Source organism: Ostrea edulis, chromosome 2 (genome assembly GCF_947568905.1).
Source record: "Ostrea edulis chromosome 2, xbOstEdul1.1, whole genome shotgun sequence".
NCBI classification, from domain to species: Eukaryota; Metazoa; Mollusca; class Bivalvia; order Ostreida; family Ostreidae; genus Ostrea; species Ostrea edulis.
Genome location: NC_079165.1, coordinates 91,959,632 through 92,031,720, shown reverse-complemented (window position 1 = coordinate 92,031,720; position 72,089 = coordinate 91,959,632). Strand labels below are relative to the sequence as shown.

At 35.9% G+C, this 72,089-nt stretch overlaps 2 protein-coding genes and 1 long non-coding RNA gene across 7 annotated transcripts in view; all 3 read left to right on the top strand.

Annotated features, from left to right (window-relative positions):
- Positions 1-15,365: 15,365 nt before the first annotated feature.
- On the top strand, positions 15,366-51,734 carry LOC125681394 (protocadherin Fat 3-like). 3 transcript variants are annotated; one of them, XM_056155479.1, is made up of 17 exons: positions 15,367-15,581; positions 19,793-19,864; positions 20,097-20,267; positions 21,268-21,349; positions 22,254-22,432; positions 26,313-26,486; positions 27,612-27,727; positions 28,341-28,521; positions 34,518-34,679; positions 34,970-35,113; positions 35,217-35,339; positions 35,867-36,049; positions 36,737-36,927; positions 38,686-39,040; positions 39,291-39,687; positions 41,130-41,170; positions 50,068-51,734. In XM_056155479.1, exons 1-17 carry the CDS (start codon positions 15,512-15,514, stop codon positions 50,136-50,138), a joined length of 2,712 nt encoding a protein of 903 aa, XP_056011454.1. In that variant the 5' UTR covers positions 15,367-15,511; the 3' UTR covers positions 50,139-51,734. The 3 variants fall into 3 exon arrangements, with proteins under 3 accessions (XP_056011455.1, XP_056011454.1, XP_056011453.1); XM_056155478.1 differs by having other exon boundaries at positions 41,127-41,170; XM_056155480.1 differs by lacking the exon at positions 41,130-41,170 and having other exon boundaries at positions 15,366-15,581.
- On the top strand, positions 42,257-45,699 carry LOC130051975 (uncharacterized). Of its 2 annotated transcripts, XR_008800269.1 has the most exons (3): positions 42,257-44,269; positions 45,234-45,318; positions 45,453-45,699. It is a non-coding gene; the product is annotated as an uncharacterized LOC130051975 (long non-coding RNA). The 2 variants fall into 2 exon arrangements; XR_008800268.1 differs by lacking the exon at positions 42,257-44,269 and having other exon boundaries at positions 44,552-45,318.
- A 12,247-nt stretch (positions 51,735-63,981) lies between the features above and the next one.
- LOC125680322 (hypoxia up-regulated protein 1-like) overlaps positions 63,982-72,089 on the top strand; it is a 21,249-nt gene continuing 13,141 nt past the window's right edge. For both annotated transcript variants that reach the window (XM_056155477.1, XM_048919801.2), the window contains exons 1-12: positions 63,982-64,147; positions 64,927-64,995; positions 65,264-65,331; positions 65,431-65,462; positions 65,696-65,774; positions 65,944-66,098; positions 66,484-66,560; positions 66,721-66,849; positions 68,066-68,170; positions 68,523-68,595; positions 69,155-69,341; positions 69,581-69,715. In XM_056155477.1, the coding sequence (XP_056011452.1) occupies positions 64,932-64,995; positions 65,264-65,331; positions 65,431-65,462; positions 65,696-65,774; positions 65,944-66,098; positions 66,484-66,560; positions 66,721-66,849; positions 68,066-68,170; positions 68,523-68,595; positions 69,155-69,341; positions 69,581-69,715 (1,104 nt within the window). In that variant the 5' untranslated portion in view covers positions 63,982-64,147; positions 64,927-64,931. The remainder of the gene's footprint in view (positions 64,148-64,926; positions 64,996-65,263; positions 65,332-65,430; positions 65,463-65,695; positions 65,775-65,943; positions 66,099-66,483; positions 66,561-66,720; positions 66,850-68,065; positions 68,171-68,522; positions 68,596-69,154; positions 69,342-69,580; positions 69,716-72,089) is intronic.

Sequence of the window (72,089 nt, the reverse complement as noted above, 5' to 3'; positions counted from 1 at the left end):
AACTGTCCGTGTATTTCCTGAATTGGCTTAGGAATACATATACAGACAAGCTATTAAGCGAATCTTCTACAATTGTATTAATAGGGAAACTGGTTAGTTCGTTGTGAATCTGAACTTAGGAGTCCATCGAACTGACCATTGATAAGATAAAAAGTTATCAATTCAACCATCAGTCTATTCTGATCGAGGTCGAAAGGAGGTACGAGAACTAGCAGTATCTCAATAAAGTGAGCAGAAGTCCAGTGATGATGTTTCTCGTCACCAGGTACGTATAGCCTCTCAGAAAGTAAAGAATAAAAATCAATTATTAGCTATAAAATTACCTCAGAAAATGGGAGACAATAACAACACAATGAAATCACTGATGGCACACGTGTAGTACAAACTCCAAGGAGTCCTGTAAGGAGTAGGCCAACTTTTCTCCTCCAAATAATGGTCGATGCTTTCATTGCGAGGGCATGGGACACTATGCTAGAGATTGTCCGAAAAAAGAAATCGGATAATAGGTCAGTAGTAGCAAAGTAAGTATCCTCAGATTTAATCGGGGAGGGATCAGGCCTAAGCCAGGTCCATAGTCAAGACAGCGGCCTACATGACACAGAGAAGAACCCCTTGATAATTTGACAATTAAAATCAATGTCGACTATTGAGATTCCCTTGCATATTTAAGGTATGAAGGTTGAAGGAATTGTTGATACAGCATCAGAGGTAACTCTAATTTCTGATAACCTTTATAAATCTTTAGAAACCAAACCAGCACTTAGAAAAGAAATTACATTGAATGCAGCTGGTAGGAATATGTTCATAAAAGGATATTTATTGGAAAAACTCATTCAAAAAGTGGAATTAATTTCTATGAAAATGGATAGGGCTCACGGCGGGCGTGACCGGTTAACAGGGGATGCTTACTCCTCTTAGACACCTGATCCCACCTCTGGTGTGTCCAGGAATCCGTGTTTGCCCAACTCTCTGTTTCGTATTGTTTATAGGAGTTATGAGATTGATCACTGTTCGTGATCTTCGCCTTTCATGTAGGTCCCTTAGAGATCAAAATCGGACTTTACATACATTGTAGATGCAAACAACGTTTAATTGGTACAACATTACAAGATATGTTACGCAATTTGTCGCACCTTGTCCTATTTTTAATAGAAACAAAAAGCCGAACCGTAAAGCAAAATGGCAATTGATACCATATCATGCGGATACACCAATGGAACGAGTACATCTTGATTTCTTAGGACCTCTACCAGTAACAAAGAATGACATGCAATGCTTATGTACTGGTAATGGTGGACCAGTTCACCAAATGGGTGGAATGTAAACCACTCCCAAATCAGAGTGCAGAGAACACCGCCCGAGCCGCAATAAACCAGTTTTTCTCTCGGTTTGGTTTTCCGTTCCATATATATTATTACTACAGTAACTTGATCCGATGAGTCGGAACACGTCGAGTTGACAGGCGCGGATCATCAGATCACACGAGACGCGAAGTTACTGTAGACGGATCAAGTTACTGTAGTAATGATAAATTTATTATATACCTCCTTGTGCATTTTAAATCCACATTTATAAGATAATAAATGTAATCCAAATTATCAAAAACAGACATACCATGAAATTATGTTTTGTGTACGCGGTTTCGTTTGTGACGGGGTCAATATTTTCCACAAATCACGTTGCGTTGATGCATTGTGACGGCATCAGTTTCAGAGGATACTGATACGGAATCAGAAAACCACAGTGTGGTGATCCGGAAAACCGGATCACACAATGTGAAATCCACAGTATCAACAAACGATACATTGATGGGTATATAATAAAAATACTTACCGATCGGGGCAATAATTTCGAGAGTAATCTGTTTAAGCAGCTCTGCGAGAAACTTAGAATTCATAAAGCACGAACTACATAATTTAAACCATCTGCAAACGGACAAGTTGAGCGTTTCAATAGAACACTTAAGGATGCAGTAAGGTGTTTTGCAAGTCGAACACCTACAGAGTGGGACGAGTACCTACCACAGTTGGCAAGTGCTATCCGATCATCAGTGAATATAGAGCTACTGGTTACAAACCCTATATGTTGATCCTGTTGAATTCATTTTTCCTGGGTCTCAACAAGAGGATACAGACTATGAGAGGTATGTGTCAGACTTAGTAACTCAGATTCGAGAAGTTCACGAGGTAGCTAGAGAAAAGCTTAAGACCAATCAAGCCATAGCCATACGTGACTGTGACATTAAGGTTTCACACGCCAGGGCCGTAAATTACATGGAGGCGGAGGAGGCAGCTGCCTCCTCCAACTTTTGAGCCAAAAAAAATTAAAATTTAAAGTTCATTAGAATTTATGTTGTTTCCAATAACTAAGAACATGATACCTCCCTTAAAAAGCATTCCAAATCTTTCTTTTAGAATGAGTTAGTCAAGTAACATCTTAGAAGGCCCTAGAATCAAGGATTTTGCACGAAACGTGTTCAGTGTGCACAAAATGTGCTCAGCGTCTGGGGCCCCAGACCCCCGCCTAATTTCCTGCCTCCTCCAAATTGAAGGTTAATTTACGGCCCTGCACGCACATACTCGGTAGGTGACTTTGTGTACATACATACTATATACCGCCACTCCAAAGGGTAAGTGTGCTAAATTAAGAACCAAATGGAAGGGCCCGGGGTTGGTTATTGTTACGATCACTGATTATCTGTATAAAACAAACTTAGGATAAAGTTAGAAACGATCAACCATGATAGAATGAAGACCTGTAATGATAAAGAGACCTATTAGCATGGATGAGCAGTGAACAGAAAAACTTACAGGAAGGTAAGATTGCCGGATGCTCGTCAAAACAGATACATGTAGTGTATTTGTTTGTGTCGTAGCCCCAACAATGGTGAATTTATGATTCAATATGAGGAATGCAAGGAATGGTATCATGGCTCGTGTGTCAAGGTAACCAAAGAACAGGCTAAAGGAAATGATGTTCATCACTGCCCTGATTGTGTTTAAAATGCTCTTTTGTTGTAGATTATGTCTGAAGGAGATAAGAACCCTCATTCCTGGAAGAGTGCTGAGAGGAGGGGTAACAACTTTAAAGATTCCAGGCAGTAGAATGAGGGTGTATTTACAAGTATTCTGTGTGTTAGTCAAAATAATTCTTGGTGGAGTACAAAAGTCTCTATATCGCCCCCTGCAGTTACCTTACCAGGACTTCAAACATTCTGCCATCCTCCAGTACGAATTAGCTCAAAAACTACGCAACATCCTGTGGATTGGTAACTTCCGTAGAAGCTGTCAGTGTGATCTGCCGGATGATTGGATTGACTAAAATCTTCCCTCGTTGGATGGTAAAAAGCTCCATGCTAAACAAAAACCACCGAATTATCGCGTGACATTCAGCTTAAGGAGGACCCTTCCATACAAAACTTTAGAGAGAATATGGATCTGGAAATGGAGCCATATAACGTAACAGAACCAAGACCCTCTACATTATGTAAAGTCCAAGCCATCTAGGAGACCAGAGGAGAGGGTATCGAGACAGAACAAAGGTAGATGAAGGAAAATCACGACCTTTCACAAGATCCTGGGGAAGGAATTCAAGGCATCCAAGGGGTGGGGATAGAAGATGTCTCGCAGGAGTGAGCAGTCTGGACCGGAACAGGATTGACCGGAGCAAGACTACATATTCCCAGCCAGACAGGAGAGTGAAGAGTAACAAGAGGGCACTGTCTGGCGTGGTGAGTCATCAACTGGGAAGTCTCGACAGTCGGCGACATTGATGGAATATTACCCATTGGTAACGTGTAACTCTTTAGATCGGAGAGTTAGGAGACAAGTTGTCCAGAGACACATCCTGACATATTTCGCATTGTTTCTGCTGTGGCTAATAGCAGTTGCCGTAGAAGAAGGAACCACCTGGGAGGACGCTGTGCAGGTAGTAAACGCATCCGGGAAGATTATTTTGTCGACCAAGCTGAATCCCCTCCATCATGATCTGTTTAATCAGGTTTGTGGCCTGATGAATATTCCAGCACCAACACAGTTTTCATTACATCCAGTAAACTCACCTGCGGTATTGATTTTCTGGAAATGTATCCTGGCGCTTTTGGACATTGCAGCCTATCCCTACGAGAGAGTTTTGCAAAGTTCACGAGTGAGGAACCATCCAGAGGCTGGGAGAGTAAACTAGACAGGCCTGTGGTTACCTCAGTAAACTAGACAGGCCTGTGATTACCTCAGTAAACTAGACAGGCCTGTGGTTACCTCAAATACTGACTCAGACCGTCCAGAGGCCGGGAGAGTAAACTAGACAGGCCTGTGATTGCCTCAAATACTGTTGTTCATCCAAAGACTCAGACCGTCGTTGAGGAGTTGTTAATGGAAGAGATTGTAATGATGGACGAGACTAGCGCGGACGAGAGGGAAGCGACCGGACATAGTTGTTTGCTAACTGTGTTTGACAGTCACCTCTACTTGGACCGGACATGTCGGGTGATCTGGGGGATAGTGTACCGTGTTTAATGGAGTTCGTCCTAGAGTCCTCGTGTCATGTGATTGAGCTTAAGTTTTGTATATTTTGTATTGAATAAAATGTCAACCTGGCGTCTTCAACTGTATTCTATCTATATTTGGAGATACTGATATTGAAAATATTTTATATAAAGCACCGAAATAGCAATGAACTCTTAAATAAACATAACTGCCCTAAGTGAAGAAATATTCAATATAAAGCACAGGGAATTTCACTTCGGATGAGGCCTTATATCATTCGCTTTATTCTTACACCGTCTTATATATTTAATATTAAAAACTTCCTAACATATTTCCCACTAAACGTGTGTCCAAACGTACCTTCAAATATCCACACACACACACACACACACCTACGACCCGAAAACTCGCATCTTATAATGATTTCGTTCGTCGACGTAGTAATGTTTGGTAGCCAGTCAATTCGTATCCCCGATTCATTTCTATTGTGAGTTTACACAATAACGTCTAAAAGTTAACTAATATCTCCACAAATAGTTTAGGTTAAATGTTTTAGAAAATAAATCACCCCAGTTTGGTTAAATAATAATTATTCAAACAGGTAAATTCACGACTATGTGGCTTTCATTAGTCTGGAGCGGTCTCAAGAGCTTATTTTACCTTTAGATAAGCTATATTTTAAATTATTAGTGTTCATGATAAATCGAGAACGAATATATAACTTGTAACGAATATTATGAAAAGATACCATCAGTAACTAAACAGGGTTTGAATTGACTGGCTACCTAACATGGCTACGCCATCATTTTCTCAGAGAGCTACAGTTGGCCCTGTGATTTAGTCGCCTCTTACGACAAGGGAGGGGTACTGAGGACCTATTCTAACCCGGATATTCACAGATAAAACCCCCGTTTGAGGAGAAAATAAACCTTTGGTATTCCGCAGCTCAGATTTTTGTTACTGAATTTTGATTCAAATAACTTATCAAATAACAAACCTTATATTATCCCACCTCTCTTTATTTTCCAACTGGAATCAAAGAGATCGTAAGCACTACACGCTTTGCTACGAGTTGAACTATTTAAACATTTAAGAAATGTTACTCGTACAAATTAGGTACATGTAATAACGTTTGTTTTTGTTATGTGCAAGAAGAATCCAAAGGATAAGATGTAACACCCCCCCCCCCCCCCACACACACACACACACACCTTCCCTTGTACATCGGGTAGTGATGTGTTTGTATTTTGATATTTCAACATGGATATTGCTAATATACAGTGTGATGTTTGCAAAATGAAAACCTCATCTGTTCACTCATGTTGACTGACGAGTACAGAAATTTGTAACGGCAATAATGATATCTTAATATTCAAATTTTTATTGCTGTAACAAAATGAATAATCAAATAATGATAAAGCTCATCGAATTATCATGGAATGCTTAAATAAATTGCCATGTGTATTTTAAAGGTTATGTCAGAACAAGACAATAAAGTGTAAACAAAAATAATATTTTTAGAAATATCCGTGTGTTGCCTGCTTTGTATATTTCCCATAGATTAAGAAGTTTTCACCTAGAGAACTTGGATAAAATATTTGCTTGAGGTGGTACACTGCACCTGTTGGTTTTTAAATCTGTGTAAAGAACACCTTGAACTCAGGAATCCAGTACACCTTTGGAGGTGCTACTCAGTTGCAAAGGGTTTCGAATCATTTTTTTTCGTACCTAAGTTTGTTTTATTGTTATATATTTTAAAAACGAAATTAGAGCGAAGTATGGAAGGTAAAGCTTTAGAAGTTAATTTCTATGTTATTCAGAAAGTGAGAAACATGGAAATCACTTAGAAAAATATTACAGTAAATTAGGTGTTTTTACCCTATTTGTATTTTTCAGTGATTCCCTTTTTTAAACCCATGTGTAAATGTTTGAAATGTTAATTGTATCTACAATGACTATAGAAAAACATCGATACCAGACATTGAATGGAATTATTTTACTACATTGTATAGCATTGTAAGCAGTTCTTACAAAAATGGCCTTTTGACAAAACTTTTATCATGTGTAGAGCAAATCTTTCAAAATTGTACGCTTCATCTACTAGGTATAAGATCTACACTTGAATATGTATCAACTGTTCGGAATGGGTGCTCTATGAAGGACCCTGAAAAACTTGCAGAGATACAGCTATATATAGCTAGAGTTGTTACTGGTCTTTCTATGGCGTGTCTAAGGAATCAGTACATTTCGAAACTGACTGATAAACTTTAAATTGTAAAATTTAAATTAAATTAAATTGCAAAAATAACTACGATGTTCAAAATTAACATGGGAAGCGTACTTGGATGTTTACGTGATAAAGCTCCCCCAAATCATGAAAATATATATAAGTACAATACCCGAAACAAAGATCGGTTTATTGTTCCAATATATAATCTACAATTATTATGTGTCCCCTCATCCAGCCCCCCCCCCCCTTTTGTTTTTGTACTTTCTGTCCGTCCGTCTGTCCGTCACAAAATGTTGTAAACACTTCTCGAATAAATTTTGAAACTTTGTACAAAGCTTCATTGCCATTTGTAGATGTGCATATTGTTGGGACGGGAGGATCCAATTATTTTCCTAAATATGGATCAAACAGGGGTGGAAGACGTAAAATAGCTTGTGAACACTTCTCCTATATAGCTTATCGGATAGATTTGATACTTTGTACAATGCTTCATTATCATTTGTAGATGTGCATATTGTCGGGACACGAGGATCCAATCATTTTCCTAAGTTATAGTGGATCTGATAGGGGTGGAGGATGTAAAAATAGTTTGTGATGCATATTGCAGGGACAGGATGATCCTATTCTTATCCTTAAAGTTATAGTGGATTTTAGGGGATGGGAGGTGGGGTATAAAATAGTTTGTGAACACTTCTCCTATATGGCTTATTGGAGTTCATAATGTCTATGTTCCCGCTCATGCTTTCTACTCCATACCATGCAGTACATCAAGGGGAGAAGGTTTCATTTGGAGCACTTTCAATTTGGGGAGACATTATTTTGTTTTTTTATAAAACCAATCTCTAGCTAGTTTAGTCTTTTGTATGAGGTACTGTAGAAATAAGAGCATCCATTCCGTAAATACACGACTTCTAATGTCTCCAATCCGCCATCGTACTTTTCATTTGGTAAACAGTAGACCAATATCATACTCCCGTAATTGGAGGTAACCTCTTTCATATTTCACATTTGTATTCCTTTTGACAAGACCTTTCTTTTGGAATCAAAGTTTTGACCCGATGACCTTAGAGTTTGACATGCTTTTGACAGTACATCATGGTTTGTGATACAGGGCTTTCATATTTCACATACATGTACATATGTATTCCTCGTGCCAAGACCTTTTTTTTTGGTTCCACGATTACAGGGTACTCTGCTGCTATACGGGGACATAAGTGTTTCACAAACACATCTTGTTCACACTATACTAAGGTAAAACTGTTTTCTCAGTTATGATTTACACATACGCGACATTTTGGATAGTCCTTTTTGTTGTGTTTGGTAAAAATGAAGATTAAATTCATTTCTTTTTTGCTTGTAAAAATAATAGAAATGACAGAAAAACTGTACAATGAGTTATACTTTACATCAAATGTTTAATCATAAAGCATGCAGTGTCTCTTCCGTGATGACGCTAATTATCGTAATATTTCGGCGAACTAGGTATTATAATTAATTACTATAACCATAAAAAAGGCACAATGCATATAACTTTGTATACTGGTACTTTGGAAACATGCGAGGTGTCCTTTAATGGCTATAACTGAAATAACACCATCTTTATAAAAACTCCAACTAAACGATTCATATATTAAATTTCACCCGTGACGTCATTCTGATGTAATAGCGCTCCATTATTTTTCAGGAATGGAGAATTTCAGGCTACTTAGTAATGTTCTGATGAGTTAAGAGTGATCATATTAAAACCTAACCGCGCAGACGAGAGTGGAAACCCAAACCTTTCATATGAAATCCAGAAGCCCTATCCACTGAGCAGCTACAAGTACGATGAGAACTTTGGAGAAATTAAACAACAGATATCTTATATGACACAACTCTATAATGGTATTACCGAGTGGTTAGAGCATCGCGCTCAAAATCACAGGGCCTCTCACTTCTGGTCGGCGCGGGTTCAAATCCCGCTCGCGCTGGTAAGTGAGAAAGTTTCCCAGTTTACTTTCGGAAGGTCGGTGGTCTCTATCTGGGTTCTCTCTTCCACCAATAAAAACTGGGCGCCACCAGATAACTGAAAAATTGTTGAGTGTGGCGGAAAACAGCAAAACAATCAATATAATGGTTTTATATATAATTTTGATAATTAATAGTATTTTTGTAACTTATTGAAAGAATTCCCTAATATGAGTTATAATTATAGTTTGATGTAAACTGGGGTTGGATTTTGAGTCGGACAATGTCTTCGTTCCTCTCCATTCCGTTAAAACATTGGACCTCGGCTCCTTTGGGGTCTCAACTCCATTACTTTTAAGGAATTGTCAGGTATTCGGACTTTAACCTATACGCAATGCTCTCAAGTGAGCTTTTCTGATCGTGGGTCTTCCGTAGTTCGTCTGTCCCTCCACTCGTCTGTTTGTAAACTTGACACATTTTCGACTTCTTCTGTAAAACCATTTGACCACTTGGTACAGCATGCTTGGTTAAAGGGGATTCACAGTTGTTCAAAGGAAGGGTCATGCCTCTTCTAAGGTTTGAAAACCAAAACATGGTAAAAATGGGGTGTGTCATTTAGAAATCTTTTCAATAACCACTGGGTCAGAAAAGGTGAAACGAATGCGAGCTCGTCCAGGTATGATGTGGATTCTAAGTGCTGCATATGAATATACAAATATTTAGGAATACTTTTTTTTAAACTCCTCGTCCCAAGAACAGCGAGGCCATGGTTAATTATATTAATTTGCGAACATCCTCGGAGAGTGCATCAAACCATGTCACCAGGAGGAAGAGCAGGGCCACGATAGGGATCCAAAGTTTTACAGGGAAATATACCAGTGTGGCAGGGCCGTAAATTACATGGAGGCGGAGGAGGCAGCTGCCTCCTCCAACTTTTGAGCCAAAAAAAATTAAAATTTAAAGTTCATTAGAATTTATGTTGTTTCCAATAACTAAGAACATGATACCTCCCTTAAAAAGCATTCCAAATCTTTCTTTTAGAATGAGTTAGTCAAGTAACATCTTAGAAGGCCCTAGAATCAAGGATTTTGCACGAAACTTGTTCAGTGTGCACAAAATGTGCTCAGCGTCTGGGGCCCCAGACCCCCGCCTAATTTCCTGCCTCCTCCAAATTGAAGGTTAATTTACGGCCCTGTGTGGGGAGAAAATAAATCTTCTCGAGAACAATAGGGCTATGATTAGTATGCAATCATTCTCAGGTAGTGCAAATTCAAGTCTGTTTGAATCATTGTCTCTGGAGGTAAGATAGGACCAATGGTGAATCAGGGGCCAATTTCACAAAGCTGTCTTACGACTAAGATTTATCTTAAACCAAAATTTGTCATAAGATCCATCATAGCTGTTTCACAAAACTGTCATATCTTAAGATTGTTAGAAATCTTAAGACATCCTGATACTTGTCGTCTATACTGAACTATGCTTTGTTAAGAGATAGGTAGCTTATTCGGAGGGAGTGTGGTTTCATGGACATCATTGATAAGCTTCGTATACCGCGAAATGTGTTTTTTGTTTAGAATATCCCACAGACAATATTTTCCTACTTTCGCTGCTTAGGTAGATCCACCTTATCTTCATTTCTTCCCCCGACCGGACATAATCTGTTGAATTTACAGCATTGAGTCTAGAAGTTACTTCATAGCATTGGAACTGTAGTTTCGGTTTGAAAACAAATGTCTTTTCTTTTCTCCAACGCGTCAAACAATACTGATATTTCCGCAGCTGAAAAGTTTGGACATCGTTTCATAGACATCTTAAATCTGTTCACGCCGATTTATCTGCGTGCATGCACACGGACTTCGTATCCGTTGTGGTCACAAGTACACGCAATCGAATACCATTGATTTATTGTTTGTAAACACAAAAACAATGCTGGGTAAATCTATTTCTTCATGTTTTTATCTTTTTATCAGTTTTCGTATTATTTCATTTCATTCAGTTATTGGCTTTTTCACATAGGAAAGCTTTCGCGCCCAGTACACATGCATAGTCGAACACGCGTACGCGTTTTGTTCGGTTAATGCGAAGTTCTTATTACCTGTGTCTTTGGTTTTTCCTACCCACCCACGCCCTCGTTTACGGAATACCTTTTTTGTATTCAGTATATCATTTTCTTGAATAAAACAAGTGCGGCGTTTCCAACTTGTAACAAACACATCAATCCTATTGTCTTTTTTTTTTCTTTGTTTATATTTCAAATTAGTTAAGCAAATACACGTATTTCATTTTCGGAGGAGAGCAATGAAGGAGAAAATAAAAACATATATCAGACTTTTGACACAGCGTTTCTATAAAAATATCATTCAATGTTTTCATTTTTGTATCACAATTTCTGTAATCAAATAGTACACAAACCGAGTGTAACTTTTGAAATACAAAATAAAGAGTAAGGTCATATACATGTAATTAAAAAAAAGGAAGTATAATGTATTGAATTTTATAAATACATTGGATAATTACAAATGCTTAACATCGTAATATTTCAACTTCCTATTTATATTTTTATATACTTTAATCTTTCATATAATCCATGCAACTGAAAGATGATAAAAGTATGGCATGTCAAACGTTGCAATATTTGATCTTTTCCATTTGTATTGTATAATTTTCCATTTGTATTCTATATTTTCAATTTGCATTGTATAATTTTTCATTTGCATTGTATAAATTCCATTTGTATTGTATAATTTTCCATTTGTATTCTATATTTTCCATTTGTATTGTATAATTTTCCATTTGTATTCTATATTTTCCATTTGTATTATATAATTTTTTCGTTTGTATTGTATAATTTCCATTTGCATTGCAAAATCTTTCATTTGTATTGCATACGAGGGATTGTTTATTTTGATTTGTTACGAAGGATTCCATTAGTTTAGGTCCCACTTATATTTAGCCGTCACCAGCTGCAGGTGACGTACCACAAATAGACTTACTATGCTACGTGTCAAACTTCCACCAGAGTTCGTTTGCTCACAAATTCGTAGGTGACGTAATGAGGCCTCGACGGGGAGTTTGTGCTACGTGTACGCTCACAGTGGCGTAGCAGTGGGTGTTCTTTAACGTGCCAACGCCTGTCGCAACACGGGGTGTCTGCTTTTAAGGTCACATTATCCGAAAGATCCGTGATTCTCACTTTTAAATAGCAATGCGTATGGGAATGTATTAACTATATTTACGTCTAAGGTTTGATGCAGCCATGGCACGAGTAGAACTCGAACATGCGACTTCACGGTTACGAACCAAAGGGTATATCACTTTACTACCGCGATCGGTTCAATATAAGGACTAGTTGAACATACATGTAGCTAGCAATGAGAAATCTTGCGCCGGGACACCCCTCCCCCCTTTTTCCCTTCACTAATATGATATTTTGTATAGAGATGTCGAAAAAAGCATGCATGTACGTTTTATTTTGTCAGAACGCACTTGTTTCAGGGGACTTCAGGGACGGATCCAGGAATTGCGGTTACGGGGGCGCCACTTTATGAGACAGGGGGTCTGGGGGCCGCATTAAGGTCCAGGACGAAGCCCTGGTGGGGGTCCAGGGGCAAAGCCCCCGGAAGCTCCTGGATTTTACAGATTTTATAGAGCTTGAAATATGTCATTTTTAATACAGTGAAATTGGTAAAACGACGCAAATTTTAAGGGTTTCTGGAAAAATTTAAAAGTTCTCTCAATAAAGTAATTCAAGAAATCAAAAGATTTTGTCATTTATTTCTCCGGGTATGGGAGAAATTATTGCTTCTTTTATCGTTTAATACATTTTTCTGAACAAGATACCAAGATTTACCTTAAATTTGAAAATTTTAGGGGGGGGGGGGGGGGGGGGCGCCCCCCTTAAATCCGCCACTGACTTCGCCCTCCCCCTGCACCCCCCCCCCTCCCTCCACCAAGGCTTAGTGGTTAAATAGGAGACTAGTTTGAATATGCTGATCTCATAAGACGCATAAAAGCGATAAATTAATGGGGGGTGGAGTGTTACACCATTACACTTAGCAAATACGGTACATTCCTGCGAAACGTGGCTCCTGAACTTTACCTCTTCAACATCTTGCGTAGTACCAAATTCAATAAACGATAACTTAAAAATCAAACTCGATGTGAACAATTGGTGGGGACCCAAGGGCCGAATTAAGTCCCCCGAATCTACTCAATTCTGACTAAATAAAAATGTGCATGCTTTTCTGGACAGTTCTATTTTTTTTTTTTTTAATGAGGGGGGGGGGGGGATTCGCCATTACTAGAGCTAGCTACGTATTTTTAAAAATAACTTGTCCTGCATGGACCTGGTCGCGGTAGCTCAGTGATATATCGCTTGGTTTGTGGGCGGGAGGTCGTGAGTTCGAGAACCGTTACTATCATTGCCGCATCAAACCAAGACAGTGATTGCTCCTTTGCCAAACACTCGGCATTTAAAAGTGAGAATCACGGGTCTTTCCGTAAAGACCTTAAAAACAGATATTCCGTATCGCTGCACAGGCGTTGGCACGATAAAGAACCGTCATTGCTACGGCCCTGTGTGCTAAGCACGTCTACATTTGTGGTATATCAGTGACGTTAACTAATGAAATCCTTCGTAACAAATCAAAATAAACATTTCCTGGATACAATACAAATGAAAAATTATGTAATGCAAATGGAAAATATAGAATACAAATGGAAAATTATACAATACAAATGAAAAAATATAGAATACAAATGGAAAATTATACAATACAAATGGAAAATTATACAATACAAATGGAAATTATACAATACAAATGGAAATTATACAATGCAAATGAAAAATTATACAATGCAAATGGAACATATAGAATACAAATGGAAAATTATACAATACAAATGGAAAAGATCAAATATTGCAACGTTTGACATGCCATATTAAAGAAACACGGTATTTTACAATGTACCGAGTACATGTATGATGAAGTCCTAAGATCTGTCTTAAGATTTCTATAGTTGGATAGTTTTGTGAAACGGTACTGCCGTATCTTATGATTGTCATAAGCCAGATCTTAAGACACTCTTACGATCTATCTTATGACAGATCTTAAGGTAGCTCATTACACTAAAATTTTATTTAATGGCTCGTTAAAACACTTTTTATGGAGTATGATTTCACCTTCAAAAGAGTGATCCAAGATCTAAATTATTTTAAATGTTTTTGTGATTTATCCCGAAAGGATAAAAAATATGCTTTGGTTGCAAATAAGATATTCTAGAGTCAACATTTCGCTGTGATTTGATGCATAATATGAATATCTAAGAAAAGATGCCTAAACCACTTCGACAGACATTCTAATTTTTGAAATAAAAAATATTTATGAAAATTGAAAATGTTATTTGCTAATATTTTTTAAATCTACAAAATAAAAATAAAACACGTCAATTTGAAAAAAAAAAGATACATCAGAGAAATATATCTTTAAAAGAAATTGGAATGAAATGGTCAAAATTTAGAAATATTACGATTTTTCAAATTTGAACCAAGCCCGATCGGAATTATATAAATAAAAAAAAACTAGTCATAGAGAACATTATAATCAGAAAACTACACTCCCTTGATGTAAAATGGATTACAAAATTAATTGCCTTTATAAAGGGAACTAATTTCTTGATGAAAAGTACAGACGGTTTGCAACAATATGATTATTGTAGTCATCTCGATCAATTATGATCGGGATCAGTACTTTTTTCTCTCTCGTTTGAATATATCAATATATCTTAAATTTGGTCATTTCGTTTCAATTTCTTTTTAAAATATATTTTTTCGATATATTTCTTTTCTAACTGACATGCTATCCGTAGATTAAAAAAATATTAACGAATAACGTTTTCAATTTTCATAAATATTTTTTTTTCTAAAAAATTAGAACGTTTATATCCGAGTATTTTAGGCATTTTATTAGATATTCATATCATGCACCAAATCGCATTGAAATTAGTTCTCTAGAATATCTTATTTGAAAACAAAAACACATTTTTTATCATTCCAGGGAAAATCATATAAAATTCATATAAAGCTTGTATCACTCTTTCGATGGTGAAATCATACTTCATAAGAGGTGTGTTAACGAGCCATTAAATAAAATTTGGGTGTAATGGGCTACCTTAAGATAGTTTTGTGAAACTCGGCCCAGAATTCTACACGGGATTAAATAGCTAAAGAAGTCATGATTAGTCATATCAATATGCAAACATAACGATGCAGCGCAGATTCATATTTGATCAAACCATGGCCTCTAAAGCTACTCGTGAAATAGAGCTTTTGTTGCTGTTTTGTGTTGGGACTGTTTCGTTTGAGTAGAAATTGCTTTCATTCCTAAAATAACAATACAATTTTATAATCCATGTACCAAAACATTTAAATCGTGGCAATAAATCGTTTTGTATAAAATTTACCAGATTCTTTAAAATGAATTCCTCGATCTTTGGTCTAAATTCCGGATATATGAATATACATACCGACTGTGTTTAATCAAATTATAAACTACAATGGAACATCCAGTAGGAATATCATTGGTAGAGAGCATTACGAACTATCTGTACCAAAGTTTACTCAAATTATTACTGGCGAGGTTACACGATTTATCTTTTGATAAAACTAAAATTAAAAAAAGAACAAATGCTTTTCATTATTCAATGGGTTTATTTTGTGACTTGGAGAGAAAAAAAATGTCAATAACGTTAAATACTCTATAAAAAGTTATCCATCGCGAGCAGCGAATCATGTGGTTTCTGGTTGAAGTGAAATGTTTTGAACGCAAAATTTAAAGCATCACTAGTGCAAATGGCGAGTGTTCGCGTTATCCTGACTTTATTCCAGTTTACATGTATCATGTGGAATGTCAAAAATATAGGTAAGCTTTAAATTGCTGGCTCTTTTTACGACGGTTGTTTCAGTATACTGGTATGTCGAAATATCTACCCTTTCTCCGTCAAAAATATATATTTTCTATATAGGAAAATGATTTTGAAAACCATTTGATTGAAAATACACTAGTTAACTTTGAATCGAAAGGATTGTCATTATGTTTGTTCCTCTCTGCTGATGACGCTGAAAGTAGAAACGCAGAACTGAACTGGGATAAATCCTATAATAGTATTCACTTTGATGATCTACGTGGATAGTTTTTGGTAATACGGGACTAATCTTTTTATAAAGCAAAATTGATTAGAACTCAAAACATCTCAGCACCACGGAGAAGGAAACCATGTTTCATACAGTGAAACCGTGTAATGAAAACACACCGAATATCGAAACTAAATTACATGTATTTGATACATTAGTAAGCAGCGTTTTAAATTTTTGCTGTAAAGTCAGGGGCTTTACAGAAAAAGTACATTTGGAATTTTGTAAAAGAATTTTGCATATCAAAAATACTTGACCATAAGTATTTTCTCAGAGAAAATTTCCATTATATATTTCATAAAAAACCATATATTTTCATACTTTTCCCTTGGAGTCAATTTTTCGTCTATTTGGATGAAATAAACACCATTTTGTTTTAAAAATATCAGAAGTAACTGTCATAACTTAGGGGGGGAAATGTTGCGATGAAATATCTCAGAGAGATAACATTTTATTCATAATGTTATTTTCTTTTAATTCCAAAATTAAACACACTGATATAAAGAGTAAGTGCTCTCAAATTAAGCTTCGTATCAAAATTGTTATATCTTTACAATAGATTATGATATCATTATTCTGAAATTATTAGATGCTACTGTAAATATGTTCTAGATAGGTGCTTTTCATTTCATCAAAATAAAGAAATGAGTTCAGGAAAATTGTTTGAAAATATATATTTTTGTATATAATATATATTGGTAATTTTCTATGGTGAAATACTTATGGCCAAGTAATGTAGTGCCCAAAATGTTATTGTATTATAAGAACTGGGAAGATTCCCTTTAAGTGTTGTCAGAAAAGAATTTTTTTTGAAATGTTGGGTTAAAATTTTAGATACACACAATCATTGTATAGTCATCACCATTGGTTGGTTGTACAGAATGTATATTTGTTGTGAATTATTCAATGTCCCGCTCGAAAATCTTTTTATATCATCTCCTATGAAAATATCACCATTTTCGGTGAAGGGTTGCAAAATTTTGGCCTATGCTCAGTGCTTACGATCTTTGGGGCAAAGAAGGATTTTTATCGTGTCACACTTGCTGTGACAAGGGGCTAATTCATTTAGTCGCTTCTTACGACAAGCAGGGGGTACTGAGTACCTATTCTAACCTGGATCCCACGAGACCAGAATTACTTGTATATGTTTGGAATAACCATTATTTTGAAAAGAAATCATTATTTTTTCCAGTTGTAATCAATTGTTAAATGATTTATTTATACAAGAGATGCATTCATTTTTTGACAGGTCGCTATAATGAAATTTATACAAGCATCTACCTGATAGTTTCTAGCTTTAGTACTACAAAAGATAAAAATAACGAACAGTGGCCTATCTCATAACTCCTATAAGGAATCTAAAATTGAGAGTAGGTCAAACACGGACCCCTGAACATGGGATCAGGTGCCGAGGAGAAAGTATTCCTGGTCTACCGGTCACACATGTCGTGAGCCCTTATTTCTCGATCGGGTAAATTGAGTATGTAAAGAACGGCATCAATTGGTATGAAACATGTATCACACAACATTTGACCCAATGGTAGGTTGTATTGGTAAAATAGATCGTTATAACGACCATAAAATTAGCAAAATGCTGACTTTGATGTCGAAACCCCTGTAACATTAACTTATTTGTCAGTTGCCTGTCTGCCCTTATTTAAAAACTAGCTATACGCAGAACAAGCGCTTGTGTATCAAATCAGCTGAAAGACATTTGTAGTTCAGTTCAGTTTATTAGCACAAAACCTTACGGTTTGCAGGCATGTAATAAGTACACCACATACATGTAGAACATCTATATTACACAAGACTTTCACATCAATGTACACATATAATAATACTGCGAGTACAATGGTGTACACAACACATTATACCATACATATATAAACATACATTATATCACGATATGCAATTGATTATATGCGCTATGAACATACATTATCTCTATGGGCAGTAGCTTTGTGAAGAAAGATACAAAGATTGTGAAGTTGTTTTCTGTTTCTAAGGCTAAATAACTGAACAAACTTAAAGGTAAATGGCCCTGTCCAATAATATTGTTTTATGTATATACGAAGCCAATGACTATACTGTGGACATTCCAAAATAAAGTGATATTCATCTCCGATTTTGTTTAGATCACATAATTTGCAAATACGTTGAACACGTTCCGTTTGACTGTAATGACCTTGCTCTATAGCCAATTTATGTGAAGATAGCCTTCATTATGATACGTGATAGCATTAAAATATGTTTCTGACAATTTGTTCTCTTCTAATCAAAACTTTCTACAAGGTGAAACCTGTTCACTGCATCCAGATAACATGTCATCATTAAGGTGACTCACTACACCCTGAAATAGTTTCTCAAATCAGTACCAACTGATTTAATCATAAAAGATATGATGATATCTAATTAAGTATATGCTAAAAAGGCAGAAAATATGCAAATTTGGATAAAAACATGATTTTCAAAAACATTATTTCAACACTATGAACAATTTAACACACTGGCAGGTTTGAACTTGAGAACTGCGGTTCACCAGCGCAATGCTTTAACCACTGAATTACGATGATGCACAAACAAATCGAGCGATGTAAATAATTTTACAAAACATTCAAATCGTCATATTGTGACGTACAGTGTCATAAAGACTATAAGCTTTAGTGTTAGTGAGCTACCTAAAATTCTGAACCGTTATCACCTTAGCTGCAATAATGTAGCCCTATCTCCGTAATGGTGCAAAATAATTTTATGAATAACCGATAATAAACTCTGTGTATTAGTCCCAAATGTTGTTTACACCAAAAGGAGTACCAACTTTGTGCTCGGGCATGTCTAATAAAGGTGTTTTTCATTAAATATAATGTACAGCATGCAAAATTCTTCGTCTGCTCCGCCATGCTTGTTATCGCGAGATCTCGTAGATGGATCTAATGAAAAACCTAAACATTGACAATCAGCGCGAAAATGTAGTTACTCGAGCCACTTCGACAAAGAAAGGAAAATCATATTGTTGCAGAAAGAATTTACACTCTGCTGTTCGGTTTTTAACTTGATATTAAATTCAAACCCTTTCAATACCGACGAAATAGCTTTCGCCTCCATACTTGTCCATTGATATAAATACTACTTTATATGGCATATGCAAATGACTTGACAATCGGAAGTTGAAACTTCAGTACATCAAACATGGCGCACAAATATGAATGGAGAAATTGGAATTTATCGAAATTGTTGAAAACGGTAGAATAGAGCCTCACAAATCTTAAGTTGCAGGTTGTAAATTTATATATTGACTAAGAAACATAGAATATCATTTTATTTACGTAAAGAAAGTCAGGAAATGTTGCGGGAGTGAATCACTCCCGCATTTGCACCATTACGGGGATCCTTGGGAGTTGTAGCCCTCTCCCTAAAAAAAAAAAAAATCAGAGAGGGCTACATTATTGCAGCTATTCTCACCTCAGCCCTACCTGTGTGCAACGCGTAAACCTGGACTCAAACCCGGTATTATTGATTGGAGTGTAAGCCCGAGATACGTTATATCAGCATACTTCATGAAATGACATTTAGTTTTAGATTTACATTTACTTTCATTCCAGTCGGAATATTCTAGTCGTTAAAATAGTCGTACTACATTGATCAAGATTCATACGCACATTCGTCACATTTGCCTTAATTTTAAAAGAATATCAATGATATAAACATTGGAAATATAATCATTGTCAAATGCATGAATAATTAATTCTTAATTGGAAAGTTTGAAGGTCTTCTTTTCTTGACGTAGAGGAATGTTCAATCTGCCGTTGAAGAAGGATTTCGTTTTAGAGATAAATAAGGTTTTATAAAATCCTATGACATGTACTATCCGTTTTGTAGACTACAAACTTAGCGACGTGTGAATGAGATACATACATTGATGGATATTTTTTGTTGCAGATGGTCAATGTACCGCCGGGCAGACGACCGGTAAAAACCCTCCTGTTGACAATACAGAAACCGTATCAACCGGTAAGCCACAATAAATACAACATTCTCTAAAAAAATTAAAGTGCATGTACAGTGTACATAAATCGGTGGTATATGCATATTATGGGAACTTCTCGTTTATTTAAGGATGAATTAAAATTGATGAGCATATCAATCTGTCTATACTAGTTCACAAATGTGTTTTGATAATCGCTATACATGTGTAATAAATAAAAAATGGTGATATATTTTTTAAATTAATCCATTGCTATAGGGACAACATTTCTGCTTCAAACTACTGACAATGACTATAAAATATCCTGCTGTGGTTTCGTGACACAATGGGATATCGATATCGCGACCAGTGGAACTCTATATGCTGAAGTATGGCGAAGCGTTTCAGGAACATGGACTTTGGTTGGTGTGAACACAATAACTATTGTTGGTAGGTCTGATATTCTCCGATATAGACCTTAATCTAAAATGTCCCACAGTATACATGAAGCAATAACTTGATACTGGTGGAAGAGAACAGCTGTGAGAGACAAAGACGATGTTGTTATATATATCTATGATGTTTTGATGTAAGATTTCATAACTTGAAATGTTAGAGGCCAGATCATTTACTGTACAATGTGAGACTTTCAGATATTACTTGAAAGCAGTTGTATAGAAATGATAATCAACAGTTTTTGGATTTGTATTATTTTGTACAAACATATCCTGTAACCTAGGAGAATCACTCTGTCCTTCTATTCAAAAAACAAAAAGTAAAATATTTTCCTCCCTAGATAATATACAATTATTTCATGCCTACTCGGGAAACAGTCAAATCTATTGTCCCGAGGTAGTGGCGAAGATCCGGGAAACTGTTGTCAGAGGCCGTTCTATTCAAAAGACAAAAAGTAAAATATTTTCCTCCCTAGATAATATACAATTATTTCATGCCTACTCGGGAAACAGTCAAATCTATTGTCCTGAGGTAGTGGCGAAGATCCGGGAAACTGTTGTCAGAGGCCGTAAGCCGAGTACAATACGGCCTCTGACAACAGTTTCCCGGGTCTTCGCCACTACCGAAGGGCATTGGTTTTGACTGTTTCTCTAGTAGGCATGAAATAATTGTTTTATTAGCTAATCTGCTAATCGGGCAATAGTTTCTCACGTGACCGTGAAACACTTCGTCACGTGATCGGGTAATAGTAGGTCACGTGATGACCCCCCCCCCCCCCTGCTCATTTTGTGTACCTATCTCTGTTGATTAAAGTTGGAAAACAGAAACAAAAAATATGTAATATCAATTCATATAGTAGATTAGGTAATAATATGATGCAACCAGTGTCCCTTACAGTACTGTTCATCAGTTGCTATCTTTCATATCACTTAATGAAATCATAGATTATATCATATATGTAATACAGATTAAAACGAAACAACATTTTATTCAGCCGGAGATGTTAGCACCGTCAAAACAGAACCTATTGCAGCGGCACAACAAATAGCTGTTCAGGACGGAGATTACATAGGATTGTGAGTATATCACTGTATCAGATTATTATAGAGACACAACAAATAACTGTACAGGGCGGATATATAGGATTGTGAGTATATCATTGTATCACAGTCTCGATTGAAGTCAGCATTTCGCAAATTCTATGGTCGTTATAACGATCTAGTTCGTCAATACAACCTCGCATTGGGTCAAATGCTGTCTGACGTGTTTCATACCGATTGTTAAGCCGTTCTTGGCACACTGATTTTGACTGCGGATAACTCCGTTTACCTGATCAAGATATAGGGCTCACGGCGGGTGTGTCTGGTTAACAGGGGATGCTTACTCCTCCTAGACACCTGATCCCACGTCTGGTGTGTCCAGGGATCCGTGTTTGCCCAACTATCTATTCTGTATTGCTTATAGGAGTTATGAGATTGATCACTGTTCGTTATATTCACCTTGCATTATAATAGAGGCACAACAAATAACTGTACAGGGCGGATATATAGGATTGTGAGTATATCTAGTTTGTCATAAAATCAGAATTTTTTTAAGGTAAAATATGTATTTTTGAAAATACCTGATAGTATGGCATGCACCTTAGTATCAACGTGTCTAATACGAAAATACCTGATAGTATGGCATGCACCTTAGTATCAACGTGTCTAATACGAAAATACCTGATAGTATGGCATGCACCTTAGTATCAACGTGTCTAATACGAAAATACCTGATAGTATGGCATGCACCTTAGTATCAACGTGTCTAATACGAGATTTTGACACCCCCGTTTTCATTTTATTCATTCTGACAAAATGTCTAGTTCTTCCTTTTCATTTTTAGTTCATTGTCTCCCATAATCTTCGACTGGATAATCAAACGAACAAATTAAAAGGAACGCTACTTTTGATATCTAAAACCTATCATTTTCTCTTGTAGCAAATCTTCCGGCAATACCATCGTTGCATATCATAAAACAAACAATGGAGTAGGGAGTACTACAGAGCAAGTGCAGGCTTCCGCAACATCCGGGCACACGGTATCTACTACGTCAACGTTTGCTCCCTACATTACAGAAATAAACATCGAGTTTGGACTTAAAGCGACTCTGGGCCCCGGTAAAGTATTTTGAAATCTGTGTAATTTGTGATGATAATACAACGTGCCTCTTCTACAGAGAACAAGTTAAAGAAAAAGAGGGAGAAGAGAACAAGCAAAGCTAGAGAAGAAGGGGGAGGGGGGTATTTGCTCTTTTGCTTATAGAAAAAAAGATGTGAAGGGTTGATAATTATTTTTTTTTTGGCAAAGGAGAGAAACTTGGAAAACGAAGAAGCAGAAGTGCGAGATTGTAAACATTTAGGTGAATTTGTTTTGTTGGAGTAGGACTTGTATGACTATGATACTGTGTATCTCAATTCCTCTATGAAGTCTTTATCAATTTAATTATTGAAATTTGCTGACGATACTGCCGACTCAGAAATCTAAATGGAAAATACCGGTTTCCAATAATAGACTGGCGTGTTATATTTAAATATAAGGCCAACGTTTTTGATGTTTTGTTAACCAAGGTAAATAACTGCCGCAGTTTAGCATTACTGACATTTATACGAGTCGTTCTTTACTTAAATGAACAATACAATATTTTCATAGACCTGTGCATTCATATTACACAACAACCCTTTTACATATGGCATTACTTAACTCACTGTTCTTGACATGACTGCAGCGCCTTTAATAGATGTCATCAGTTCATTTGCCTCTGGTTGATAATTCGAGTGTTTATCTTTGCCTAAATATCATATGACAGTTGCTACATGAGTTTTTATTTATTCATTCATTTATTGTTTTTTTGAGAAATCAAACTGTATAACAGTTCTTTTCCTCCCTTGACTTATTTTTACTTATTACATGCTGTGCATTCGTGTCCTTTTTTTTTTTTTTTTTTTTTTTTTTGGTAGTATTTGTTTAGCTTTTCGTCAGCCACATTACGGTTTGAAATTCCTGTGCACACAGGAACATGTTAGTGTAAAAAAGCGGAACTACAATGATCTCGGAATAAATTCCCTTTCTTTAAGTCGTAACTTGCAAATATTAGAAGTTATGATGAAAATGACTAATATTTGTTATAATATATGTATCACATTTACCCCCCCCCCCCTCTAAAAAAAACGACCCCAATAATGAAAAGCAAAAGAAAAAAATATAGATTGGAAAAATATTGGACTTGAACTCGGGGAATGTATGGTTTAAGTGTAAGATTACCGAGCACCTAAACCACTATGCCACCCAGGCTTGTAAGTTTAAATGTTTAACTTTTGACAGGCTGCTAAATCTCAAAGTAAATTTTGAGAACGATTTTTCATATTTTATCCATTTTCAACAAGAGGACCACCTTAAACCAAATTTCCTCAAACAGACTTATATACAGTCATAAGCAGGTAAAACAAGGTGGCCTTTTGCAACAGTTTGCAATTTTTTATGCCCATTACGTTACATCTACTATTTTCTCTATATAATCACGGTGATGTTTATGCTTGTCAAATAAATATACTATCAACATATCGATATCTTTATTAAGTAATTTGGGTAAACACAAGTATAAACTGACATTGTATAGCAGAATATTTGTAAAAAATGATATTCAAGGAAAAGGTATTTATGTAGACGAAATTGCATACCAAGTGCGCTATACCCCTTTATCTTTCACAATATGTATATTTAAAAGTATCAATGCCCTAGCATATACAGTCGACATACAGCTATAATAGATCTTTGTCCGAACATGATCAAATTTTACTCACGGCGGGTGTGACCGGTCGACAGGGGATTCTTACTCCTCCTAGGCACCTGATCCCACCTCTGGTGTGTCCAGGGGTCCGTGTTTGCCCAACTCTTTATTTTGTATTCCTTGTGGGAGTTATGAGATTAATCGCCGTTCATTATCTTCGCCTTTCATTCCGAAATAATTTATTTAGATACCAATAATCTTATTTCAGTATTAGTATAACCAACGCGGAAGAACTAAATATCAAGTCATCTATCTCACGTACATCGAAACTTCTTCTCGGAAGGAGAGACGTTGCGAAGACGAAAATGTGATTTCACACTTTAGCCATTTCGTCCTCGCACTTTCGCCACTTCGTCCTCGCACTTTCGCCCCTTTCCCTTGCGCTTTTGCCATAAACGCGAAGAGGCGACTGTCCTAATGAGAACACTATACTGAATATTGTCAGTTGATTCTGCACAATTTTTACACCATTGTAGACTTCCTTAATTTATCTACCATTATCAATGGATACAGCAACTTATTCAGAAGCACATTCACCTATACAGTTAAGAAAGGGTTAACTAAGACCTACAACTTCATTTTGTGTATCAGCTGATGAGCGCGTTCTGTTTAGGTATTAGGTATACGATTCCCAATGCTTTAATCAAGAAGCCAATCTGATTAACTCAGGTCCTCTATCCACTCCTCTTTTTTTAATGTCGTTGTAACCCTTAAGGCCCTTGCTTGTCGTAAGAGGCGACTAAATGGGGCGGTCCTTCGGATGAGACCGCAAAAACCCATGTCCCGTGTCACAGCAGGTGTGGCACGATAAAGATCCCTCCATGCTCAATGACCATATAAGCGCCAGACATTGGCCTAGATTTTGCAGTCCTTCACCGGCATTGGTGACGTTTCCATATGAGTGAAATATTCTCGAGAGGGACATTAAACAATATTCAATCAATCATTAAATAGAATAATGTTATCTAGATATTTATATTAAAGGAGATGATATGATGATTTTTAAAACATTTCATAAAACATCAATAGAGCCATTTGCCAGAGATGACTGTGTATAAAAGAATATTTTATTGAAATAAAAATACACATTTCAAGTGGTTAACTTTTACTATCATTACGGTTACTATATCTATATTCAGGAAGCATTCCTATAGAACCACATAAAACCCACCAAACTCTAGCATAGATGTTCAAAGTTAAACTATTAAGCATGTTTGAAAATCGTTCTTATTTCCCGTAAGTTGGGCATTGTGCTCACGTCTTTTAAATTCTAAATAAGAAGGTACAGCGTCAGAGTCGAGCTTGAGAGCTTTTTTGTCGTTCACAACATGAAGAAAGATATAAGATATTTTGATACTGACATGTTGAAAATGGTTCATAAATAGGCTAGGATATGTATGAGGAACCATGATAGATTGACTTAAGCGGAAACTGACTGAAAAGATGTCAAATCTTGATATCTATTCCAGGGACTACCCCATGACATCTCTTTAGAGATACATACATAAAAATGTTCTGGTTCTTGGGACTTTGACGTTGTTCTCCTTAATAAATGCATTGCCGTTAATTATGAGCCAATTGTTGATGTAGCAATAATTAATTTTTGTGAGAAGAAAAAAACCCAAACAAACAACACTTCCATGTATTATACAATGATTGATTGTTTGTTTTACGTCCCGTCGAGAATTTTTCACTCATGTTGAGACTTCACCAGCTGTAGGTGAAGTGCCACAAATTTAGACCTACGCTGAGGGCCGTAGCAGTAAGGGTTTTTATCGTGTCAACGCCTGCAGCGACAGGAGACCTCCGTTTTAATGTCATATCCGAAAGACTCGTCATTCCTAATTGCCGAGCGTTCGGCGAAGGAGCAATCACCACCTATTTTAAAGCCTTAGATTTGAAGCAGCCATGGGACGAGCTGGGCTCGAACTCACGACCTCCCGGTTACGAAACGAACGTTCTACCACTGGCCTACCGCTACCGGTGTGTTTTCATAAGAGGTGAAGTTTTTATTGGAGGTGAAACAAATATAAATCATATATTACAATGTTATACAATGTATATCGTGCTGATCAAATGCACTGAAAATCGGTCTAGAAGAACAATGTCAGTTTTACATAATTGAAACTTCAATGTAAAAACTAATGTTAAGCAATCAGATTGCATTTGGTATCAAAATCATAATTCAAATGCATCACTGATACTCACAGGGGCAGTTCCAACATTTGCTGCTGGCCTGGACACCACCAAAGCGGTCACTGACGACACGACCGTGGGAACCACGCTCCTCACAGTGGTAGCCACAGACCCTGGGGATACACTCACCCTCTCACTCCAGTCTGCCACCCCAGCGAATGCTGCAGTCAGCTTTGACCCCACAACAGGTTCGTTCTCTGTCTATCTCTCCTTCAACATATCTATGTACTATAACAAGACTCCCTTTAAAACAGGTTGGTGGAAATCTGAACGTTTGTCGTGTCCGAGGTTAAATGTCGCACGGTTAAATACTTGTAGTTTTAACCTAGGAATTTAGACTCACCCTTGTATTTGGTCTCGACCTTAAAGTTCAAATTCAACAAGGAACACAATTCGGTCTAGATTATAACGTATGTGTTCCGGTTAGAATAGGTTCTCAGTACTTCTTACTTGTCGTAAGAGGCGACTTAATGGGGCGGTCCTTCGGATGAGAGGTTATGCGGCACAACAGGTGTGGCACGATAAAGATCCATCCATGACCGCCGAGAATCTATAGTCCTAAATTTTGCAGCTCTTCGCCGGCAATGGTGACGTCTCCATATGAGTGAAAAATTCTCGAGCGGGACGTTAAGCAAGATACAACCAACCAACCAACCTTAATCTAATGATCCATGTATACCGATGAATCTGGTAACAAACTACCTTAATCCAGTGATATAAATCTTACAAAAACAGTGATGCCCACAAGCTTAAATATCTATTTTTTCATTTCAATAGTTCTGTGCAATTTCACCAATGATATGAAAACAATACATTACATACATGTACCTGGTTTGTTAAGCATTGGTGTAGTGAATAGGCTACTGTATCTTGTATGTACATGTATAGATGAATGAATGTAATTGTTTTATTAACAACGTTTTTTGACAAAATATACGGATCATTTTGTTGAATTCTCCTTGTGTCAGAAGCACTGCCAGCCCCTCTAAACAAGCACTAGTGCATGTGCAAGCTCATTTTGTCACACAACAACCGGTTTAACCACGCTTCTATATTTTCTGCGTGGACCTCAGGGCCCATGTATTACGTCCTGCAGCAATCTGAAGAACATCATGGAGTATCCGTATTTTTAATGAAGACAATCGGCATTCTTTCACTTTCAGACTGCATAAATCTTATGTTGAACATTGTGAGATATTTTATCGCTTGTCATATTAAAGTTTCACCTGGCCAGTATTGACCACTACCGTAATTTCGCATTGAATGTTTAGTCTTTGAAGGGTATTTTTTATCAGCTTGTACTTTCTTTGTAGGTGTCCTTTCCACTGTTTCGCAGCTACCTATTGGAGACACAGTGTTTGTTTTTAGAGCCACTGATTTGTGTGGTAATTTGGCCGATCACACATTTACTCTCACTGTCACAAACTTTGTAAGTTCTTATTCCTTAATTATTGCAATGCAGTATACGGTTACAATTCAGAGAGAGAGAGAGAGAGAGAGAGAGAGAGAGAGAGAGAGAGAGAGAGAGAGATGGTAATGTCACTCAACAACGGAAGTTTATCAGGTGTCACGAAAAGAACAAGTTGTAGATCATAATGATGGGTGAAGATAACGAACAGTGATCAATCTCGTAACTCCTATAAACAATACAAAATAGAGAAATAATGTAGGAAGCACTTTGCTTGGCACTTGGCTCTCTTACCAAACAACAAACCAAATGTTATATTCGTTAATGTGGCATGTACATGTAACAAATTTTCAATATTTTATACGTAACATGTAAGTTTGTAAAATTACTACAAAGGAAATAAACAATTTAAAAAGTCATTATGAACATATTTCAACCCCGAAGCATACAAATGTATAACATATTTGAATACAGACATTCGAACTTGATACATTGTATCTGCGATTATAATGCCATATGAATTTCTTGTAAGAAAATGATCACGTTCCAAATTAGTGTACCGCTTGTATTGGACATAACTCATCTAACTACATGTATACACATCTGACAAAAACCTGACGTGTCATTTCTTCAGCCTCCAGTGATAAACAACCTACCAGCCTCAGTGGAAGTCAGCGAGGATGTGAGCGTGGAGACACAGCTAATTGTCCTCGACGTAACTGACGCCTCATTGGACGACACGGTCACGTGTACCATTACCAGCGTCACTCCAACTCTTACAGCATTATATCTAAGATACGCAGCAGGAACATCGAGTAAGCATATTATATATCCTCAGAAGAAAAAATATCGAATGTTTGATACAAAAACTGAGTATATTAAACACGACCAATTTCAGTAATTTCCTGGGCGTTGATTTTATCAACTCCTCTGTGCAGTAATTCGGCTCAAAGCAATGTGGACCTTAGCACTTCTTTACAAACAGATGTAATGTTAGCACTAGCAGTAAATAGTTCGTAAACCGTTTACATATTACACGTTTAAATGCATGTTTTCTGTAAAACTGACATTTCTACCGTTTGTCCATTGAGTATCTTATTTGAAAAACGACCGAAATATCACTAGAAATACATTGAAAGGTGAAGATAACGAACAGTGATCAATCCCATAACTCCTATAAGCAAAACAAAATAGAGAGTTGGGCAAACATATACCAGAGGTGGGATCAGATGCGTAGGAGGAGTAAACACCCCTTGTCTACCGGTCACACCCGCCGTGAGCCCTATATCTTGTTGATCAGGTAACCAGAGTTATCAGTAGTCAAAATCTAATATCAACAGCGATATTTAACAATATCAAAAAATTCCTACACGCAGATAGAATATCAACGATCATAATGTACAGTACAGGTCAAAAACACGAGCCCCGCAAGACTGAAAGCGTGGGCCTTGAAAAAATCGGTGTCTTTGAAATTGCGGTTTCTGGGTATCCTATAGCAGTTGCATGTACCTTTCAAATTAAAATATACAGGTACACACGTGTCCGCAATCGGGAAACAATAGCTAATGATAGTAGTGTCAACTGATTTGTGTTAGCGTCAAATTGAAGCGAACCGAAGAAATCATGAATCGCCACATTCAATGTTATCTAGAGTGGCTGCATTCATTGTCCATTTTAATGATAAAAATTCTGAGCTCGACAGTAAATTCATTTTAATCATTTTAGTATGAAAACAACAGTTTAAACTTTTTCAAACTTTCAGTCATAAATTAAATCAAATATCGATGAAAAAACTCAAATATTTTGTTGTTTTCAAACCACACGCCAAAGAATTTCAGGGTTTTAATAAACATTTTACTACCCATTTTCCCGTGTGCCGCGACCAAGTTCTTAAGCAGCATGTGTCAGCTGATTGACAGATAGAGCACGTGTACCTCGTGTGTAACAATAGAAGTTAGAACATCGGTACATGTAGTAAATAACACCACACCTTTCGTTCGTTGAAGTTGATAATTGATTGATTGTATATTGTTACATCCCTCTCGAGAATCTTTCACTCATGTGGAGACGTCACCACTGTCGGTGAAGGGCTGCAAAATTTAGACCTATGGTCGGCGCTTATGGCCATTGAGCAAGGAGGGATCTTTATTGTGCCACACCTGCTATGACTCGGGACCTCGGTTTTTACGGTCTCATCCGTAGGTGATGATATTAAAACGATGCAATTGAACGGCTTGAAGAAATTATTGCACACCATTTAGCAATACATAATACCAAAAACCACCAGTAGATTTAGAATGACCATTGTATCAGTATTACTTTTTTTGATAGGATTTCTCAGCATTTTTTTTTTAAAATGTAGCCGGCTGAATTGCATACCTTATTCATCTCTTGTGATTGGTGACATATCATTTCAAAAACGGTTTCTATGGGAGATGTGTGTATTTCATTGAAATAAAGTTGAATATTTTATTTAAAAAACTACACCCGAAATAACATTAAAAATACAAGCAGGGGGAATGGGACATGGAGTCCTGTACACAATCACAAATGCGTTTATTGATCAAGATATGACTCACGGCGGGTGTGACTGGTCAACAGGGATGCTTACTCCTCCTAGGCGCCTGATCAACCTCTGATATGTTACAGTACATAACTCCGTCTTTCCTCAACTCTTAATTTTGTGTTCCTTTCAGGAATTATGAAATTTATTACTTTTCGTTTTCTTCAATCTTTCTCATATGCAAAATTAAGACCACATAACTATTTTTTAGATGTAATAACTTATAGCTAATCTATTCTCATTTGCCGATGCTTACGAAGTTATGTAGGTCGAGATGTTCCTAGATGATTTGCACAGAGCTCTAGGAATCGAATTTCAAATTTTACGTAAGATCATACACAATTTTAAAGATAAAAGATAGGTAAATCTCTGAGAGTTAAGTACACGTTCTTGCACTTTAAGCAATGAGGAATTGTTTGGTTGTGTAAGTCATGTCAATCTTTAAGAGGAGTTGTAGGGGAAAATTAGCATTAACCAAAAATGAAAGAATATATGAAGTTATGTGTGAAGTTTTTCAAACATGTTCTTGTGCTAGAATATCAATGTCGTGACATTCTTTTTTTTAAATGAGTATTTGTAAGAGTATATGCTATGTTGTAAGAGTATATGTTATGTTGTAAGAGTATATTTTATGTTGCAAGAGTATATGCTATGTTGTAAGAGTATATGCTATGTTGTAAGAGTATATGCTATGTTGTAAGAGTATGCTATGTTGTAAGAGTATATGTTATGTTGTAAGAGTATATGCTATGTTGTAAGAGTATATGTTATGTTGTAAGAGTATATGCTATGTTGTAAGAGTATATGCTATGTTGTAAGAGTATGCTATGTTGTAAGAGTATATGTTATGTTGTAAGAGTATATGCTATGTTGTAAGAGTATATGCTATGTTGTAAGAGTACATGTTATGTTGTAAGAGTATATGCTATGTTGTGAGAGTATATGTTATGTTGTAAGAGTATATGTTATGTTGTAAGAGTATATGCTATGTTGTAAGATTATAATGTTATGTAAGAGTATATGCTATGTTGTAAGAGTATATGTTATGTTGTAAGAGTATATGCTATGTTGTAAGAGTATATGCTATGTTGTAAGAGTATATGCTGTGTTGTAAGAGTATATGCTATGTTGTAAGAGTATATGCTATGTTGTAAGAGTACATGTTATGTTGTAAGAGTATATGCTATGTTGTGAGAGTATATGTTATGTTGTAAGAGTATATGTTATGTTGTAAGAGTATATGCTATGTTGTAAGATTATAATGTTATGTAAGAGTATATGCTATGTTGTAAGAGTATATGCTATGTTGTAAGAGTATATGCTATGTTGTAAGAGTATATGCTATGTTGTAAGAGTATATGTTATGTTGTAAGAGTATATGCTATGTTGTAAGAGTATGCTATGTTGTAAGAGTACATGTTGTGTTGTAAGAGTATATGCTGTGTTGTAAGAGTATATGCTATGTTGTAAGAGTATATGCTATGTTGTAAGAGTATATGTTATGTTGTAAGAGTATATGTTATGTTGTAAGAGTATATGCTATGTTGTAAGAGTATATCTTATGATGTAAGAGTATATACTATGTTGTAAGTGTATATGTTATGTTGTAAGAGTATACTATGTTGTAAGAGTATATGCTATGTTGTAAGAGTATATGTTATGTTGGAAGAGTATATGCCATGTTGGAAGAGTATATGTTATGTTGTAAGAGTATATGCTATGTTGCAAGAGTATATGTTATGTTGTAAGAGTATATGTTATGTTGTAAGAGTATATGCTATGTTGTAAGTGTATATGTTATGTTGTAAGAGTATACTATGTTGTAAGAGTATATGCTATGTTGTAAGAGTATATACTATGTTGTAAGTGTATATGTTATGTTGTAAGAGTATACTATGTTGTAAGAGTATATGCTATGTTGTAAGAGTATATGCTATGTTGTAAGAGTATATGCTATGTTGCAAGAGTATATGTTATGTTGTAAGAGTATATGTTATGTTGTAAGAGTATATGCTATGTTGTAAGAGTATATGCTATGTTGTAAGAGTATATGTTATGTTGTGAGAGTATATGCTATGTTGTAAGAGTATATGTTATGTTGTAAGAGTATATGTTATGTTGTAAGAGTATATGTTATGTTGTAAGAGTATGCTATGTTGTAAGAGTATATGTTATGTTGTAAGAGTATATGCTATGTTGTAAGAGTATATGCTATGTTGTAAGAGTATATGCTATGTTGTAAGAGTACATGTTATGTTGTAAGAGTATATGCTATGTTGTGAGAGTATATGTTATGTTGTAAGAGTATATGTTATGTTGTAAGAGTATATGCTATGTTGTAAGATTATAATGTTATGTAAGAGTATATGCTATGTTGTAAGAGTATATGTTATGTTGTAAGAGTATATGCTATGTTGTAAGAGTATATGCTATGTTGTAAGAGTATATGCTGTGTTGTAAGAGTATATGCTATGTTGTAAGAGTATATGCTATGTTGTAAGAGTACATGTTATGTTGTAAGAGTATATGCTATGTTGTGAGAGTATATGTTATGTTGTAAGAGTATATGTTATGTTGTAAGAGTATATGCTATGTTGTAAGATTATAATATTATGTAAGAGTATATGCTATGTTGTAAGAGTATATGCTATGTTGTAAGAGTATATGCTATGTTGTAAGATTATAATGTTATGTAAGAGTATATGCTATGTTGTAAGAGTATATGTTATGTTGTAAGAGTATATGCTATGTTGTAAGAGTATATGCTATGTTGTAAGAGTATATGCTATGTTGTAAGAGTATATGCTATGTTGTAAGAGTATATGCTATGTTGTAAGAGTATATGCTATGTTGTGAGAGTATATGTTATGTTGTAAGAGTATATGTTATGTTGTAAGAGTATATGCTATGTTGTAAGATTATAATGTTATGTAAGAGTATATGTTATGTTGTAAGAGTATATGCTATGTTGTAAGAATATATGTTATGTTGTAAGATTATAATGTTATGTAAGAGTATATGCTATGTTGTAAGAGTATATGCTATGTTGTAAGAGTATATGCTATGTTGTAAGAGTATATGTTATGTTGTAAGAGTATATGTTATGTTGTAAGATTATAATGTTATGTAAGAGTATATGCTATGTTGTAAGAGTATATGCTATGTTGTAAGAGTATATGTTATGTTGTAAGAGTATGCTATGTTGTAAGAGTATATGTTGTAAGAGTATATGTTATGTTGTAAGAGTATATGTTATGTTGTAAGAGTATATGCTATGTTGTAAGAATATATGTTATGTTGTAAGAGTATATGCTATGTTGTAAGAGTATATGTTATGTAAGAGTATATGTTATGTTGTAAGAGTATATGCTATGTTGTAAGAATATATGTTATGTTGTAAGATTATAATGTTATGTAAGAGTATATGCTATGTTGTAAGAGTATATGCTATGTTGTAAGAGTATATGTTATGTTGTAAGAGTATATGTTATGTTGTAAGAGTATATGCTATGTTGTAAGAGTATATGCTATGTTGTAAGAGTATATGTTATGTTGTAAGATTATAATGTTATGTAAGAGTATATGCTATGTTGTAAGAGTATATGCTATGTTGTAAGAGTATATGTTATGTTGTAAGAGTATGCTATGTTGTAAGAGTATATGCTATGTTGTAAGAGTATATGTTATGTTGTAAGATTATAATGTTATGTAAGAGTATATGTTATGTTGTAAGAGTATATGTTATGTTGTAAGAGTATATGTTATGTTGTAAGAGTATATGCTATGTTGTAAGAATATATGTTATGTTGTAAGATTATAATGTTATGTAAGAGTATATGCTATGTTGTAAGAGTATATGCTATGTTGTAAGAGTATATGTTATGTTGTAAGAGTATGCTATGTTGTAAGAGTATATGTTATGTTGTAAGAGTATATGTTATGTTGTAAGAGTATATGCTATGTTGTAAGAGTATATGGTATGTTGGATTAGTAAAATACAATCCAGACAACTTACCACTGTCTATAGACATAAACAATTGCGCGTTGATTGTTATAAAGACACTAAATATGTTTATGCTTAACGTTATGACTTTTGAGTGTACTTCTCTATTGTTCTGTAATAATTCTCAATCCCAGAAGCATCGGGTGCAAATCTAAATCAAATCAACTCCTATCAGTACTTTGATTTGTGTAGTCCATTCTTGATATCAGAACACAATGCATTTTATTTGTTAAATGTCTGTTCAGATTACGCCATCAGTTTACGGGCAGGCGCTGGACTGGACTACGATACCGACAAAACGTATACTGCCGATGTAAGCTGTACTGACACCAAGGAGACGACCACTGGGACCTTCACCATTTATGTTCTCCGCAACCAGGCACCTGTCATCACAAACCTGCCATCAAGTACGTCATAGTCCATTAAAGGTGTAATGGATTAAAAAGAACTATTTGATATAAGAGGTAAAATGTAAATAATCTTTTTCTTGGAACACTATGAAGTCTGTTGAATTTCACGACAGAATTCCAATGGTGTTGGGTATATATGTTGACGAAAACAAGTTTAACAGCATACAAATTATTTTCTTCCATAACCCGTAGACATGCCTCGGGGTTTAAGAGAAGTCCTAAGGATCTAAAAAATGACATAACATACTGTATCTGATATATTTTCTGTATCTTAACATTATGTACAGCGGCCAACTCCGTAGACATAGCATCCTCGGGAGCTTTCATTGGTACAACAGTGTTTACTGTGACGTCAACAGATCAGGAAAACGACCAGCTGTTCTACAACATGACGTGTACTCCTTCCACGTGTCCATTTAAGATCTATGATTGTGATTACTTTTCATTCACTTGAATTTAACATGTAATTTATAATTGTGGTAAATGCATATTTTGAAGGGTATACCGAGGTAACTAGTTCATTTGCTTTTGTAGCCGGGGCCGTTCTGGTGGACAAAACCCTGGCAGGACTCAATGACACGGCGTACGATATGTACATCTACGTTTATGATGGGCACACATTGGTAGGACCACGAAGTTTGACCGTTAAGATCACAGGTCAGTGTATGCCATATGTTAACGAGTTTCAATCTTCCGTCATTATTCTGATGTAGCTGTTCTGTTAGAATGATTAACAAACCTACTCCAGTTTTCAATGCAGAAACAAGTTTCATATTTGAAAATACATGGCTTAGAAGTTGTGATGATTCACGACGGCATACTCCATAAAGCGCGTTAGTGCTCCATGAAAAGTATGCCGGCATGACGTATTGCAGTTTATACTCTCATGTATTTTCAAGAATGAAATTTATCTTATACCTGTTGGAATTCCCAGCCGTTAGAACAGACGTACAATATTAATATGATGCATACACGCACTGCTCACAACTACGTCATTATAGTTTATAAAGACATTGGAAATGTAAATATTACGCGATGCAGGACTGTTAACAATCATGGTCCTTTAAAAAAAAATTGAGATCCTGTTTCCAACGGCCAATGTATTGAACTATTGCAGTGTTTATACACATTGTAATGATGACCTTAGCCGGGAATCTGACTCAGCTTTTATCATCTGTTGACAGATGCCAACACGCCGCCGGTGGTGACCAACCTGCCGACAACAGTGTCTGTTCCTGAGAATACAGCAGCCTCTACCACTATCTTCACGGTGACCAAATCTGACATCAATTCTCTGGACACGCACACATGGACGTACACCGTTTCTCCGACCAGTGGACATCTTTATTTCACCATCGACTCCAGCAGTAAGTCAGTAATTGAATATTATTCCATGGTAAAAAGAAACTCGTTTCAATAGAGTACTGATTTGGAATTATCAATTGATGATAATATAATGACAATAGAGTACTGGTATTGAATTATCAATTGATGATAATATAATGACAATAGAGTAATGGTGTTGAATTATCAATTGATGATAATATAATGACAATAGGGTACTGGTATTGAATTATCAATTGATGATAATATAATGACAATAGAATAATGGTGTTGAATTATCAATTGATGATAATATAATGACAATAGAGTAATGGTGTTGAATTATCAATTGATGATAATATAATGACAATAGAGTAATGGTGTTGAATTATCAATTGATGATAATATAATGACAATAGAGTAATGGTGTTGAATTATCAGTTGATGATAATATCATGACAATAGAGTACTAATATTGAATTATCAGTTTCATGGTTCCAGCAGTAAGTCGATCGATCATCAGATCTAATTGATATGGTGAATACAAGTTATACCTGCAGAGTTGTATAATTAACGTGCTGATCAATTTCATGAATTTGACAATTATTAAGATGAATTAATTGCTTAAACGTCTTTGATGATTTTGATATGTTTTCATATTTCTCACAATCCATTTATGATTCTAGACAATACAGTTTACTAAAACGATGCGTTAATGCGTTCTTTTAAAGCCGGTGCTATTAAAACAACATCCACAAATATTGACTTCGAGACAGTAGGAACAACGACATTCTTATTGACTACCTATGTTTCTGATGGTCAAGCCTCGGTCAGTGGAACCGTAACAATATCCATCACCAACCAAAACGAGGCTCCAACGTTTCTCCTTTCCACTTACACTATTACAGGGAATGAAGGTTCGGTACGTTCTATCATATTTAATTATTTTGCTTTATTTTTTTCATTCAGCCCTTCACCAGCAATGGTGACGTCTCCATATGAGTGAAAAATTCTTGAATGCGACATTAAACAATATACAACCAACCAACCATACTCCATGTTGAGACATCACCAGCTGTAGGCGAAGTGCAGCAAATTGATACCTATGCATGGCACACAGGGCCGTAGCAGGGGTCTTCATTCAATAGACAGCCATGACAGTTGACCTCGGTTTCTAAGGTCTCACTTGAAGGACCCGCGACTCTCACTTTCAAATGCCAAGGGTGAATGTCAGGCACTTAGGTCCAAAGACATGTGCACTTAGGCCCAGACGTTTCGGGCCAAACCGTTTGACACCTTGGTCTAACTTTTTGAGATACTGTGACCCAAAGATATTTCGATCGAAGACATTTCGGCACATGTAATTTTTTTTTTCTGTCCGAGACACTTTCGTCCATGTTATTTCCTTGCCTTGAGTCATGGCACGGTGCTTTTCCCTTTGATCTTAGCCATACTTTAAATCAGACAGAAAACCTTTGGCATAAATCCAGCGTACAATAACTTCCAGGGGTGGGGCTTAGCTGTACAATAATTTCTACGGAACCGTACTATAACTTCTAAACTATGAACACAGTTAGGAAACAACAATTTTGTAACATTAACCAATGATGAAAACATAAGAAATGCAACATGTGTTCCTATGTATTCCTATGAAGCAGAATTTATTCAAGAACTTCTACGTGAGAAGAGAAAATCTCTTGCTGTTGCCTTCAATTGGACATTTAGATATGTCATTTTTTTCTACCCCAAAAAATAGACCGATGTGTCTCGGACGAAAACAAAATATGGATAGAAATGTCTTTGGGCTGAAGTATCCAATTTTGAGGTCGAAGTGTCCAATTTTTGGGCGGAAGTGTCTTTGCGCTGAAACATCCGGCTATCTCATTGACGCGACCAAAACACACGCGGCGGCGCTCGAACCCACGACTTCTCAATACAAACGCTTTAACTACTGAGCCACCACAACTGCTTTGTCAAGCATGATATAATCAATGAAAGGTGAAGATAACGAACAGTGATCAATGTTATTAACTCCCATAAGGAATACAAAATAACGAAATGGGCAAACACGGACACCTGGATATACCAGAGGTGGGATCAGGTGTTTAAAAGCTAAATCCAAATCCTAAATGGGTACTAGTTTTACAATGTGTAAATCCTGTCATTTATCAATGAGATTATCAGAGAGGACTAATGGTTGACTTCCTTTAGAAACACAAAAGGAAGTAGAGAAATATAATATATGGAAAATATACATCAGCAATATATTCTATGACCTTTTATACTTTACTTCCCGTACGTATTGGTAGTTCAGAGGACTGATGCGTCGGACTGCCGATCTATAAATCGTAAGTTCAAGTCTAGAGGGGATTTTAATTTTTTCAAGTTACTGTCTACTAAAAATTACATTTGTTCACTAACTAAATTCAAGTTGAAAGTTTTCAACATCCAAATATCATTGTTTTTACCCTTCATTTTCCATCTATAATGTAAAACTTATACGGTACCAATTTTGATTCACCAGATGCGCATTTCGGCAAATAATGTCTCGTCAGTAATGCTCAAGCCGAAATTTTGGGAATTCGAAATGACAAAAATATAACAATTTTGTGTGTGTTGTTTCTCTTTAAATATACAGAATTATAATGACCCTCTGAACATTGTAATTTTTTATAATTAGGCAGGATCTTCTATTGGTACTCCACCTTTCTCGGTGAGTGACCCCGATGTAGGGGCTACCCTGACGTACTCTCAAAATTGCCCACAGCTCACTATGGATCCTACAACGAAACTGGTGACATTAAGCACCGAGTATGATGTCGACACCGGGAACCCTACGTCATTAACGTGCACAATGACGGTATCTGATGGCGAACTGACAGACACGGCTACCCTAAACGTCAACATCGACAACATTAACGATAACACTCCCACGTTCACCGCTAGTTCCTACTCGTTCTATGCCTTCTCCACAGCTGACGTCGGTACGATCATCGCCAGTCTTCCCGCCACGGATGGGGACATTGGCACGCTTGGTATGGTGTCAGAATTGTGACTTTAACCCGATGCTTGTATAAGATTGCAAACAACTCAAAGTCAACTAGCTTAGTAGTCATAACATTTTATGAAAGTTCATTGCTCTGCTTTTCTATGTTGATTTCAAGTGTGTTTTCACTGAAAGATTCGCATAAAACTAATGGAAATGGATAAATGAACAAGTCTCCCTCTTCAATATATCTATTGATGTGATCATGACTCAGTATTACTATTCAATGTGAATTTCAGGTGACATTACCTACACAATAGACCAATCATCAACAGGCGGTAACTACTTTGGGATTTCTAACACCGGCGATCTTTTAGTAATCTCCAGTCTGGGGGGATTCTCGTCAGGAACGACTTTGTCGGTCACCATTACTGCCACAGATGGTGGTGGTCTCACAGACTCCGCCATAATAACACTGGTGATTCCAGCTGCCACAACTACCACCGTGTCCACCACCACTGACCGCTATATGACCTTCTTTGAGGACACGCGAAACGTGGCCTGGTTTGTGGTGTGCATGGTGCTTTTGTTTGGTCTGTTGTTATTTATAACATATCTCGTTGTCAGGTATACAGATTTTCATAGTATCAAGAGGTCATGTGAAAAGATGTGTCGACGGAAGAGGAAGTGGAAACCGTAAGATTTATTTTCATGGCAGTTTAGTCCAACTTTAAACAGATACCTAATTTGAAAGGTGAAGATAACGAACACTGATCAATCCCATAACTCCTATAAGCAATACAAAATAGAGAGTGGACAAGTCAATACGCAATCGCAAGAACATGATGGATTCCTGTAAAATTTCTCGAACATAATCAATGACCGTCAGATGAGATGTTAAAGGGTGCCCCATGTTCAGGATCACAACCCCCTTGGCACGCAAAAGATCGTTTTCATAATTTTCGAAAAAGAGTAGGCTCACTGAGGGCCGTCAGGGAAACTCAACCACCCACAACCAAAGATATCTCTCTTCGGATTGATTTTAACTGGATCTATGACATCCGTTCATAACGCGGCCAGTGTCGCCTAGAGAAGCTTTATGAACATGAGATTCTAAATTCAACCCTTGTTACGTGAATTATTGTTCTAAAGGCAGTGATCGATGGGTATATTATTCGGTGACTAATTTTCTTTGGTTGTAGATGTGTCGCTTATTTACCTCTAAAATGCAATTTCTTAAAGGCTAGTCTCGGTGTTATGTTCAGCATCGATTTTGATTTCATCCAAAGTGAATCACAGTTTGTACTCATATCAAATCATTTAACAATATAGTTAAAATTCTCCATGGCAAAATCGAAACCCATTACATCACTTTGTTGCATCATTTTCATGTGTTTCTTCTGTGAATGGTAAGCATTTGAACATCTTGCAAACAACTATTTGTCTAAATCCAAAAAGTTTTTTTTTTTTATCTAACAACAATGTTCAAAAAAACGTTAGTAAATTAGATAAAACCTTCCATTATCGAAGGAGCATGGTTCTTGAAAATACGATAACTAGAGATTTACCTATGAGTCGATATTACAAATGTTGACGAATGTGCAATTCAATCATTATTTCTTTTCGTTGAAATAGCCGTAACAACCAATTTATCACTCCCCAACAAAGTTGATATTCGTATTATACAGATGAATCGACTGCACAAGACTTTTCAATGGATAACATTTTTACTAAAAATTTCTAGCACACGTTTGGCTGGCTCTGTATGGGGTTTCGAAACAGGAGAAATAAGAACCGTTTGAATAAGTGATTGATCACTGTTCGTTATCTTCACCTTTCATGTTTGTAACAGTCTGTACATATCAAATGGTAATTTTAATTGTCCCCCTTTGCGGGATCAGCCAAAGGTCCATCGGTCAATAGTCAAATTTTCCTTGTCAAATGCAAGAAATTACAATTGTGAATTACAGCTAATTATTGTACCGGTAGTTGTTGACTTTAGCTGATGAAACAATATCATTCCCTATTTCACTTTAATTTTATTTGTCTCCTCACTGATCTCATGAGGATTATTTGTGGAATGTTATACACAAACCTTCACGTGTATTGTGAGCAAATCCATTCTTGTGTTTCAGCAGAAAAAGACGAATTGTCTCCAGAGAACCGTCTCCGGTACGATGTAAGTATTCACGTGGATAGTTATAACTGTATTCCATTTCCATTCTCAATGACCGTGTAGCGTGTGACAGCGTGGCGAGAATTCCATCGTCATCGATAGCAAGTTTTTTTGACTTGCCTAGATGGTCGAGCGATCTAGCGCGTTGGTTACACGCTGCTAGGAGATTTGGTTCCGCAGGTCGTGAGTTCAACCCCGGGTAGGGGCGGAAGTGGGTATCTTAATAAAGCGAAATTTTCTGTGCTTTATATATATATATATATATATATATATATATATATATATATATATAAAGAGAGAGAGAGAGATTTGTTTCCGCAGGATGTGAGCTCAGTTCCGGGCAGGGGCAGAAGTAATTATCTCAATAATAATGAATTTATCTATGCTTTATATTAAAATATTTCATCACTTAGGGCAGTCATGTTTAATTAAGAATTCATTGCAATCTTGGTGCATCAAAATTGGTACCGTATAAGTTTTACATTGATTGATTGCATCTTGCTTAACGTCTCGCTCGAGAATTTTTCATTCATATGGAGAACTCACCAAGACCGGTGAAGGGCTTCAAAGAGGCCTATGCTCGGCGCTTGAACAGTGAGGGTTCTTTAGTGTGCCACACCTACTGTGAAATGGGACATCCGTTTTCAAGGTCATCTCCGAGGACCCGTGACATTCACACCTGATGCCGAGCGTTTGGCAATAGAACTGTCACTACCTGTTTTAACGACGTAGGCCCGGATTTATAATGCATGCATAAATACCTTGTATGAAATGTAAATGTATAAAACATCATTTATCAACAAGAAGGTGAACCAAAACAACAATTGCTTACATGTATTTATAAATTTGACTTTTATGAAATGTAGTGGTTACATATGAAGTGGATGCCTCAGAACGCAAAATTGAAAGACTAATAACGAGTATGCCCGCGTCTTGCGTCTATCACAGCTCTCTATCTGTGCCTTGTGGACGCAATTAGTCTTGGCACTGGAGCCTGTTCGATGTTGTTTCACTAATCTAGCGATGCAGCTCGTATCTGTTCCGTCGTTTCCGGTGGATTCGGACGTCTGCGTCTGCGCACCCATCTTTCAAGTTCATCCTAGAAATGCTTAATTGGGCATAGGTCTAGAGATAAAGCCGACCAAGGCAGACCGTCAATGTTATTCTGTTCAAGATACTCCATATAAACGTGCGCCACGTGACATCGAGCGTTGTCCTGCTGAAACGTGTGGTGATTTCCACTATAGGAGATAGGATCTTGTCTCGATAACGGACTCCAGTATGACTTCCCTCATCATCTTTAGCTCTCTGCGTCCACAATGTGTAATTTCTGTCCAGACCATTACGCCCCTACCACCAAACATATTGCTTTCATGCATACAAGCGTCAAGGTATCGCTCGTTTTGCCATCGATAGATTCTTATCCTTCCATCATTACAACGAAGAAGAAACCGAGATTTTATCACTAAACAACACATTTTGCCACCGAATACGGTTCCAGAATATACGTGCATTGGCGCAGCGTAAGCGTGCTGTACGATGACGTCGTGTAAGCATGAGTCCAACTACTGGGCGTCTTGAGCGTAACCCTACCTCCTTCAGACGATTATTTACCGTTTGGGTAGAAATTTTGCTGCTGTGCCTACCAGCCGCCTGGTTTCCTGTAACAGTAGCAGGCAGACATTGGCATGTGAACGGGATTGTAAGCCCATATTTTAATTTAAATTTGCATATAATATTTAAATCGTATCATGCATGACTAATTTTATTCACGTGCCATGAAGCAGTGATGATAATAACATACCAGAGTCGGATCCAGAATTTCTGAAAGTGAAGTATTAGCCAAAGTAAGCAGCCATTTTGGGTGCCAAATCTGAAGTTTTCATCTATATATGTTTGATAGTGGCACAACAAAACACACACATTTTCATGGGCGCCGCCATTACAGCTGACACTATAAGTTACGGGAATACTTACGGTGATTCCCAATGGTCCTCGATAGCTCACGTAAGGTCATGCATTTTAATGAGTTATGCGAAGATATCGGGGTTGTATACAGAAAGCAATCGACCGTGGGTTCCCGACGATGGATTTAATTGTGCTCTCGAAATTGTTGTGAAATAATGCCACGTTTAAGTACGCATGAGCAAAATAGAGCATTTGGGATGGTTCAGGCAGGGATGTACCATATTGATGTTGTAGATCGATTTGGTGTGTCTTGGACATACCTATATGAATTGATGAAATACGAAGTCCGTTAAAAACACATTGCTCACGTATGGTGGATAAAATTGGCGAGACTACGAGTGCTGAACATGTAAACCTGTACATAGACTCGTGCGCGCAGTAGTAAACGCTTGATAACACAGGCTTTTTCCTGCCCTGTCTTTATAGACACAAATACAACCTCCGCTTCAACAATGCACATAAAGCATCTCGCTGAAAGTTTTGCAACTTGTCCAACTTAAACGTAATCAAAATCTTCGCTTGGAAAGCATGCTATTCTATGCTCCCGAGGACTGGAAATAAGGGGCTTTATCATTGGTTGAATATGGCAATAAGGAATGGTAAAACGACCAATCGCATATAGAAGCCAAGGCACACTTCCCAGCGAAAATACTGGCGTTGTGTCCCACGGTAGGTAAACGGAGAGCGACGATGAATTAAGGTAGAGACCGATAGCAACCACGTGATCAGTAAAAATCGTGTATTTTCACGTGAAATTATTTTTCGGAATTCCGTACATCTCCATAGAGTAGTTGAAAAACAAAAAGGGGTTCCGAAAGTACAAGTTGTTGCTGTGACTGAATCGATGATTGAGAGGGTCGTCTCGACGAAAGATAGAGAAATTTGGCCATAGTTTAGATTAGGAATACGTCAATGTAATAATAGTGGACTAAATGTTTCGTCCGTGCAGAATGGCACTTTTTACCTCACGAAATTCACCACCATGCATAGCTGCGCTACGTAAACAAAGTTGTTGATGTAGCGTGAGTTTCAATACTGTTTATGTAGTCATTGAGAGTTTAAACAAAGTTTCTTCTGAGAAGAGGAATTCGATGGATGCATTCAACGTGGACAACGAAATCATAATTTCGTTTGGTAAGTGAAAAAAAGGCAAATTGAATTTGTATTCAACCCACTTTTCCTCTGCTATTTCACAACGCGATTTTATAATAACATCTATAAACGCACAACTTGGAGCTGTTTCATTTTTTGTGCATTTATGTATTCCATATGTGCCCAAAATATAACTCCTACATGTGCATGTAATTGTAAATGGATGTCATGTATATGCCAGATTTGAAAAAAAATAGGGCTCTCACAAGTTTAAGGGGGGGGGGGGGGGGGAGTGTTGCACTAAAATTCTATTTCTTATAAATGATAGTACTTATAGTATCTTGAAATTTCATTGACCTAAGAGATATTTCAAATCTGGGGTTTCATGTTTCATACAAGCATGTAGGTCTACAAAACTTTATTTAAAATATTTGTAAAATCACAAGCCTCCCTCATAGGCAAATAAATGTCTTGTATGAAAATAAGATATGTATGTCCTTCTCTTGACCCACACTCCGTAAAGGAGACAGGTCTGATAAATCTAGAGTTGACTTGTTTTGATATTATTAGAATGAACTGGCAGTTTATGAAAACATATCTGTCATCTCATATTGTAATATGATAATTATGATGTTTATTCACCTCATTAAGGACCCGGGGGTGGGAGGGTAATACCGTATGTACAGTTTAAATAGAAGGTAACTATAACAATATGAAATAAATAACAATCATGCAGATGTACTACTACTGCAAGAGTTCACATTGCTGCACTGCACACATTTAACATACATGTAGTGTTACATATGTAATACTGATTTCAGACAAGATTTTAAAAATTAACATAATAAAATACATGTTATGTGTGTAATTTTCAATATATCAGCATTTTAAAGTTCACTGAACATGCATTGAGACACACAATTTTAAAATTGACATTGTCTGACACAGTATAATTAATGATTAATACTGACTGTGCAAATATCAATTATGATGATTTTTTTCTAAGCATCATCCTAAGGACCAGTGCAAGTTGAAATGGGCTTCCAGCCAACAACTTCAACAGCAATTTGCCATGAAAATCACCAAGAAAGGTACAATATTTTCTATCTTAGTAAGATAGAATTTTTCATTTTAACACCAGACATTTATAAAGACAATTCTTAGTATATTAGATATTCATCTTTTTTTCAATATTTGAATATACAGAATATATTTTTTATAACAGGTACTTCATTTACATTGATGATGTCATATCCCCTGGACCCCACAACTTTACAGGTTACAGAGAAAATTCAAGAACTTCTGCAAAATGTGGAACTTGGATAGAATCAATAATGTATTTGTGAGCCCAGAGCAATGGATATATTGTGCAACATACTATTCTAAAGTGTGAATTTAATGGAAAACAAGTACATGTACTCATGTATTACATGTCTTTTTTAAGACAATAATATTGAATAAATATAGAGGAAGTGTCATTGTTGATTATTCTAAGTTTTTGATATATCAAATTCAGTAAACATTTCTAAATGAAAGTAAAACACCAATTTTATAACTTTAATCAATGTGTTTAAATTTCTCATTTTCTACCCCCACCCCCCTTACACACACAGTGCATATATACTGTGAATGCAATATGCATGCATTCTAAGTTATCCAAGCGAGTTTTTGTTTCAGTGTGAGACTACAAGTAGGACTCATAAACTTATGAAGAGACATATATATTTGTGAGAGCAAGATAGCTGATATGAGCCTTGAGATCAATGGGTCGAGCCGCGGTGGTGGTCTAGAGGTTAGAGCGTTCGCCCCGCATGCGGAAGGCCAGGATTCGAATCCCGGCCGCGACAGACCTGAGTTGTTGAAACAGGTAGTGACAGTTCCATTGCCAAACGCTCAGCATCAGGTGTGAATGTCACTGGTCCTCGGAGATGACCTTCAAAACGGATGCCCAGTGTCACAGTAGATGTGGCACGTTAAAGAACCCTCACTGCTCAATGGCCGTAAGCGCCGAGCAAAGGCCTAAATTTAAAGCCGTTCACCGGTCTTGGTAACGTCTCCATATGAGTAAAAAATTCTCGAGAGAGACGTTAAACAAGATACAATCAATCAATCCATGGGTTGATTGGGTGGAAATCTTTCCATTGATATTAAATATAAAGTTGTTAGGCCTATTTAAACATATTTGGTGCATTATGCTGTATAATCATATCAATTTCTTATAATAGGTAATCGTGTCTCGTTATTATAAAAAAAAAATGTATGAAAAATAACTAAGTATTAATGCAATCATTGTGAGTGCAAAAAGGTCAATTGCAAGAGCACATACATAAATGCATTGGCGGATATAAGGGGTGGGGAGGGGGGGGGGGGGGCAACCGGCGCGAGCCCCCCTAAAATTTTCAAGTTTAAAGTAAATCGTGGTCTCTTGTTTAGAGAAATATCTACAATAAAAGAAGCCATAATTTCCTCCACTCTCAGAGAAATAAATGTCTGACAAAATCTTTTGATTTATTGAATTACTTTTAGTGGGAGAACTGCTATTTTTTCCAAAAACCCTTAAAATTTGCGTTATTTTATTAATTTCACCTTATTAGAAATGACAGAAAATAATAAAAATGACTACATAGGAGACATATTTTAAGCCCTATAAAATCTGCAAAATCCAGGAGTTCCTGGGGAATCCCCCCCCCCCTTCAAGGTGGCCCCAAGACCCCTGCCTCATACAGTTGCACCCCCCCACCCCAACTTCAATTCCTGATCCGCCCCTGAAATAGCTTATAGAAACCTTATTGTCATGTTCAATTTTCAAAGAGGTAATTTGGGAATGCTTAAACGTTTTAAGTTAGAAAAAGATCAGTAGTTTATCTCTGCTGGCTGAATCTTTCTTCTCAATGCGCCGAGTGCAATTCATGACGTCTATGTTCCTGCTCATTCTTTCTCCTCCATACCATGTAGTATATTAAAGGGGTTGGGTTGTAATGGAGACATTTGTTTTAACAAATATAAATTGTATTTCAATTTTTTGTGGGGATTTTTATTTGGGAAAACTCTTGATATTAATCATCAAATATGATGACATATGATAAATCTATATTCTGAGTGTAAGTGCACAAAGGTCAACAACGAGAACTACAACAAAATATAAGCTAAAATTTGAAATACATACTTTCTGTATTATATTTATTAATTTAAAAAAGGTATTACAAAGAATCTTCGAATTTCAGCAAGCTGTTTTTGATGGATTGTTTACAACATCTTTTAATAACCCTTTTTCTTACGAAAATGTGTAGTTTGTAAAAAGGGGGTGGGGTTAGGAATTTTTTGCTAGTTCCATATTGAACCCCATTATGGTGTATAATTTTTTTCATATATTTTACTTACTAATAGACTGACCACTTAATGAAATAAAATAAGAAATTTGATGGGTAATATTTTTGCAGCTTAAGCAAAGGTATGACCCTGTGTCCAAATATTGTGCACTGTTTTAAGGTAATTAGCCAATGTAGCTCTGTTGAAGTAATGTTGTTGCATGTTAATAATGATTGCTGAACTTGAAATTGATGTGTAATATACAATTATGTGAAAGGTTGTTTGGAACCATATATGACAAGTTATGATCCTTTTTACAATAAAAATGTTACAGCTCTATTTGTATATTGCTCTCTACTTATTTTTCTTCACATTTTACGCTTTACAAGGACTAAGGAAGGTGTTATTAAAATCGCCATATTTCTCAAAAACAAGGTCGATTACCTACATTGATTTTTTATTATGTTTTATATCGAAGCTTCATCATAAACATATATCAAAATAAAAAAAATTCAATGGTTAATTTTTTTAGCATCAACCTATCAATCTCTACCTTAAATCACGCTTTGTTGACGCAATTAAACCGGACATTTAAAGACCGTCGTGAAATCGAAAAACAGTAATGGGTTAAAGTAATCGGCATGTTTACGGAAATTGACAAACGTTGGAATGACGTGTATAAATGTTATGCCACCTTTTAGCGTACCCCTAATCATCTGATGATTATGAAAGAGTACATTAGTAAACAAAATATATATCATCTAAGTCCACAATAATTATACCCCCCGCAACAAGTTGTGGGGGGTATACTGGAATCGGGTTGTCCGTCTGTCTGTCCGTCCGTCCGTCTGTAGACGCAATGGTTTCCGGGCTCTAAAGCATTATCCTTTCCACCTACCGTCACCATATCATATATATGGACTACCCATGGGATGAAGATGTTCCCTATCGATTTTGGGGTCAAAAGGTCAAAGGTCAATCGCACTGGCCATCGAAGTAGCAATATGGTTTCCGGGCTCTAAAGCGTTATCCTTTCCACCTACAGTCACCATATCGTACATATGAATTACCCATGGGATGAAGATGTTCCCTATGGATTTTGGGGTCAAAGGTCAAGCACACTGGACATCGAAGTAGCAATATGGTTTCCGGGCTCTAAAGCGTTATCCTTTCCACCTACAGTCACCATATCATATATATGGACTACCCATGGGATAAAGATGTTCCCTATCGATTTTGGGATCAAAAGGTCAAAGGTCACGCGCACTGGACATCGAAGTAGCAATATGGTTCAGTTTGTCATGCCATTTGTTTTTTACACTCAGAAAAGAGGTAGTTTATACCTATTACCAACACCCTTTGGGAGATTGGGGTAAGCGGGGGGTATTCTTAGTGAGCATTGCTCACAGTATCTCTTGTTTTAACTGAATATTACGTTGTATTGTTTCCTTATTTGCCTAGTATATTTCAAATGCAGTGTGTGTCTTGTACGATCCTCTTAAAGAAAATGATTTTCAGTCATGTCGATTTGATTTGATATTTGACCATGTATAACTCCGTTTACCTGATCAAGATATAGGGCGAATGTGACCGATCGACAGGGATTGCCTATTCCTCCTAGGCACCTAATCCCACCTATATATCCAGGGGTCCGTGTTTGCCCAAGCCTCTATTTTGTATTGATTATAGGAGTTGTGAGATTGATCACTGTTCGCTATCTTCACTTTTCATCCATATCAACTCGAAATAAAAGACACCACAGAGACATCCACTCGTGCTTCATAATTAGATATTTTATTGAAAATCGATATCAACAACAAACTACAACTCAACGTTATGATAAGCGAGATGATTTCAGCTTCTCTATTCTCAACTTCCCATATTTATGTAGCAATATTCCATTATCACCTGTATAGGATATTTATTTCTCCCAATTGATTCGATACGTAAGAGCTTGTTCTGCGTATCAGTTTTTAAATCGAAGCAGGCTACTGACAAACAAGTTGATGATGCGGGGGTTTCAACAGTCTCGTTTAAAGTCAGCATTTCGCGAATTGTATGGTCGTTATAACAATCTAGTGTGTCATTGCAACCTATCATTGGGTCAAATGCTGTCTGACGTGTTTCATACCGATTGTTATGCCGTTTTAGCACACTATTTTGATTGTGGATGGCTCTCTATTTTGTTTTGCTGATAGGGGGTTATGAGATTGATCATTGTTATCTTCACCTTATATATATATATATATATATAGAGAGAGAGAGAGAGAGAGAGAGAGAGAGAGAGAAAGAGACATCCACAGTCAAAATAGTGTGCTAAAACGGCATAACAATCGGTATGAAACACGTCAGACAGCATTTGACCCAATGATAGGTTGCAATGACACACTAGATTGTTATAACGACCATACAATTCGCGAAATGCTGACTTTAAACGAGACTGTTGAAACCCCCGCATTATCAACTTGTTTGTTAGTTTATATATATATATATATATATCTTCTGATCTCATTTGATTACGATATTTGTAGATGTTCAAACTCCAGCAACTTTTGAGACATGGCAGGCATGGAGAACAGAGGCTACATTTAATCCTAGCTAAACACCGGAGTAATGGAAACACATTTAATCCTAGCTAAACACCGGAGTAATGGAAACACATTTAATCCTAGCTAAACACCGGAGTAATGGAAACACATTTAATCCTAGCTAAACACCGGAGTAATGGAAACACATGTGCAGCATTCGATCTTCTTAATGACTTCATAAATGTTTGTGGGATGAAAAAAGAAGATAAATGGAGATAGTAGACTTTCTCTGTGCCTGTTTTTCAATTCTTTTTCCTTCTGTTTTCTTTATTTTTGACATGGCATTCCATTATCATAAAAGAAATAGCATATGTTGTCGTATCATCCTGATTAAGTTATTATCATATCATTATAATAATCTTTGAAATGTACCAACATCAGGTTACATTCTAATGGTCTTTAATCTGTATGATTTTGAAAGCCTATGATCATAAGTCACTACCATGCACTTTCATTCGAAAGTTATAACGTACCTTTTTCTAACTATCCAGCTCCACGTGTCTGCACATGCATAAACCTGCTGACCATCAGGGAATCCCGTGTAATAGATGTGGTGCCATGATGCTATCATCTCACTTCATTCTGACCTTATCCTGGAATATAGAAACAAATATTCGTTATGATATGAAGTATGATAGTCATATGATCAAATTCTGTAAAATCCGAAGGCCTTTTCAATGGATTTTATCACCTACCGCCCCACTTCATAGCTACATAAAGATGGTTAACGCTATTTATTATGTATGTGATTGAGACAACAATTTTAAAAATATGACACTAAACAGCCGTTGTACACCATGACGAAGACGCGGTGACCTAGATGTAAAGTTTTACCATGAAATGGTGAACTTATGCATGTCGTGACCATGAAGTTTTGTTTAAATTTACTATGAAAGAAAGTTTTCGTCGTATTTAACTGTGTATTTGAGATGATCGGGTGAAACGAAGTAAAATGAGAGGTCATTCGAAGGGACGCCGACTTGTGTTTCGCAATGAAGCCTAACGTGGTTCAGATATTACAAATATAATATACTATCTTGATAAGTCATCGATATATTCTTGTTGCACCTGTATATAAAGTCATGACTTTTGACCTCCCAAAATCTTTATTAGAAATTGAAGTTATTTTGTTTTGGAATAACAAAGAATTATAACAAATGCATTCATTTTCCTATTTCCTTAATCCTCGATTATTAATTGTTATTTATCTATCTATTAAAAAGCAATGTCTATTGTTTGCATTCATTGAAACCTTATATTGAAATAATCCCATTGTAAATGGGCCCTGCTAGATTCCTCGATTATTCATTGTTATTTATCTATCTATTAAAAGCAATGTCTATTGTTTACATTCATTGAAACCTTATATTGAAATCGTCCCATTGTAAATGGGCCCTGCTAGATTAGGAACAAATATTTGTTAGCTCGTCCTCTATCATATTTCCTTCATATTTTCCCATTGATTTTCTGAAATGTGCATGTTTTATGTAATAATTTCAATAATGTGATTTACCCAGATGAATTTCAAAAACAGCGTTTTAAACCGTCGAATCTTAATTTATTCGTATATTCATTGTTGCAGTTTTAAACAAAGAGAATAAGAAATTGAACATGGTTTTGTTGTATTTTTCAGTTTAAGAATCAATACTTACTTAAAAAACTAAAAGAAAACTTAAATACTTGACAGACAGAAAGATGAATAAGATACGTGTACAATCTACTCCGGATATAATGAAATTCAGGGGAACGATCTGAATTGTTCATTATATCCAAAGTTCAATATAACCAATGCTGAACTACACAAATATCTCTAGACTGATTCGATTAATCACTGATCGTTATCTTCACAATTTCAATTACACTTTCATACAAGAAACATTAGTGCAAAAATAATTTGTGGATCGTATGAATGATTCACTTGTACTACAGTCGCATATCATATAAAGGATTGTCTTACAGGGGGTCTTCTACTTGAACTGCCTTAAAAATTTGGGGGTTGGGGGTTGGTAGATATGGAAAGCCATAGGGGACCCCCAGGTCATGTTCTATGCTTTCCATAGAATTTCGCTGCTGTCATAGGCGATAAACCACCCGGTGACATGGACCGGTAAATGTCCTTTTAAGAATAAACAAGTGAAATCGAGAGAACGATGAAGGTAACCATTGAAGTTTGATTTATGACGTCACACCATCGGTTCCGGTTTATTTCATCAGCAGCACTGTAAACATGACAAGTCACGAACTGTTAAGTTTGGAGTCCTATAGATTTGAGCTCGTTCTTTCACAAGTATTATTTTTTCAGATGACTTGGTTGGGTCAGGATTTCAAAAGAAAACTCTTTTATCACATCTCCCCTTCGCATTAGTGTAATTAACAGCTTGACAGGAAGGCATCAACAATTTATTCGTAAAAATCTACCACATGCACGTTTTGGATGAACTTAGAATCTCATCAAAAGCGGAATAGACGGTGTGACGTCAAAATTATTTATTGTTGTGGTCTTGAATACAAAGGAGTTCCACATCATGGTAGCCTTTATAGATGGCGGGAATTTCGATTTGTATCGTTTTCAAATTTGTACTGAACCTTATCTAGGCAGAATATCAACAAAATAGAATGGCAAATTTGTATTATATAATCACTCCTATCAATTATGATGTAAATGTTTTTTGGGTTTGCCTTCCCAATTAATAGGCCTTCGGTTCTATAATTAAGAATTTGTCTTTTACACTATCATGTAAAGGCACAGAACACTTCCTAAAATGACCCTGATAACAACTGGTACATGTATGTAAAACCTCTGATATTTAGAGATCGGAGTAAATTTACATAGAAAACATATATGCTCAGTGTCGTCTGATACAAATATATTTTTCAAATGAATAAGATATACATTTGTATATGAAAAAACAAACAATTATCCATAACTAATCTTCTGAGTTTCTGGTATGGTGTTGACTTGTCAAACTCTTATCGATCCTCTCATTGTAGGTTTCTCTGCTATTTTGTAATAGTTAATGTAATCTGTATCCTACATCAGTCTTCGAACTATCTAGTTTAGCGCGAAAAATATGCCAAATAAACCTTTCACCTGAATCCTAAAATACTTTGAAGAGAAAATATCAAATAGTTTATGTCAACTTACCCAAAAAACACTAGCAAAACGAGAACGATTGATTTCATTTTTAACGCAGTCCATAATTTGAGCTTAAATCCCAGAAGAAACAAGAATCTGCTTTATATATATGTTACTGCCATACAAACCGATTTTCGGGATAACTTTGGCATATCATCATAATATTGGTTATCATTGTATCTCAAAATTTCGTGTCACCCTCAAGGTCTAGCAAGATCTCCTATAGTTTCTACACTATAAAATAATTAGATTACTAAGGCTACATGAGGAATATGTTTTGGTTTCAGCTGTCAAGGCTTGTAATAACATTGTCTTTGTAAGGTTCATTAATACAACTGTAAACGAACTTGGCATTAATTCCAATTTGGTAATCGTACTTATACTCCAACCGCCCTTTCAAAAGAAGAAATTCTTCAAAGCCATGCTTCAGTTTTAGGTACATTTCATATCCCAGTCAATGGGTCGGATGAATATGAGTTACCGTACCTACATGTATACTGGATTCCTAAACTTCGTAAACACCCTTACAAAGATACATTGCTGGATCCAGTAAATGTTCTACCAAGCCCCTATCTTTGTTCCTCATGAAAATATTAACAGCTGCGAAGAAGAAAATTCAAACGTACTGTGCGACTAGATATGTCAGAAGTGGTGTAAATCAAATGTGGATTCTAAAAAAACAACAACCCCTTTTATTAAACTTGAAATCGCAAACTTTGACTTTTCAACACTTTATACGAAAATTCCTCACAATAAATTAAAGACTATACTTTTTGACATCATAAACAGCTGCTTCTTCAAAAACAATTGACAACGCAAATATTCCCATCAAGTGATCAGTCGTCCAAAAAATTGTTAAACACCACTCTGATTCCATGCACAAGTACTCTGAAGTTAAAATAAAAAATAGTTCCTCATTCACAATATCTTTGTGGTCTTTGGTAATCAGGTCTTCCAACAGTTTGTTGGAATCTCCATGGGCACAAATTGTGCTCCTTTGTTAGCTGACCTGAAACTTCTAAAATATCTTGTTATGGTCTTCAATTTGACATTTAGATATATCGACGATGTATATGTATTATCCATAAACAATAATAATTTTCCTTCATATGTTGATTCGATATATCCTAATGAACTCGAAATAAAGGACACTACAAAGTCGTCCACTTCTGCTTCATAATTTGATATTTTATTGAAAGTAGACATTAACGGCAAACTAACAACTCAACAACTGATTCGATACGTAAGAGCTTGTTCTGCGTATGATCAGTTTTTTTAATCGAAGTAAGCTACTGACAAACAAGCTGATTGTGCAGGGGTTCCATCAGTCTCGTTTAAAGTCAGCATTTTGTAAATTCTATGCTCTTTATAACGATCTAGATTGCCAATACAACTTATCATTGGGTCAAATGCTGCCCTCTTTCCCAATACCTCACAACAGCTCGAGATCCTAACACACACTCCCAATGCCTCGCACAAGCCCATGCCCACACTAAACATTCCTAATACCTCAAAAGACCTCGCCAAACAATCTCAATACTTTACACCAGCCCGAGACCCCCCCTCCCCCCAACATTTCAAATACCAGCCATAACCATACCAAGCACTCCCAATATCTCACACCAGCCCACGCCTCCACCAAACACTCCTAATACTTCACAGCAACCCGAAACCTCACCAAACACTCCCGATACCTCACACCAGCCAACGACCCTATCAAACACTCGCAATACCTCACGCCAGCCCACACCCCATCAAACACTCCCAATACCTCATAACAGCTCACAACACCCCTAGTACCTCACACAAGCCAACGACCCTATCAAACACTACCAATACTTAACACCAGCCCATGATCCCTCCAAACGTCCCGAATATCTCCAGCCAGCCCACGACTTCACCAAACACTCACAGTATCTCACACAAATATATCACAATAGCTCATGACCCCACCAAACACTCTCAATACCTCACACCAAACCACGCCCCCCAAACACCCCAATACCTCACAACAGCCAACCACCCCATCAAACACTACCAATTACTCACACCATCCCATGACGCCATCAGACACCTCCAATATCTCTCAATAGCTCACAAACCCACTAAACACTCCGTATACCTCATTACAGCCCACCACCCCAACGAAAACATCGTATATCTCATTACAGCCCACCACCCCAGCAGATACTCCGTATTACAACCCACCACCCCAACAAACACTCCATATACCTCATTACAACCCACCACCCCAACAAACACTCCATATACCTCATTACAACCCGCCAGTCCAACAAATACTCCGTATTACAGACCACCACCCCAACAAACACTCCATATATCTCATTACAACCCACCACCCCAACAAACACTCCGTATTACAACCCACCACCCCAACAAACACTCCGTATTACAGACCACCACCCCAACAAACACTCCATATACCTCATTACAACCCGCCAGTCCAACAAACACTCCGTACTACAGACCACCACCCCAACAAACACTCCATATACCTCATTACAACCCGCCAGTCCAACAAACACTCCGTATTACAGACCACCACCCGAACAAACACTCCGTATATCTCATTACAACCCACCACCCCAACAAACACTCCGTATTACAACCCACCACCCCAACAAACACTCCGTATTACAACCCACTACCCCAACAAACACTCCGTATTACAACCCACCACCCCAACAGACACTCCGTATATCTCATTATAACCCACCACCCCAACAAACACTCCATATACCTCATTACAACCCACTACCCCAACAAACACTCTGTATATCTCATTACAACCCACTACCCCAACAAACACTCCATATATCTCATTACAACCCACTACCCCAACAAACACTCTGTATATCTCATTACAACCCACTACCCCAACAAACACTCTGTATATCTCATTACAACCCATCACCCCAACAAACACTCTGTATATCTCATTACAACCCATCACCCCAACAAACACTCCGTATGACAACCCACCACCCCGACAAACACTCCGTATGACAACCCACCACCCCGACAAACACTCTGTATATCTCATTACAACCCACCACCCCAACAAACACTCCGTATGACAACCCACCACCCCGACAAACACTCTGTATATCTCATTACAACCCACTACCCCAACAAACACTCCGTATGACAACCCACCACCCGGACAAACACTCCGTATTACAACCCACTACCCCAACAAACACTCCGTATTACAACCCACCACCCGGACAAACACTCGGTATATCTCATTACAACCCACCACCCCAACAAACACTCGGTATATCTCATTACAACCCACCACCCCAACAAACACTCGGTATATCTCATTACAACCCACCACCCCAACAAACACTCCGTATTACAACCCACTACCCCAACAAACACTCGATATATCTCATTACAACCCACCACCCCAACAAACACTCCCAAAACCTCACAATAGCCCACGACCTCACCAAACACTCCCAAAACCTCACAATAGCCCACGACCTCACCATGCACTCCCATAATCTCACACCAGCTCACGACCTCACCATGCACTCCAAATACATTACAACGGCTCGACATTCTAACCCTCCCCCCCCCCATATTTCGCACTAGCTTACAAACCCACCAAACATGCCCAATATCTTACAATAGCCCGATATTTTAACAAATTCTCCCGATCGAACTGTTTTACACATCAACACTATAGATATGTCAAGTTCGGCCCCGCCATGGAGTTGGTACCTCTGCCTTGGGGATCATGAAAACAATTTTGATAAAGGTCATCCTATTCTACATGACTATGCAACTAGCTTTTCTTACACACGTGCGCATGGTTATAAAGAAGAAGGTTTTTGAAAATTGGTAAAATTTTGGTAGATTTTGTCCCGCTCCTAAGAAGTCCTGAAATTTACAATTCATGTCCCCCTTGTCTCAAAGATGCTTCGTGCCAAATTTGTAAAAATTGGAATGGTGGTTATCAAGAAGTTAAAAATGTTTTCAATTGTTCATGGACGACGGAGTCCCACGACACACTTTGCTTCAGCGTTAAACACATTTAATATCCCAGTCAATTAAATTATCCGGGTTAGAATAGGTCCCCCAGTACCCCTTGCTTGTCGCATGAGGCGACTAAATGGGGCAGTCCTTCGGATGAGACCGCAAAAATCGAGGCCCCTTATCTCAGCAGGTGTGGCACGATAAAGATCCCTCCCTGCCCAAAGGCCGTCAGCGTCGAGCATAGGCCTATAAATTTTGTAGCCCTTCATCAACAATGGTGACGTCTCCATATGAGTGAAAGATTCTCGGGATGGACGTTAAACAATACACAACCAATCCAGTCAATGGGTGGAATGAATACGAGTTACCGTACTAATCGGTATACAGGAGTCCTTTAGAACTTCACAAAAACCAGTACAAATATACATTGCTGGGTCCAATACATATTCTAATTGCTCCAACTGCTGTGAAGGAGAAACTTCAAAGGTATTGTGTCATAATAAAAGCCAGAAGTGGTGAAAATCAAACGGTTCTAAAGAACTTTTATTAGATTTGAAATCACATTTTTTTCGGGTCGACGAAGTCGGGACCTGTGACTTTTCGAAGCTTTGCGCGGCCGTTCCTCGTGGTAAATTGGGGACTAGTCTTTTTTTTTTTTTTTTCTTTTTTTTTTTTTAATCATATGAGCGGTTGTTTCTTCAAAGGGGTGGAAAGGGGGGGGCATTCATGTCTAGTGATCAGTCATTTCGAGGGTTACTTTGTCAAACACCACTCGATGCCGGGGTTCTTCTTTCGCAGTGTCTTCGTGATATTTGGTGATCAGATTGCATGTTGGAGTTCCCATGGGTACAAATTGTGCTCCTTTGTTGGCTTACTTACAGGGAAAAATTCACTCAAAAGATGAGAGAAAGGGGTCTCTTGCTGTGGCCTTCACTCGACATTTGGATGTATCGACGATGTTTTGTATGTTGGCTGTGGTCGTTTTCATTCATATGTCGATTCGATATAGTCCAATGTACTCGGGATGAGAGACACCACAGCGTCTTCCACATATTCTTCATACTTAGATAATTTATTGAACATGGGTGTTAACGGCAAACTAATAACTCAACTTTATGAGAAACTGGAAGACTTCAGCTTCTCTATCGTCAACTTGCCATATTTATGTAGCAATAGTTCATTTACACCTGGATATGGTTTTCTTTTTGGTGTCACTCAATATGGAGCGCCAAATTAACATAAACTCAAATAATTGAAGATATCTTCAATTATTTGAAGATATCATCAATTCAATTATTGCTCTCTTTAATTGAATTAATGCGCTCATTAAATCAATTATTGCTCTCATCAAATGAATTAATGCGCGCTTCAATTCAATTATTGCTCTCATCAATTGAGTTAATGCGCGCATCCATTGAATTAACGAGAGCAATAATTGATTTAATGCGCGCATCAATTGAATTAATGAGAGCAATAATTGATTTAATGCGTGCATTAATTCAATTATTGCTCTCTTCAATTCAATTGATGCGCGCATTAATTCAATTAATGAGAGCAATAATAGATTTGATGCGCGCATTAATTCAATTATTGCTCTCTTCAATTCATTTGACGAGAGCATCAATTTAGTAGAAATATTGTTCGCAATAATTAATTTAGAGCTCGGTATAAAAAATTTGATGATCTCTTTAATTCAATTGAAGATATCTTTAAATCATTTACAATGCTTTTGTATAAGGAATTAATGCGCGCATCAATTCTTTTGAAGAGGGCAACAATTCAATTAAAGATACCATTAATTCAATTGTGGATATGTTGAATTGAAGATATCTTTAATTATATAGTTGCTCTCTCTAAAAGAATTATTGCTCTCTTCAAATGAATTAAGGATATCATTAATTCAATTGAAGAGAGCAATAATTGAATTAATGCACGCATTAAATCAATTATTGTTCTCATCAAATGAATTAATAAGCGCATCAATTCAATTATTGCTCTCATCAATTGATTTAATGCGCGCATTATATCAATTATTGCTCTCTTCAATGAATTGTAGCGCGCATCAATTCAATTGTTGATATCATTAATTCATTTGAAGAGATCATTAATTCAATTAAAGTGCGCATCAAATCAGCTGAAGAATTAATGCTCTCATCAATTCAATTAATGCGCGCAATAGTTCAGAATTGAAGATATCATTAATTATTTGAAGAGATCTTTAATTCAATTGTTGCACGCATCAAATGAATTGATGATATCTTCAAATAATTGAAGATTTCTTCAATTATTTGAGTTTATGTTAATTTGGCGCTCCATAACTCAATGGATTCAATACGCAAATGGTTGTTCTGTGTAAGTCCAGTTTTTAAATCGAGGCAGGGTACTGAAAAACAAGTTGATGTTACAGGAATTTTAATAGTCTTGTTTGAAGTCAGCATTAATTTCGTAATTTCACGATCTAATTTACCAATACAATCTCTTACTGGGTCAAATGTTGTCTGACGTATTTCATACCAATTGTTATGTTGTTCTTTACACACCGATTTTGACTACGGATTACTCCATTTGCCTGATCAAGATATAGTGCCCACAGTGGATGTGACAGGTCGACAGGGGATGTTTACTCATAGGTATCTGATACCACCTTTGGTATGTCCAGGGGTCCATGTTTGCCCCGCTCTTAATATTGTATTCTTTATAAGAGTTGTGAGATTGTTCACTGTCCGTTATCTTCACCTTTTCATCCATAAAACGTTTATATATTTAAAAGCCTGATTTCAAGTTCCAAGTGAAAAATCATCTGAAATATCAAACAACTCTTAAATTTTTCACTCAGATTCTATATTGAATAGTTTCATAGATTGAATTGAACAAAGTAGATGTGAATAATATGACAATGAACTTTACCCCATTACAGAAGACAGTGTTCGAGGATGTCTACACAGTTACCAGAAGAAATCTGTAATTTACAGAGGCAAATACTGAATTACACTATTTAAAACCCCTTTTTTTAATTGAGCAATTTAAAACATTCATGTAAAAATTCACATAACCTTCCTGCATGCTTGACAGGATTATATATAATACTTTACAATGGCTTTCCTTTGATATATCATCATTTGTTCAGAGGGTAATATTTCTTTCTTATATCTTTATACATAAAGCAGGCATATAAAAATGTAACGCATCACAGTACTTGTAGTTTTACAAAACTGACAAAAAACGACAAAGAGCTCGTGTCTGATATATGACAGTGAAACTGATGATGTCGGGTGGGAAACAAAATGAGAAAGTGTCTACAGTTGAGCTACCATAGTATTACTGCGCGGATCCAGAATTTTTTCCAGGGATGCCCCCCCCCCTCCCCCTCTCGATCCGGTCGCATGTTATGCTTCACTGACTGAAATGTCAAAGGGCAAACAAAATAATCTTACTGTCAAACTGGTACTACGAACAGGGACGTATATATACTAAGTATATAGGCGCCGGCAGAGAGGATCTCTAATTTTACATGAGCTAAAATTTCTTTTTTTCTGTTTTTTTTTTTTTTTGTTGGGGGGGGGGGGGGATTAAAATTTATTTATATTTATTCCTTTTATGTTTTTGTTTTATTTTTCAGGCATTATCCTGTTATTCGCTCCGCGGAGCGAATAATATTTGACGTTACGCCAAAACCGTCAATGGAGGAAAAATAGCAACTGAAACAAAAAGCAAACCTTGAGTACCATCCATTTTGAGAAGAAGGTCAAGTGTTAAAAATAGGTGAATGTGCAACTAAATAGAGAGAATATACCTTCGTAATAAACATGAAAATCTGAAGTTTTATTTTATTTGTAACGTTTGTATTCGTAGTGTATTTTAAAGATAACATTTATTCAGAAATCTATGAATGATATTTTGAAAGATCATCCTTATATATATATACTTCTGTTATTCGCACCGGTGCGAATAACAGGAGTATATACAGACGAAGTTTCCAATTTCAAGCTAAAACACTCTAAAAAGGGAAGAATTCCCGGTGAATTTCATTGAATATGACATTTAATGAATGAATATAGTGCTAAAATTATTCGCACCGGTGCGAATAACAGGAGTATATATATACAGACGAAGTTTCCATTTCAAGCTAAAACGCTCTAAAAAGGGAAGAAATTCCCGGGAAAGGGGTTTCTTTGGGGGAGACGATATAAAAAATGGGGCTTTGAATTTTTGGGGGTGAATTTCAATGAATATGACATTTAATGAATGAATAGTGCTAAAATTATTCGCACCGGTGCGAATAACAGGAGTATATATATACAGACGAAGTTTCCATTTCAGGCTAAAACGCTCTAAAAAGGGAAGAATTCCCGGGTAAAGGGTTTCTTTAGGGGAGACTATATAAAAAATGGGGCTTAGAATTTTTGGGGGTGAATTTCAATGAATATGACATTTAATGAATGAATAGTGCGAAAAGTATTCGCACCGGTGCGAATAACAGGAGTATATACAGACGAAGTTTCCAATTTCAAGCTAAAACGCTCTAAAAAGGGAAGAATTCCCGGTGAATTTCATTGAATATGACATTTAATGAATGAATATAGTGCTAAAATTATTCGCACCGGTGCGAATAACAGGAGTATATATATACAGACGAAGTTTCCATTTCAGGCTAAAACGCTCTAAAAAGGGAAGAATTCCCGGGTAAAGGGTTTCTTTAGGGGAGACTATATAAAAAATGGGGCTTAGAATTTTTGGGGGTGAATTTCAATGAATATGACATTTAATGAATGAATAGTGCGAAAATTATTCGCACCGGTGCGAATAACAGGAGTATATACAGACGAAGTTTCCAATTTCAAGCTAAAACGCTCTTAAAAGGGAAGAATTCCCGGTGAATTTCATTGAATATGACATTTAATGAATGAATATAGTGCTAAAATTATTCGCACCGGTGCGAATAACAGGAGTATATATATACAGACGAAGTTTCCATTTCAGGCTAAAACGCTCTAAAAAGGGAAGAATTCCCGGGTAAAGGGTTTCTTTAGGGGAGACTATATAAAAAATGGGGCTTAGAATTTTTGGGGGTGAATTTCAATGAATATGACATTTAATGAATGAATAGTGCGAAAATTATTCGCACCGGTGCGAATAACAGGAGTATATACAGACGAAGTTTCCAATTTCAAGCTAAAACGCTCTTAAAAGGGAAGAATTCCCGGTGAATTTCATTGAATATGACATTTAATGAATGAATATAGTGCTAAAATTATTCGCACCGGTGCGAATAACAGGAGTATATACAGACGAGGTTTCCAATTTTAAGCTAAAACGCTCTAAAAAGGAAAGAAATTCCCGGGATAGGGGTTTCTTTGGGGGAGACGGTATAAAAAATGGGGCTTGGAATTTTTGGGGGGTTAATATCAATGAATATGACATTTAATGAATGAATATAGTGCCATGATTATTCGCACTGGTGCGACTAATAGTAGTATATATACAGACGAGGTTTCATTTCCCAAGTAAACTAATGACACAGTACATTTACTTACAACATACATTTTTATTATGAAAGTGAAAAGGAAACAGTAGCATACAATCTGCAATTATTGGTAAAAAATACACTCACAATGAAAGATTTTACGATTTTTAAAAACATTTATTTACATAATAAATGTTTTAAAACAAAATCCTGAAAAGTGAAAATAATTTAAACATTTACTCGGCCATCTCTACTTATTTTGCAAAGGTTTTAAATTAAATATTAAAAAATTAATGACTTTATTTCTTAAACTGTTTGATCCACCGTTCTTGAAAGTAAGATTTCCAATATACAGGACTTGAACTTTGCATGGTTTTTCCCTTTCTCACGCAATCTGAAAACGCCTGTACCTCACTTGAATAGAAAGCAATTGTTGAATGCAAACAATGAGAAAAATTGAACACTACTCATGCAATTGTTTGTAAAGGAAGGTTATTGTTAGTCGAAACTTAGAAACGGAATAAATGTGTATTTCAATACAGTAATACAAGAAAAAGGATATTATTGAACTAAGAAAGTTTTTTTTAACCCGTATTAACAAAACAAAGACGAAATTTAATGCAAGCGACAAGTACATAAGCATTCAAAATGAATGATTTTAAAAAAATGAAACAAATTATTAGACGATTTATTCCGTAACATTACTAAAGATTAATTTGGATAGCTATCATTAATTTTGTATTCTGAATTTTTTGTAAGTAACGGAATAAACGCTATACTCAAACTTTTCAAATATTATAAAAATTGAAATACATTATGATAAGGTTTATTCCGTAATATTATTTTAGATATTTAGCAGTTTAGTTGGCCTGTTAGCATTAATTTTCTTTCCTGAGGGGGGGGGGGGGTATTCACGGAATAAACGCTATACGGTTTATTCCGTGACATTATTTGGAGATTAAATTGGGCAGATATGAATTTTCTATTTAATTTTTTTTTGTAAATCACAGGGAAAAGTTACTGGGATTTAGAAGAAAAAAACGAATTAAAGATCATTTCTTTTGATAAATCTTTAAAAATGCACAAATTTAGTACGAAAACAAATTAAGAAATAACGTCAACAACGTCAAATATTATTCGCTCCGCGGAGGGAATAACAGGATAATGCCATTTTTCATAACTAAGCCTACTTTTATAATGATAATAGTACGGATATTTGTCTGTCGACATATTTGGTTTTACATCTCAAACGGAAGTTTACGTGTAGCAACAGTTGCGCAGAACCGGAATAGGACAGCTTCCAATCAAGAGTTGCCACATTTGCCGGTTCACAAAAATAACTCGCACATTGCATCAACTAAAAGAGATAACTTCATCAGGAAAATATAAGATAACATTCAGGAGGCATTTGTCAGTCGGTAAGTGAATTAAAAATATCAACAGCTGGTTCACCATTGGAAACTGAACAGAATCTTGAAAGTAAAATCCACGTGTTGTTTACTACAGTGCGTACCAGCTGATTCTTTAATTCGTATGTCAATATCATGAATTTCATTATAATCATGAATGTATACTTTGTGTGTGTGTATTGATATGAAGTTAGGAACAAAGTATTTCAAAAAATAAGTATTCAATTGTTTGTGATTTATTAAAACACAAATAATGTTAATTTTTGCATATGTTACATCGAGATGCTTTGTCGTTTGAATGGAGTTAGATTGAATTATATATATATATATATATATATATATATATATATATATATATATATATATGATAATATACATGTTGAAAGCAAGGTGTACATAAAATAGTTATTCAATGTTATGTAGTAGGTGATTCATGTGAGCTTAAAGAGAACTGCATTTATGTTTAGCAACTGCCTTTTGAGGAAATTATGCAGTATCAGTCAATTAGTCATTGACAGGAACTTGCAGTTTAGATAATTTTAAAAAAAAAGTTATTTTCTTTTGCAAAAAGTAATGCATTATAATATAAGATTGAGAATTGACAATTCGCACTTAGTTGTGTTTGATGATTATCAGGACCATTTGTCACCATATTAGCCACAGGGTAATTAAGCCTTGCTACTATGTAATACTTCCTAGTTTTCATATTGATTCAAATTTCAATGTGTGCACATCACAGTTAATGTGTTTCTATCAAGATTGATATTATTTACTAATTTATATTATAGTATCAATGCACTCCATACAAAGACAGCTAGCTTTGCTAGCACTAATTAGCCTGATGCTGCCTGTTGCTTGTAAGTATTAAAAATTGTATATGTGATTATATTTAGAGTTTGTGATCCAATATGGGAATTCATCACCTTGTAGTTTAAAAAAAGATATATAAATTACTATCATACTCTTAAAAGCAAATCTGCATTGATATTAAAGAGAACATATGAATTCTCCAATCATGTACATGTATATGAAATATGATTTCATCATTGGTAGAATTTTTTTTATTTCATGGAGTATTGTTGTGAACATAACATTAATAAAAAAACCAACTATGTGTTCATGTAGATGGTGCCAGTCTTGCTGTGATGTCTATTGACCTTGGGAGTGAATTTATGAAGATGGGCCTTGTCAAGGTTAGACTCTAAAAACACCCACAGCTTTGTTGAATATGATGAGTTATTCTAAGAGAGAGGAGAGAACCTTCTAATTAATACTTTTCTTTTATTTTTCAGCCTGGTGTTCCAATGGAAATAGTTCTGAATGAGTGAGGTTTTTTTTATCTTATGAAACTGTTTTTACTTTATTTTATTTTGAAGTAGATCTCAATCAAAATGTTGACTGTTTGTGTTAGCTTACTTGTATTATATAAAATGGAGGATTACATAAGACTAGAAGACATAGAATTTATTTATTTGTATAACTGATTTTAAAGTAACAGTACATGAATTGTTCAGTGTTATCAAACAGTAGTATCTCATGATTTGTTTTTATTTTCAGTGAATCCTCAAGAAAGACATCGACAATTGTGGCCCTGAGAGACGGAGAGCGTCTGTATGGTACAGCAGCAGAAAGCACGGTATGTTGATTATGATGCAAATCTTTTTTCATATTAAGCTAGATCGACATGTCATGTACAGGTATTAGGATGTGTTAAAATAGAAATGCAGAATTGGATTAAGATGTTGAATTGACTGAAGGTGAAGTTTTGCAGAAGCTTCATGATAACATCAATAAAACAATTACAGGCAGTGAAAATACCGAAAAAGGCATACTGGTACTTGACACAGATAGTGGGAAAGCGGTTTGATGACCCACAAGTAGATTTATACAGAAAAAGATTCCCATACTATAACTTAATCAAGGATGAAGAACGAGGAACACCGCTGTTTAAAACAGATGAGTAAGTGACTCGTGTGTACATTCAAATACACCCATCATTTCAACATACTTAGTGAGATGAAAGTTGCACAAGTAAAACCCTGTATCCCTCCCTGAAAGGCTTTTTACCAACTCACATTTTATTGAATTCATTTAGAAGACCACATACATATGTGGTTACATATTGACTTTTCATCATGAGACCAAACACGGACCTACATATTTGTTAAAAAAAAAAAAAAGAAAGAAGAAGAACAATATGTATCAATGTTTCAATAACTCCTGGTAGTGAAACTGTATGCTAATCCTACATAAGTCTGTGGTTACGTATCGATGTATAGAATGACTCCTTGTTTTGATACTCGGTGTATAGTGGTTATGCATCAACGTTTCAATGACTCTTGTAGTGAGACCACATACAGTCCCGAGGAAATGTTAGCTATGGTGTTAGAGAAAGCCAAGAGTTCAGCCGAATCATTTGCAGGTAACTTTTTCACTTTACTCCAAATAAAGTATTTAATTTTTGTTCAATTGAAGATGAAATTTTTGACTGTCTAGCAGTACTAGAATGTACACACGAGTAGGTGATTCTCTGCAGCATTTGGAATGACCCTGTTTTACCCACAATGCTTTGCTTTTCCCAGACAACCCTATATCTGATGCTGTTATCACTGTCCCCTCCTACTTCACCCAGGCAGAGAGACAGGCCGTGAAAGAGGCAGCAGAGATGGTGGGAATTAATGTCCTACAGCTTCTCAGTGACAATGTTGCAGGTACACTCAATATTAACTAGTAATTCACTAAAAATACACTCAATATTAACTAGTAATACACTGAAAATACACTCAATATTAACTAGTAATACACTGAAAATACACTCAATATTAGCTAGTAATACACTGAAAATATACTCAATATTAACTAGTAATTCACTGAAAATACACTCAATATTAACTAGTAATTCACTGAAAATACACTTAATATTAACTAGTAATTCACTGAAAATACACTTAATATTAACTAGTAATTCACTGAAAATACACTCAATATTAACTAGTAATTCACTGAAAATACACTCAATATTAACTAGTAATACACTGAAAATACACTCAATATTAACTGTAATTCACTGAAAATACACTCAATATTAACTAGTAATTCACTGAAAATACACTCAATATTAACTAGTAATTCACTGAAAATACACTCAATATTAACTAGTAATTCACTGAAAATACACTCAATATTAACTAGTAATTCACTGAAATACACTTAATATTAACTAGTAATTCCCTGAAAATACACTCAATATTAACTAGTAATTCACTGAAAATACACTCAATATTAACTAGTAATTCACTGAAAATACACTCAATATTAACTAGTAATTCACTGAAAATACACTCAATATTAACTAGTAATTCCCTGAAAATACACTCAATATTAACTAGTAATACACTGAAAATACACTTAATATTAACTAGTAATTCACTGAAAATACACTCAATATTAACTAGTAATTCCCTGAAAATACACTCAATATTAACTAGTAATTCCCTGAAAATACACTCAATATTAACTAGTAATACACTGAAAATACACTTAATATTAACTAGTAATTCACTGAAAATACACTCAATATTAACTAGTAATTCCCTGAAAATACACTCAATATTAACTAGTAAATCACTGAAAATACACTCAATATTAACTAGTAATACACTGAAAATACGCTCAGTATCAACTAGTAATTCGTAATTCACTGAAAATACACTCGTGTGAAGTATAGTAGACAGAAATAAGCTCTTGAAATATTTCATCATCAGTTTAAATCAACAAGTGTAAATCGACAATCTGAATTGTAACTTTCCATTACTATAAATTGACAAGTATAAATTGACAATCTGTATTGTGACTATCCATTACTATACAGAGTGTACATTAAAAGTATAACATACCAATTTGATAGATTTATTGTTGTTTTGTCAGTTGCCTTGAACTATGGTGTGTTCAGGAGAAAGATGTTCAACACCACGGCACAGTACTATATGTTTTATGATGCGGGTGCCACAAGCACGACCGCCACAGTAGTATGTAAGTACAATTTAATCTGTAATTTGTAAGTGTATGACCAAAACCAAGGTTTAATTCATGCTGCAATGAAAATCCAACAAATACATTGTTTTAATGCACATCCATTAATAAATCCATAAATATATTATATACACATATTGTACTAATTTTGAAAATGATAAATTACAAATATATTGTTTATACATATGTTACCATAGTGATAAATCCACAAATGTATTGTTTACACATATTTTACCAATATGATAAATTACAAATATATTGTTTATACATATTTTACTATATTGATAAATTTACAAATATATTGTTTTAAATTACATGTATTTTATGTGGATGATGTATTTATTTCGTACAGCATACCAGATGGTGAAAACTAAAGAAGGAGACCGAGTAGAGACCAATCCTCAGCTTGTCATCAAGGGAGTAGGGTAAGATTCTGGAAGAGCACAAAAACCTTTACTGTGTGAATATTCATGATATGAGCCGTTCCTAGCAAAAAGGGTCCTTAAGTACATGTATATTAGTGCTAAATTGTGAACTATAGGGAACATCCTTCAAAATATTAGAGCAATGTTGATTGTCGTTAAAATATTACAGTCAATGAAAGATGACAACCAATCCTTGATTAGTAATCAAGACCTTTTTCTTTACAAGTATGCCAAAAAGAATGACATCACATATTTTCATTATGACATTTTATGAAAAACATTGTTGGATAAAATAAGATTCTTTTTTGCTAGGAATGGCTCATATTATGTCACCAATTATAGGATTCTATTTATGACTCAGGAAGTGAAGTTGAGAACTAAAAGATGAATGAATTCCTACCAGTAATTTTCGGTTCGAATGAACTGATTCATGGCGTGGAGAAATATAATGAATACATTGTAGCTTTCTCTATGCCTGACAGCAGAACTGCCTGCTGTTCACATGATCAGCAAAACAAAGGAAATAAAACACCTAATGTTTAGTATATATACAAATTAGGTTTGACAAATCATTGGGAGGGCTGGAGATGACGCTACGATTGAGAGAGCACCTGGCAAAATTGTTTAATGCTCAAAAGAAAACCAAGACTGATGTCTTCACAAATGACAGGGCCATGGGCAAACTGTTCAAGGAGGCCAACAGGGTTAAAAAAGTCCTCAGTGCAAATGCAGACCACACGGCACAAGTAAGTCTTCATCTACATCTGTCAATACTATCACGATATATTAAAGGAATTAAATCACATTCTCTACAGTGATTTGTATTCCCCTAATTAAGAAAAAAAATTACTTGAGGTTATAGAAGAATTGCAATGTTCAATATGCAGTTCATTTATATGTACCAAGTGTTATATTAAAAAGTGACAAAAAAGTGTGCAAGTTTTGTCAACTTACTTTATCATTAATAATATGATTTGTCCACTAGGTGGAGGGCTTGCTAGAGGACATAGATTTCAAGGCAAAGGTCACTCGTGAAGAATTTGAGGAGATGAACAAAGATTTGTTTGAACGGGTCATACAACCTATTGAGGATGCACTGAAAACATCACAAGTTACACTGGTATGACATGATAGTAGTACTGTATGAAGTGTGAAAGTTTGATAAATACACATAATGAAAGTATAATAAATGCACAATTTATAGTGAAAGTACAGAAAATACACATAGTGAAAGTACAATAGATGCACATAGTGAAAGTACAATAGATACACATAATGAAAGTACAATAAATACACGGTTCATAGTGAAAGTACAGAAAATACACATAGTGAAAGTACAATAGATACAGATACATACATGCCAACTTTTGAAAATCCCCATGGGGGATTTTGCGCGCGACGACCTTTTTTCAACGCTCAAAATTCACATTTTACCATGAAAATAAATATTTGTCTTTTTAAATAAAATATCAATCTAATCATTATACATGTATCATACATCAAGTGTGTTTGACCATAAACTTTAACAAAACTATATAAAAAAAAAACTTTGAAAGATATAGATAAGTATTTTATTAAAATCATCTATTCAGCAAAAAATCCTCTCCAACAAGTCACATACATATCAAATAATACTTGAAGTTGCATCCTTTTACACCATATACACATTGACTGGTCTATATATCAACATTTAAATTAAAGCACATGCATTTAGGTACGACTACAAAGGCGATCTTGCTTGTCTGTAAACAATTTCATGGGCTTGCAGAGTCTGGTGGAACAATCTGCATTGCAACCAGAAAAGGAGTGATCTGCCCTGCTGTGAAGTTTGCGAACAAAACCTTTGTACCCATGACATCTGAAATAATTACCAGGAAAACACACATCAAAATATACGTTTTTACTTGTAAAATACTAATATAAAAATAAAAATTCAGTACAGACTTGTGCAAATTACGCATCACAAAGTCTATTGAATACTACACTATATAGACTATGTAATACATTGCTATAGACAGATAGATTCGGGTAGCCTATATTATCATAGTTGGAAAAACATATATTTTACGTACCTTTAATATTGCATATTTTGGATGCTGTCAGCGAGAGGCAAAAATCGGGAATGTCCGATTGTTTCGTGGTGACACTATTATCATTGCCATTCACGTTTGTGTAAAGGATATGTCAATTTGAAATCCGTCTTCCTGATTAATTACTATCAAAACATGCTTCGCACTGTCCATTAAGCACCCCGACACAGGCAGACCAAGTAAATTACATCACTCCGGTACCATGCGACACAGGTAAACAGCAATGGCTGACTATTGTCCCGATTTCTGATTGGCCAGTTCAGAAATGACGCGGGATTTCAAATTCCGGTTGGAAATGGGGGTTTGTTGTCGTAAAATGGGAGATATTTTTAGAAAATCGGGATTTCGGGGTATTTTTGCAATCCCGATCGGGATATCGGGATTTGCCTTTTCAACTGCTTCAAATCGGGAAAATCCCGCACAAATCGGGAAAGTTGGCATGTATGCAGATAGTGAAAGTACAATAAATACACATAGTGAAAGTACAATAAACACACAATTCAAAGTGAAAGTACAGAAAATACACATAGTGAAAGTACAATAGATACACATAGTGAAAGTTCAATACGTACACATAGAGAAAGTACAATACATACACATAGTGAAAGTACAATACATACACACATAGTAAAAGTACAATACATACACAGTGAAAGTACAATAGATGCATATAGTGAAAGTACAATACATACACATAGTGAGAGTACAATACATACACATAGTGAGAGTACAATACATACACAGTAAAAGTACAATAAATACACACAGTAAAAGTACAATAAATACACATAGTGAAAGTACAATAAACACACAATTCATAGTGAAAGTACAGAAAATACACATAGTGAAAGTACAATAGATGCACATGGTGAAAGTACAATAGATACGCATAATGAAAGTACAATAAATACACGGTTCATAGTGAAAGTACAATACATACACAGTGAAAGTACAATACATACACATAGTGAAAGTACAATACATACACAGTGAAAGTACAATAGATACACACAGTGAAAGTTCAATACATACACAGTGAAAGTACAATACATACCCAGTGAAAGTACAATACATACACAGTGAAAGTACAATAGATACACATAGTGAAAGTTCAATACATACACAGTGAAAGTACAATACATACCCAGTGAAAGTACAATACATACACAGTGAAAGTACAATACATACCCAGTGAAAGTACAATACATACACAGTGAAAGTACAATAGATACACATAGTGAAAGTTCAATACATACACACATAGTAAAAGTACAGTACCTACACAGTGAAAGTACAATACATACACAGTGAGAGTACAATACATACACATAGAGGTGGTACATAAAAGTCTACTCTTTAGATGGCTGTTGTTTTATGAATGAATGCTTGGTTTTGATTTTACAT

Coding starts and splice junctions, on each gene's coding strand:
- LOC125681394 (XM_056155478.1), top strand. CDS start 15,512: ATGGCGAGTGTTCGCGTTATCCTGACTTTATTCCAGTTTACATGTATC. Junction 35,340..35,866: donor TTTGACCGTTAAGATCACAG/GTCAGTGTATGC, acceptor ATCTGTTGACAG/ATGCCAACACGCCGCCGGTG. Junction 39,041..39,290: donor TGGGGACATTGGCACGCTTG/GTATGGTGTCAG, acceptor TGTGAATTTCAG/GTGACATTACCTACACAATA.